Below are 72,089 nucleotides of genomic sequence, written 5' to 3' on the forward strand. Positions count from 1 at the left end.
AGTGGAATGGAAAAACACTGAAGGCGTCAGAGTTCATCATTTAATAGTATTAAATGCAGCAAAGAGCTCTAAAATGCAGTCTCCAGTCACATGGTCAGATCATTAGACATTGGGTCGAGCGACACGAAACCAAGAAAATACTCCCTTTTATTCTCAGGCACAGAGAGCTTGTGCAAGGCCAAGTTCTAAGCCTTAATTGACTGGCAGACTGCAAGAGTGATGATAGATGTTGTGCTAATTGGGAGGGGAAGCATGATCACACCGACCCTCCCTGCACCTGGAATAGTAGCCTGCGTGCTGCTAGCGTGTGGGATATTCCAGAAGGGTACAAGGGTGACAAACCAATTGTAGAGGGTTGCGTATCAAAGAGCCCTATAGTTTGTGTAAACAATGGATCATCGTATATTTTGTGACAATGAAGATGACTTACACTAGAGGAGGGCTTAGTTGCCCACCTGATGTTAGAGACCCAATCACTTTCCCCATTAGTATGGAATGTATACCTAGATGTTCCTTGTAAGCCTATCACATCCCCAAGTAGGTTTTAGTAGTTTGCCACATAGGGTGACGTCACTGATGACAAGTTTTTACTATAATAGTTGTGTTTTTTATACAATGTGTTGAGAGAAATCAAGGGAACGTCCGTCGACCTTCATTGTAACTCCCTGTTTTAGATAATTGGAAATAAAACAGACAAAGTTTTGCCAACTTCCTGAGTCAGTTTGAGTATTGATGTTTGAGTAAATTCTGCATCCCCATCCATCTCTAAGTATTGCTACCTCAACTTAAAGGGCCCTAGATCTATAGATTCACATGCATGAGAACATTACCATCCAGATTAGATTAGACACTCTGGGGCATTTTACTCAACCCATGCGCATGGAGAGGGGGATGAGGCAGAGCTGCATGCTCGCTCCCTGCTATTTTCAATCTATATCAGGCTGATTTGAGTGAGGCGCTGAGCGGGCATGCACTTGCTAGCCACAGAATCGCTGTGCATTGGGTCAGTTGGGTGGCCTACTCTGATGCATAATGCTAATAGATTGTACTCCCTATCACATTCAGCAGCTGCTGGTGGCAATGAGGTACTATGCAAATAAGAACGAAATGGTGATTAATTCTGGAAAAACTAGCATCATGAAGTTTGGGTCAATCAAAAAGAAGGAACAATTGTTTAGTTGGTCGCTGGAAGGTAAGTGTGTTGAACCGGTTCTGGAAACAATCTATTTGGGATTCAGATTAACATTTTACGCAAATAAGAAGCAAGTTGAGGATGCCTTGAAAGCCAAGTGTGACCAACTGGCAGCCCAGATGAAGAATATTCAGGGAAGACTGTGTTGATTTTCCTTAATTCCCCATATAAAACATTATACGGGTAAAGTGATTCTGACCTTGGCATATGGTATGGATGTGGAATCTCAGTCTTGGCATATTGATTTGGATCTCCTGGAGGGGAGACTTTGGGAAAAGGTCCTGGGACCGCCACTATACCTACCAATTGCCTCGCTCCGTTATGAGCTAGGTGTAAGCTCTCTTAGGTCAAGCATGGAGTAGAGATTGGTACAACTTTATAGCCCCTCATGTGATTAAACAGTAAGACAAGGCCGTTTTGGATATAGTGCATAACTTTGATGTTCAGATGCAAGAAAAACAAACGCAGGGCCGTTTTTGAAGATAGGGCATAACTTCTTATTATTCAGATGAAAGAAAAGCAAACGCAGAGGCATTTTTCAATGCAGTGCATAACTTCTTGTTATTCAGATGAAAGAGAAGGAAACGCAGAGTTGTTTTGGTAAATGTTTAACTTTTGGTCATTCAAAATGGAATAAAAGCAATTGCGACGGGCCATCATTGGCGAAAGGTTTTTTACTTTCGTCACTCAATGGAATAGAAGCAAATGCAGAGCCATTCCTTGGGTTCCAGTGTTCAAATGCTTGCCACACCTGTGCCAGGGAACGCAAAGCACAGCTGTTTTTGGTGGCACTGTTTTATGCATTTGTACAGGTGACATGGATTTCTGTTTCAGGGCCTTTAATGCACCCCACAGATTTCCCCCTACTCTTGCATGACTTTTTGTTGGGGAGGAGGGCAGAGTGGGGTTTCTTTTAGTGGAATTCTCCTTCATCAAGGAGTGGCACTCCAGGATCCCCTTCCGGCTTTGGGTTGGAGAGTATGGTGCAGCACCATCTTTCCTTCCTTCCCTTCCAGGTCCCACGGGTGTTCCTCTCAAGGCTGGAATGTGAGGATGTTAATTATCTAATAGAAGATAGAAAAAAAAACAAGTTTTAGTACTTTTTACTGACATTTTTCCCGGAAGATTTACAACAATGGAACAATGACAACAACTTACAATTTCCATATAATTCTTTCAATTTTTACAAAAACACCAAGTACATTAATATTGGGAACAGGGACAACAATTTGCAATTTCCATGACATCTTCATTTTCCTTTTTACAATAACAGCAAGTAAATTACTCCCTGTTATTTAGATATACCTATGCATCTAAATACTTCTGTCTGCTTATTCCTCCTTTCTTTTCATTCTTCTGATGGCTCCTCTCCTAGATATTCATTTGGCTCATTAATCAGCTGCAAAGCGTGTCTGGTATGACAGCTTTTCAACTGACTGATGTGGAACCATTTTCTTCTGCCTGTTCTCCTTTGGGGATGCGGATCTTATAGGCGACAGGTGAGATTTTGTCTACAATTTCAAAGGGGCCACTCCATGAAGGGAGGAATTTCCACTCCTTGGTTTGGTTCCTTTGAAAATTGTACAAGTACACCCTGTCTCCTACTTGACATTCTTTTTTAGTAGTCTTTAAATCGTAGTGGGTTTTCATCCCTTCTGCCGATTTCTCCAGATTCCGCTGAGCGTATGCAAAAGCATGCTGAAGGTGTTTTCTCAGATTCTCAATGTATTCATGTGTTGTGGATGCATTAATCAGTGTCTGCTCTTGTGTTCTGTAGAGCAGATGCTGGGGAAGCACCATTTTTCGTCCAGTCATTAGCTCAAATGGAGACATTTTGGTCACAGAAGATGGTGTAGACCTGATGGCCATCAGGACAAGCGGTAGTCAGATGTCCCAACTAGACCCAGAGTCCACCACAAACATCTTAGGAATGCTCACAATTTTTTTATTGTACCTTTAATCAACCCCACTAGAGGCTGGGTGGTAGGCAATATAGAGTTTTCTCTTTACCCCAAGTATCTCCCACATCTTTGTCACCTCGCTGGTGAAGTGACTTCCTCGGTCTGACTCAATCCTTTGGGGAAGGCCAAAATGCAAGATGTGGTTGATCATCAGGGCAGCTGCTGTTTCTGCCTTGCAATTTGGGGCCGGGAGACATTCCACCCATTTGGTAAACAAGCATGTTACTGTTAACATGTACGTGTTTCTCCTAGAGGAGCGAATCACGGGCACAATGAAATCTACTTGTAAATCTGACCAAGAAAGTGTCATCCCCTTTTCTGGAGGGGAGCTCGGTGTGCGAGTGAACTTGGATGAAATTGTGCACACACAAGACACCCCTTCAAATATTGGTCGAGGTCCTGACCCATGTGTGGCCAGTATGGGACCTCCCACAAAATTTCCAAAGTAGTATGAAACCCCCAATGACCAGCCGTGTCCGCGTCATGGGCGTGATTTAGAATCAGGCTTCAGAATGAGGCAGGTACCACCCACTGGTCACATCCTGAGAGGGATCTCCTTACCAACAAACTGTCTTGGATTCAGAACATTTTGGGAAACTTCATCAACACCCGCAGATCCTCTTTCCTGATATAAACTGGTTCGGTTAGAGTAAAATTCACAGGGTCTTCAATGTGTTGATAACATTTCCCAATAATTTGATCGACTTTTTGTGCCATGATCAAATCAGCATCTGGGGTCTCCTTACTCCACTGGGCAGTTCAGAGTTCATTTTGGGCAAGTGTTTGGGATCTGGTGATGGCAGCGACCTGGATTTCCCCCAAGAGGGACTCAATCTCAAGGAGAACCCCCTTGATTGCTACGGTTTTGGCCAACTGCCAGCCAGGTCATTTCCGGTTTTGTCTGCTCTCTCTAGACTGGAATGACCCTAGATCCTTTTCCAGTAGATGGTCATGCCATTAGAGGTGACCAGATCATCAATGGATTGCATTGGTTTGCCATGCTTGAGTGAGTTATTGTTTGCACACAGCATGCCTCTGGTTCTCCAATTAATCAGGTGCTCCACGAACCCATTCTGGACACAATCTGAATCTGTGATTATGACCAGTTTGTGGAGTCGGTGTTGCACGGCAGTGAGGATGTCCTTGTGAACTGCCATCAACTCTGCTACCTGACTACTTCGGGTTCCGATCTTGTACCTAGCGGAGGGCTCCGGGGCATCATTGACCAAGACATTCCCAACGCCGACCACCAGTTCCTTTCCCTGCTGATATAAACATGGTAGGAGAATCCGTCCACATAAACTGTGGGCGTCCCCTTGCACATATCTTCTTCATAGACTATGTGCGGGGAATTCAGGTACGCCTCCATGTTGTCTTGTGTTTTGAGACTTTCGTCCTCGAGAGAGTTTTCTCGGGCACAATCATGCAAGTCAGCCAAACCTTACGCTTGGAGACTCTTCTTGTTTGGGCCATATCTGACCTCCACAGTAAAGCCTTGCATGGACAGAATCCAGGAAGTAATTCAGGAATTACTCACATTCCCTGCCTGGATTCTGTCACTTTGGTGGTATTGCAAAGGCTGGTAAGGAGTTTCAACGATGATGTGCTCCCCCTGGATGAACGGACGGTAATTTTCCAATGCCCACACCGTTGCCAGGAGTTTCTTCTCACAATCGTTGAATTTTTCCTCCACAGAGGATAAAGTCTTACTTGTATAGGAGATGGCATTATTGACATTGTCATGCTTCTGGTAGAATACTGCTTTTAAACATGTATTCAAGAACCCCGTCGGCTGAGTAGGTGGTTTAGTCACTACTCGTTCCTGTAGTACTGCAGAGCAGTAGCCATTTTGTCACAGCGAGACAGAGTAGGACAGTATGCCCTAGGGAGATTTGGTAAGATCCAAAGGTTCTCCTCCCCTACAGTAAAATCCCACCACACAGCCCCCAGGAATCAAATAATTGCAGAATTATCTAGCCACCACACCACCACATTCACAGAAGCACCAAAGAAAAGAAAAATCTTACTGAAAGCCATCAAGCACTGCATTTAATCACCTTCAAGAACACACCATACATCAATTCACAGAAAAAGACACCCTATCACTGGTGTATCAATTGACAGGATCAGACAACATGCCAACAACATTCACACCGTCTCCATATCACCCATGCACCCTTCAACATAGCAGAATCAGTGAACTTCAAGACCATATCATAGGAGGAACTATCCACCATCCCCAAATTCCTATGGGCCATATCATACAGCGAAGCGATTCTCCTTGTGGACCTCATTAAAACCATCTCAGGGGAAACTCTCATGCTCCTCCTACACATCATAATACTTCTCTTACAAAAGGCACCTCTCTGTATGCACTGAAGAAAGGGCACTGCCTCCCTTTATTAAAGAAACACACACTAGGCCAAGAAGGCCTGGCAAACCAATGACTTACAACACATCTCTCAAACCTGGATATCGAGGGCTTCCACAAATTGATCTTTATCAAAACTAAATTCATCCTTGACAACTCCATTGAACAAGCACAGGTATAAAAATGGCTTGCAGAAATGATTCTGGGAGGAATTTTCTGCCACTCTCTCTTTTCTTGCAAGGTCCCTTGGCTTCAACGTTGTTAGCAACCCAGATATGTCATTTGCTGGGATGGGTATATATAGATGAGGCTACCAAGGCTGCTGTGCCAAGAGGCCCAAGCTATACCTCTGTGTCAATGCCCTATGATTCTGAATCATGTCTGAGGTTGCTAGTGGTCTTGTACAGTAGGGATGTGACCTAACAATTCAGCTTGTACTGCCCTGTTTGGGTTGGGGAACAACCTGATTTGCACATGACCTTTCCGTTTCTTTAACAGCATGACAGGCTGAAAAATGATGGTCTTGGGGGTTGCCCACAGCAATGCAAGATGTTATGATTAACTATAAACCTTTCAGCCATCAGCCTTGTTTTACTACAGTCACCCCAATTGGGCATGAATGCCCAGATGTTGGTTGCAAGCCTGCTGTACCTATAGACCCAAGCTAGTCCTCCCTGACAATGCGATATTGAGGCTGAAACACTGTTGTCTTGTGCAGAAGATCTTGTCTAGTCTAGCAGTTCGGGCTGGAACACCTCTTTTGGGATGGTACCAATCTTGATTTGCAATCAAGGGGTCTGAATGCAAAATGGTGGCTTTCTGGCGATAACGGCCTCCATGTTTGCGCATGTCAGCGATCACCCTCTATTCACTCCTTGCAGTGCAATGAAAGGCACAGAAACTTGGATGGATCGTGGATTTCAGTGCCATTCACAACATGTATGCAGACTCCCTGATCTCTATCTGCTGTGTGCAGCGATAGATTAGAATCGCTGGCGAGAATGCAACCTGCCTGACGCAAAATCAGTTCTGCTTTATCCAGCCTTTCAGCCACTCTAATTTTTATATGTTTGTGTGAGGACGATGGCAATATCCTATGCTGGATTGGTGTACAATCCTTGAATCCATGACCATTTATTTAAGCTCTTTTTTTTGTGACTTTTTTTTAGGTTTCCTTGGAGTAGGAGGTGATCGAGTGACCAGCTCCAGGACTATAGTCGGAGAGATACATTCATAAAAATGAGGGATGACGTCACTGGAATTGAGCAAAGTCTGTAAAAGTTGAAAATCAATTAGCACAATTCAGTGAACACTGCACATACTTCGGAGAGATAGCCTGAAAGCCTCTTTCCTCCCTCCTCTCTTCTGTAGTGTGAATAGCTGTTAATGGGTGAAGCAGTACCTTCACTAGCTTCTGGAGACCCCCTCTGGAGAACAGCCCAAACCTTGTGAATATGGTAATCTCAGACAGTTCCTCCCTACCATTGAAAGGACAACCCATAAAATCTGGCTGTTTGAGCTCTTGTTTCAACTTTTACCTCTGGCACAAATAAGGAAAATACCCTGAGACCCTTAGCTTGCAAGGGGCCAGAGAGACCACAAACTGAAGATTGCAGTCTTATTGAAAAGTCCATCATATCTCCTCCTCCCTCTAAATACCCCCCTCTGCCAATGCCAACAGACTGCTCTCCGTCATCCTGCAGCCGCCACACCTCTCTGCCCCCTTTTTTAGGACAAAGTGCCTCTCACTTTTTGAGGAATCCACACTCCACCTTTCATCCTTTCTGCTCCTTGTTTCTTTATGGCTCCTCGTTTCACCAATAAGAATGCCCTCCAGAGGTTGCAGCATCACTTTCATACTGAAAGCCTGGTACTGCATCAAAGCCTGGTGAGTAGTGGTTGTTGGTGGGTGGGATTTAATTTTTGACTGTGTGAGAAGAGTTTGCTGATTATGGGAGAAAGCAGGGTAGACCTCTGGGTGCAACGAGCAGGGATCCTATCCCATGCCCCAAACAATGCTTAATGAATGCCTGACAAATGCTTTGCCCTGACCTGACAGGCCCTGCATTCGGGAAAAAGTCCCAGTAGGCCACTGAGCATATTAGAGTGAGGTTTAGGGCATCTCGGAGACTGCTAACCAACAGTCTAAGGAAGGTTTGTGACTGCAGTCCTCAAATGTCAAGCTGCCCTTCCTTTTAACCTTAAGTTTTGCCTCCCGTAACCCTGATAAGGTAATGTTTGAGCTTTCATAGCGCCCTGTTCCCTCATCTGTCAATTCACTGATGCTCGTTTCGTCCCTCATGTGATACAAGTATCTATTTGAGACAGAGAGAGAGAGAGAGAGGGGCACAGGGAGCTAGAGAAATGGGACCTTTCTCCAAATGGCCACCCATAGGAGTGCAGGGCGGAAAGTTGGTTTGCCTTCTAAGGCCTAATCCGCATGCCTCCCATTAACCTCTAAGATCTCCTACAACCTTACACTACACACACACACACACTCTAACTCTGCACAGATGGCCACCACATGCCTAGCCAACCGAGCCAAGACCAAGGGCTCCTCTTTAGCCATGTAGCACTCTCCCACATCCATGGCTAATCAAATCCAAAGCACTGACACAGAGCGACAGGTTCAGTACAGTAGAACAGGGAGCTTCAGCTGGTCCGGCCCTCCGTTGCTGTGAGGCCCACTCAGGGAACTCGAGGATAGGGCAGTTCTGTTGGAGGTCTGCTCTCCCAGCTCAGGAGATTCCAGTGCAAAGTGGTATCCTGATCCACAGAAGAGGTCACTCCTGATGTGTCCTGTGAGTAGGTTTGTAACGGATCTTTCTTCTGTCTTGTATAATTCCTTCTTTACCTCAAGCTGAGGGCTTTGCAAAGTGCATCTTTCCCAAATAAAGTCCACCTAGATTTTCAGAGTGAATCTGTAGCCTTAAAGGATCAGAGAGGGCCTGAGCGAATCTGCCAAAAGGGTGGAAGACTCCTTCTTTGAAAGGCCAAAGTCCTCAGGTTATTGGGCCAAAGCTAGCCAGCTTTAGTAGTCCAATCCCTGCTCTTGAACGGAGTGGACTTTGCGCTACTGATGTCACACCCAAAGTGATTTGCTCAAGAGGAAGTGGAGGGGTCAGGAAAGAAAGAGAGGGACAGTGAGACTCAAGATGTTGGAAGTCGTCTTCCATTGGTCAGAGCCATCTTGCCTACCATAATCCAGCCCTTCCCTTCTTACCAAGAACAAACATCTTTAGAAATACAGCACCCTTCTGAATGGGCAGTTCCTCACAATATATACTAACCTGGGTAGTAGGGATGTGTAGGTTAGGAAGTATTGGCACTTTCTAGACCAGTGAGAGAGGGACAGCCTTAGGGCCGTGAGAAGTCATTCCATAAATACCCTTGAACCGTCTATGAGACTCTTAGTATTCCTTAAGCCATCTGTGATGCATAGTCGCATCATGGGATGATATAAACCCAGAAACAGAAGCCACTCACTATCATCCATTATGTTAAGGGAGGCGAGATTAACAAATATGGCCAGAGTCCCCACAAGCCTGGGGTAGCAATGGAGACAAAGTCATCATCTCTCCCAGAGGTCAAGCAATGGTTTGGACAAGTTTACTAATGGAGATACTGGGGAAAACCTATGCAAGAGTAGCCCCAAGGTCTGGGCTGGCCAATAAGTATTCCCTGGAGTTAGGAGCAGGATTTAGTGACATAAATGACAGGGAAGAAGAAAGGGTAACCCTGTTGAAGCTTATGAACAGCTCTTATATTGTGAGACCTGGCTAACCCATAGCCCAACTCATATGTGAGAAAATCCTGGTCCCGGAGATAGAGGATGTGGAGACATTGGAAACCACTGAAGGAGCCGAAGCAGACTTTGGCAAAATGACAGAGGCACATGAAGAAAGAGTCCACCACCGGTGGCTTCCAGGACCTGTCTTAGTAAAATTCACAGAAGCCCACAGGACATTTCAGCTTCTAGAACAGGCACAGAAGAACTTGGTATCAGAAGCTTAGAGACAAACTTTGAAAACACCACACTTTATAGACAAGAAGGGACTCTTGTACGAGTCAATGTTAATCCAAGGGGAGAAGGCACCGACTGTCACTAACTATTGACACTAAAGCACTTTCAGGAAGCGGTTTTGAAACGGGAACATTCTAACCTGACAGCGGGACATCTTTGGCTGGAGAAAACACAGGAGACATTGCTCAGTCTGTTGTACTGGGCTGGGATATATGCTGAGATCAAAATGTTTTGAGCCTGCTTTCCGATCTGCCAAAGAACCTCTCCAGATGATGTACCCTGTGCACTACAGACATTTCCAATTATTGTGGTCCTTTTGTTCAGGATTGGCATGCACATTGTCGGCACCTTGCACCCCTCTAAACCAGGTAACTGATATATGCTGATGATCATCGACTATGCAAACCGATATCCTGAAGCATTCCTTTTTAGAAGCAACACCATCAAAGCCATCTTGAAGGCCCTCATACCTTTTTATTTGACTTAAATGGGGTTTCCAGCTATAATCCTCATAGACCAGGGAATTAATGGTTGACATGAAGATGCAGATGACCATCAGAACCCTCTTTAAGCAAACTTTGAAACTCATCCTTCAGAGGTTGGTCACCGAAGATGGGCATAATTGGGATGACCTAATCCCGTGGGATCTGGTTGCAGTCAAAAAAACGGTTTGAGGTGATCTTTGGCAAATACTCCCCTGATCTGCTGGACATTATGTGGAAATAATGTGAGGGGACTGACAGCCATCAGACTAGTGACCATCCAATGGTAAGAAACATCCAAGAGTGTATGAAGAAGTGTGTCAACTGGTCAGAAACAATCTGCAAGAAGCTCAGACCAGTAATGAAAAGGCTTACAGCAAAGGCAGTTTACACACGTTTCACGTAGGGGACATGGTGATGGTCTTACCCGCTACTGTGCAGAACAAACTATCTGCAAGGTGGCATGAGCCCTATGACATCAAGGTCCAACAAGCTGACTGGCAGAAACCACCTCGGCTGCATCATACACATAAACACAAAAGCTGGAAAGAAACCAGCAACCCTCAGTGCCTACTGTTATGTAGCATTAAGGTACCATGGCCTTGTCAAGATGGGATGCAAAACACTCTCAGCAGGGGTGGAAAGCCTACCAAGGAGTAACCCATAGCCAGTCCTACACCAGAGGGGTATGGTGGCAATTGTGAGGACCCAATTTCATGTTACCTCCTCAAGTGCCAGTCTATACATGTTCAGTATCAATTTGCACCACCCTGTGACACTGAGCCAAAGTGCTGGCCAAAGTGTCTCTTTCTTTTCCAGAGAAGCCACCGACATGGGACAAGACCACCTAAAAGACAGAAACCCATCAGCACCTCAAACAAACCTATACAAAACTCTCTCAGGTAGAGAGAGATCCAGCTGAAAGAGAGACAGAGCCCCTGCTCACCTGCCAGGATCCCTACGCAAGTGGCATTCAAGAACTTGTTTGAGTGAGGTCAGAGGGGGAGGAGGAAGTGGCAGCCCAATAGAGCATCAGGAGGAAGGATGGTTGAGCGGAGTATGGAGCTGATTTTTGGAGCAGGTGAGGTATTGATTAGTGAGTGCAAGTGGTACTGGGCCTCATCATGAATCACCAATGCTATTAGTGTTACTGCAACTCGGTTCGCCGCAATTTGCCCTGGATCCTGAGTTGCGGTGGGGAGGTAAATTCCCATTCCCATTGGGTCCATCGGACCCAATGGGGATTTCTTGGCACTATTAGCGCGGGCACAAAAAGCAGTGCGCTAATAGCACCAAAAACGAACGGAAAGAGGAAAATGTTTACCTCCAGCAAAAGGCTGGAGGTAAAACTCCCACTTTCCACCCAACTCAAGATTGGGCAGAGCAGTAAATGCTGTGGTAATAGCATTACTGCCACATTTTACTGCTCCGCCCAAGTCATGATGAGGCCCACTGTATTGTGAGTGTGCATGAAAGGCTAGCAAGCATGATTTAGAGAAGGAGTGTAAGACGTGAATGTGAGGTGAAGTGAAGTGACGAACAGGGCAGTGGGGGCTGGACTCCATCTCCAGCCTGCCCTTCTCTGTAGTCGCAGGCTGGTGGTACCAACTCGCCTTCCTGCATTGGATTCTATTCACCACTTCCAGTACTTGACTTCTGGCTTTGGGCGATTCAGCCCCAGGTGACCCAGCCAGCAAAGGGAAAACAGCTAAGGGACATTTTCCACCCTTTCCTCCAGCCTCTTTGCCTCTTCACCTTTGAGCTATTGCTTTGCTGGGTGTTGTTACATGCTTGCGAGTACCAATTATGTCTTTGCTCACCCCCTCACTCACCACGCACTGCTCTTACTATATCTTCCTTTCTCTTCTACTTCTTTCTTCATTCTCTTCTGCTCAAAATCATTTCAACTCTCTTCCTATCCATATCAAATATTTTCCTCGATGCCACCCCTCTTCTTGCTAACGTACTATATCTACTCACAAAACCTCCAACCCTAACATTCATCACACTTCCTCTTCTCACATCAGCCACAGGACCTCTCTACTTCACAGACATAACATCAGTATGCCTTAGCATCTCACTCTCTTTATATTTCTCTTTGGAATGCACAATTTGTCTGTAACAAGACCTCCTTTACCTCTCACATCCATTTTCCCCATTATCCCTCTCCTGACCTCAATGCCTTACCGAAACCTGAATTTTCCCTCAGTCTCTGCAATTCTTGCTGCCGTTCACATCCATGCCTATACCTTCACCCATTCTCCCTGCCCTACTAGTAGGGGTGGTGGTCTAGGACTGTTCACATCTTTCAAACTTGCTATCTCTCCTACCACCCTGTCTCCCGCTATTTCTCCATCTTTCATATACACTATCTCCACTATCTCCACAATCACTGCTCCCTATGACATTCATATTACATCTCTCTATTGGCAACCTGTTCCTGCTGTTCAATGCATTGACCACCTCTTCCAACTAATTGACTCCCTTCCTCCTCATCATTACCTCAATGTCACTGGTGACTTCAACCTCCCCTCTCTGGTCACTCCTCTATCCACGAACTTTAGCTCTCTTCTCCTTAACAACTCACTCGCTACTGTCCACTCTCTGCCCACCCAATCAAATGGTAACTCCCTCAACTTTATTCTCATCTCCTCCCAACTCTTTAGCTCTAATATCTCCACCGACCCCTTCTTCCTTTGATCATTCCATCATATTTGCCTCAATCTCCACTCTTACTTCCACCCCATTCTCTCCATCTACCACTTCCATTACCAAACACAAGTTTCCATCCTTCAAATTCCTTATCTACCTCTCTGACCTAGACCACTCTCTCTCTCCTCCAATGCAAAATTCACCTTTCCATCCACTGATAATGCCTTCATGAACTTGAATGCTGCTCTTAACGATCTCTACCATCCGCACTGTGAAAACAACAATGAGGAAAACCTTTGCACCTGGCAAAGATCTAGACACTCCTCTGATCTCAAACTCTACCTGACTGTTCTTCAAAAGTACTTCTCTGCTCTCAACACTGCCAAATGTGACTTCTATCACTCTCTCATTTCATCTCAATCCTCTCAACATGGGCGCTGCCAGAAATCTCTCAACTGAATTCTAACCTCCTAACCCGTCATCCACCTCCTCCACTCTTTCTGCTAACGATCTAGCTCACTGCTCTGCTTCAGAAATTTCCAACATTCCAATTACCCTTGCAGATTACCTTCTATCGCACACCTGATCACTTTTCTCCATCACTGCTACCCTACTCTCCTGTGACAATGTCTTCCTTTGCCCATGTAACCCTGATGAGATTCTTGATCTTCTCTTCAGAGCTAACCCTTCATGTGCCCCCATCAATCCTCTATACCCACACATAGTGTAACTCATAGCTCCCGGTGTTGCTCCATATCTTACTTCCCTCTTCAACTCCTCTTTTGACAGTGCAACTTTTCCGTCATCCTACAAATTGACTACTGCCATCCCTATCCTTAAGAAACCTGGCCTAGATCCTAACTACCCTACCAACTTCGTCCCATCTCTCTTCTACCTCACTATTCAAAAATCCTAGAGTGTGTAGCTTTCAGCCGACTCATTGAGTTCCTTCACACACACAGCCTCTGGGACCATCTTCAAATTGGCTTCTGACCTCTCACTCTACTGAATCAGCTGTCCACAATGTCTGCAACTACATCTCTTGCACTTGACATGCTAACAGTTCTTCTATTCTTATTCTTCTTGACCTTTCTGTTACCTTTGATACCGTCAACTGTTCTGAGCTTCTCTTAACACTAGGCATCAGGGACAAGGCCCTTGCCTGGTTTGCTTCATATCGTGTCACTAGGTATTTCTAGTTGTGCTGGAACAGCCTTAGCTCCCCACTCACCCTCCTTACTGTAGGGTGTTCCCCAAGGGTCAATCCTGTGTTCACTTCCCTTCACTCTCTATACTTCTGCTCTTGGCACCTTCATCTCCTCCTATGGCTTCTCCTATCAATTCTTTTGCTGATGCCACTCAGATCTTCTCCTCCTTTTGAGCTTATGGCCCTTAGGTCTTTAGGTACCGGAATATGGAATGGATGGGAATACACCAGAGTAATTCTGAGTCCAAATAACGGAACCAACTCAGGAAGATGGCAAAGTACTGTTCTATTAACAATTATCTAAAACATGGAGGTTACAATGAACATCAACGGACGTACGCTCAGTCTCTCAATGATCTCTAAACAAAATATGGTTCTTATACATGAAAATGCATCAGAGTGATGTCATACTACGTGGCAGTAGTGAAAAACCTATCAAGAGTTGGGATTGGTTAAGGGAAACATCTAAGTATACATTTCTACATGAGCTAGGTTTGTTATTTGTTTTCCATTATCAGGTGGACAACTTATGCCTATCTCTAAAAACATTTCATTTCAGAAACATTAGATAAACAGTTTCTCATTCGTTTTCAAACTATAAGGTCCTTCATTATATAGACTATTACAATTGGTTGGCACGCTTGTGCCATGTCTGAAAGATTCGGTTCATTTAGCAGCAAGTAAGCCCAGACCCAGGGGTGAGGAGATAGGACATGAACCTACCTCACAACCCAATTAGCCCAGCATCTCTCATCACCCATGCTTTCTGTCATGAAATTGTCTTTGTACTTGGCCTTGCAGTGTATCCTTGTCTTTGAGAATGCAGTCACTCTCTATCTGTAAAAGCAAAAGGAAATATCGAGGCTGAGTACCCCAAAAGGAAATACACCAAACACGGGCTTATAAAGATTCACAGATCTTTATTCTAAGACTGTACAGTTTACAAAGAAACAAAGTATCAGATAGCTATCTGGCCCTCAGTACATCACAGCGAATACCAGCCCTTTCGATGTGAAAAGGGAGAGGTATTGGACGTCTAAACAGTTATGCATTTTATACATTTCCAATCATACTGTCCAGCCCCTCTACAGTGCAAACAAGATCAATTTGTATCTCGTTAATCGTGAAGAGGTGAGATGTTGCGTTTGTGTTCTTTTTAATAGAACATATACAGAGTGAGGTACCATCAGGGTTAAAGCATGGCCTAGGACCATTCCCTTGCTCTGTTTCACGGACGCAGCAGCAGCGACAGCTCTCAAACATCTTGGCAAAGCGCATGCAACAGGATCAAAGGCGGAAGAAAAGTAGCCGCACGGCCTATTCTTCCCTCCATGTTCCTGCGTTAATACAGCCAAAGCACATCCATCACGTTCATGCACATACAACACAAAGGCCTTTTCATAGTTTGGTGTGCCCAAAACTGGTGCCGAGCACAGCGCAGTCTTGAGCAAATCAAATGCTTGCTGGTGTTCCAAGTTCCACGGCAATGGTGAAGAAATGCCCTTCTTTGTCAAAGCCAACATTGGTTTCATCACTAAGGAGAAGTTCGGGATCCACTGCCTAGAGTACGAAGCCATTCCTATCAAGGCTCTGACTTCCTTCTGTGTATTTGGGACAGACATGCTAGAAATAATTTTTATCCGTTCAGGCCTCAACCTTCTTCCCTCCTTTGACAGGAGATAGCTTAAATAGGTGACCTCCTGTCGACAATATTGAAACTTTTTAAGTGAAGCTTTGTGTCCATGTCGTGCTAAGTGGAAAAGCAACAACACGGTGCCCTCATTACAGGCGCTCTCTGAATCGGCAGCTAAGAGTAGATCGTCTACATACTGAAGCAGTATACAAGTGGTGGGCAACTCGAGTGTGTCGAGCTGCTCTTTCAAAGCCCTACTGTAAATGCTAGGACTCTCTGTGTAACCTTGTGGTGCACAGGTAAAGGTAAACGAGTGTCCCCCTAAGGTGAACGCGAACAAGTATCTACTGTCTTTGTGTATAGGCATACTAAAGAAGGCGTTCTTTAGATCCACAACACTAAAGTGAGTAGCTGAAGCTGGAATCATAGTTAGTATAGTCGTCACATCGGGTACAATAGGAAATTGTGGAGCAACAATCTTATTGATGGCATGTAAATCAATAATGAAACGGAAAGGAATTGCATTATCACCTTTCTTGTACACAGGCAAAATTGGACTATTGCACAAACTAACTGCAATTTCCTCAATCACCCCTCTATGCACAAAATCAGAGACTTTGCATTTCAAAGCTTGCTCACCATCGACCGAGATTTTATACTGGGGAATACGTGGCAACTTTACTCCGTGTTTAAAAATATTCTTAATGGGCTCAATTTACAAAACACCGACATCATTATCATCAATTGCCCACAAACACTCCGGAACATCACTGAATTCTGGCGGCAAAGGTCTAGTCAAGAATTGAGAGACAGAAAGTAGCTGTGGTGAAATCATCAAATGCACTCCATCAGAAGAACAATGAATTACCGCATTTAATTCCTTCAACAGCTTCAACCCCAACACATTCTCTCCACAATTCGTAGTCAAAAGGAATGGACAGTGGTCCATAAATGGACCCAAAGTAATCGATACCAGCGAAGAAACCGGACAGACTACTGGCATACCAGAAAACCCTACAGAAACATTGGTTTTCCCTGACAGTGGAATGTTTGGAACCCGTGAAAGGTCAATGGAACACTTCTGTGCCCCTGTATCTATCAAGAATAGATGTTTCCTATTTCCCACTATCATCTTAACGTAGGGACCTTTCTGATTAACGGGAATAGGCATCGGTTCCAAACCCTGCTTTGGGCAATCCTAATGAAACAGAATGTCATTGAAAGGAAGTTCTTCGGAGAGGTAAGCAGCAGAAGGATGATCAAAAATGTTTCTATTATCCACACTTGATGCATGATTATCCTCTGAAAAAGGTTGCTGTGAATCCTGCGAAAACTGACTTCTACCAGGAACCCCTGCCCTAGGGCGGCCTCTGAATCACCTACCCATATTCCCAAATGCGTTATTCGACTTCTGCTGGATGATCGGGCATTATGCAAGCCAATGACCCTCTGCTCTACAATAAGCACACTGGTTTGTGTTTACAGGACCCAATGGCGCATTTCCCTGCGGAACATACTGAGCCCTGAATTGCGAATAACACCCTCTAGGGCCCCTAACAATTTGCTGCAATAGAACATTTGTCTTTAAGTCCCCTTTTCTCTTTTCAACTGTTTCTTTTTCGTTATTGACATGATTCTCATAATACTGAGCCATATTCAATACTTCTGATTGAGACTTCGCTTGCCAACCGCTCTCGGAGGACATAATTTGCGACTGGATGTCAGGCATCAACCCACGCACAAATTTGTCCACGGATAGTTGTTTCCCAGACTCTGTGCTCAAATCTTGTCCACTGAAATCTGAAAATACTTGCTCAAACCGATTGAAGAACTCAGTAGCACCCTCAGACATTCCTTGGACACAGGCAGTAAGCTTGTCCCAAATAATCCTTCTTTCTGGAATTATAGCTTTCAATTTCTTAACTATTCTATCAGGCAAAGTTAGTATTACCTCTGGTGGTCTCTCGCCAGCTGGCCTTCCTCTGTCTAGCCCAACCATATTATCCCATGTATCTCCTAACCCTGGTACATCATCTACAGTCCTAATCTGCTTCCACAAGTCAACAGGCAGGAGTACAGGAAATAACAGATCAATATCACTTAAGGTAAATACTGATGATTGGAAGACCGATTCTATTTCTTTGTAGAACCCTGTTGGATTTTTCCTAATATCGGAAATAGATTGTTTGATGGTGTTCACTTCCTGTCTCGAGAACAGGACGTGAACGAACTGTGACACATAATGTGCAGGAATATCTTGAGCAACTGCACCTGTTGCAGGATCAGCTGGAATCTCAATTTTTGGGACAAATGTCGGATGAACCTCTCTCATAGGCAACTGAGAAGTAGGCAACTCTGAACGCTTACTAAGCAACAGAGCCAGGTCGAGCGCTAAAGCAGCTGAAGAAGTGTCAAACGAAAAAGCCCTCTTAAAAATATTCAATAACTCTGCGGGACAACAAATCTTTCTTTTTATACATTCATCCTGCAGGTACTCTACCATTATATATTTTAACGGGAGTTATCGACGTATCTGAAATCCACCTAATCGCATCTTTCGTACAAATTCGTGTTTCTTCATTTATCGATTTACGGCAAGGAAAGAACCGTTTCTGTACTAAAATAGCATCCAAACTATCACCATCTACATCTTCATTCCGTAACCTTTCCAACTCCCTTCTATACTCAAAAACCCTCTCGACGTGCTCATGTACTTTCTCCGCAGTATCTCTAGAAAATGCTTAAGTATTCAGATCCCTTAAACCTTGTGGGAGATCTATATTATTTAGTCTGTTCTACATCATACATAAATGAATTCCAAATCCTTCAATAAAAACGTTTCTCTCAGGAAAATTGTCTAAATTATAGAGTGTGGCAAAAATATCAGCTTTTTCATCCTTCTCCATACAATGCTTAGCCCATGCTGTCAATTCATGCTTTCTCTCTGAAGACACAGTATTACGAGTTACAAACCTCGATCCCGCTCCCCGATCTACTACAAGCGGTGCAGAACCACTTGGAAGAGGGAGAGTAGGCAAACCTTGTACATTCGGAAATAGAGGTGCCATCACTGGTGCAGCAGGCAAACCCACCAGACCCATAACAGCAGGCAAAGGTGGAGGAGCAGGTGGAGGAGTGACAACAAGAGGAGGAACAACAGCTGGAGGAAGAGGAACATTAAGAGGAGCAATAGGAGGAGCAGGAGGAGCTACAGGAGGAGGAATAACAGCAGGAAGAGGAACATACATAGGTGGCGCAGTGGCACCAGGCCTTCCCTCATTTAAAAGTTTGTTTTCAATCAGCTCATCAGATACATGAAAGTCTTTAGAAGGATACATTTTTTGGATACCAAGTGAAAAAGCCCTATCCATATTCCTAACTGACTCAGACTGTTTATTTTGATCATATAACAATGCTTTTTCGGCGTTCGTCATATGACGGCGCGCATGCTTTTCCCTACTCTTAAGTTGCTGCATAGATGCATAGCTTCTTTCTTCCAATTCTGTAATACGTCAAATGCTGCAGGTCTAGCCTTTTTCTTTAATAATATAGATTCTAAATATTAAATACGAGGAATTTCAAAACTGCCATTGATTGGCCACTGAAATTCGGAAGCATGTCTAGTTTGTCTGTGCCAAATATCATTAAACACTATAGTACGAATGCCGTGCTTACAGTACATAGTACACGCCGGCGACCCCTCCATTGGCGCCTGTCGGCCAAATTCCAAAGATTGTCTGTCACTGCGGAATAACGCCCTGAAGCAGGCAGACAATTTCCCAGGCATATCAGAATACTGGTGTTACCTGGTCAATAATTGTACTCGCGAGTGCAATACGCCAAAACTAATTATCAGGATACTTAAGAATCAGGTCACGACTCACCTGATCAAATCCTAAGGAGGTCCGATCGGATTTCAAAGTACTAACAAAGGTCCCACGTGGTTGGTGATTTCGGCAAATTTGCCCACCTCAATATATGGACCCTCGTCAAGATGCTGTCTCAGTCCGCATGCTCACCGTCCAGGGATCGGGTCGTGCAGCGCTGCTGAGGTATCGCGTCTCATCCAAGAAAGGGGCCCCCTTTGTCACCGTCCGATCCCGTTCCGATAGCCGCGTCAACCTTCAACGAGATGGCATCAAATTTGAGGGTCCCTATTCGGGCGCCATCTGTAAAAGCTTGTGCCATATCTGAAAGATTTGTTTCATTTAGCAGCAAGTAAGCCCAGACCCAGGGGTAAGGAGATAGGACATGAAACTACCTCACCACCCAATTAGCCCAGCATCTCTCATCACCCATGCTTTCTGTCATGAAATTGGCTTTGTACTTGGCCTTGCAGAGTATCCTTGTCTTTGAGAATGTGGTCACTCTCTATCTGTAAAAGCAAAAGGAAATATTGAGGCTGAGTACCCCAAAAGGAATTACACCAAACACAAGTTTAAAAAGATTCACAGATCTTTATTCTAAGACTGTACAGTGTACAAAGAAACAAAGTATCAGATAGCTATCTGGCCCTCAGTACATCGCAGTGAATACCAGCCCTTTTGGTGTGAGAAGTGAGAGGGACTGGACGTCTAAACAGTTATGCATTTTATACATTTCCAATCATACTGTCTAGCCCCTCTACAGGTTAATGATACTCGTGGGGTCATTAGGACCCAGGCGGTAAGTACACCAACTTTACCACCATGGTGTAAACTATGTTTAAACTATGTTTACACCATGGTGGATGGCGGATTTACCGCCCCATTCCAAGGTGAGTGGGGCGGTAAATCCCCATTTCCCATTTACCCTTCCCCATTCCCATTTTTGCCCCATAGGGCATAATGAGAGTGGGGAAGGCGCTAATTACGGCACTGTAAATTACGGTGCCGTAATTAGCACCAAGGCGGTTTAGCGCCATGGATTTTAACGCCTGCTAAAAGCAGCCGTTAAAATTGGAATCAGGCGTTAAGGGTTAACGACGGCGTTAACCCTTAACGCCTGAGTTGTAATGAGGCCCTCTGTCTAGGGTTCGTGCTGAGTTCACTTCTAGTTTGTCCAACTATATGCATGTGGATCATCTTCAGTTTACATGTTAAACAAGTCACAATGGCAACAGTGTGTTCTTGGATTTAACAATAAGCCTTAACACATATCCTATACAATGTAGTTCAGCTAGTGTCCACGTTCAGTATTGGCACTACATTGTGGTTGATGTATGTCCATGGATCGGACTTGTTGGCGCAGGTAATCCTCTGTCTACAAGTCAGGCATGGGACAAGGTCTCTTTACTTGACCCAAACATTCGGACAACGGACAGTTTAGATATTAATTTATGTACAAAGGTCAGGACGGCTCAGTTACAAGCGGGAAACACTGTCCACCATTTTAGAACACAGAACTACTTTAGAATAGAAATCAAAATGGCAGACAGACGTAAAATGACGCTAAGTTGATCTAAGATCGAAGCTTTGAAACCCTGTTTTCTTCGCAGAGCGACTGGGCTTAGGCCAATATATACAATAAAGGAGGCAAGATATGATATCCTGTTTAACATATTGTGTCTGGAACTCCATGTTCAAAACTCTGTTTCCATCCTTGGCTCACGTGACAGGAGACCACTATTTGATCCATTTCGTAGCCTTTAAATGCTCTTAATGAATTACAGCTTGGCGTCCTTTCTGTTCTTTATTGCACATTAATGTGAGAAGGTTCATCCTCTGCGCACTCCTTCTTCTTCAGAGTAGAAAGCTGACCTTGCTTTCTAGCCTGAAGTTCTTGCTTCAACACGGTTTTCCACTCTTCCGCGTCATGGTTTCTGGCTTACTTAATTCATGATACCAATGTCCAGTTTCTATACAATGGCCGCTTCACCTGCATTCTATTCACTACTCATAGTTAGCTTCTTTGATGACTTAATCTACTTTGCGTTGCAGCGTCTGTACATTTATTGAACAGTTGTTTTCTGCAGCACTTTGTGCATGTCAAATCTTCTTCTTTTATACTTGAGAGTTCACTTGATCCTTACTTTGTCATTGGCCTTTAGGATCTATACATCATCTTCAGCCACTATCCTGAGACGTTGTGCACACATTTTTATGATGTCACTAGCTCCTCTTCTTTGCTCTTTCTTATATTCCCTCAGGGAGTTCCTCCTGCAGATTGTCATTTCTTCGGGGGTACATTCGATATGGTTCTCTTAATGCGTATCCTCTTCCAAATACTTGCTGCGGTATTGGCACGACACTGGTGCCAAACATGGCATGGTCTCATGTCTCCAACATAGGGGAAGTAGTGGGCGGGATCTCCAGCAGATGCATACAGATGCTCCTCTACACTTTCCCTCCTTATCTGACGAGCTATGGTCAAAAATGTCTAACATCTCGGAGCCATCAAATACTGCATGTCATCTCACTCGCTCATACTCAACTCATGCTCAACTCTACTAAGACTGAAGTTCTCTACTTCCCAGTGAAACAGGCTATCTCTTCCTCTCCCCCTTTTCTGTTCTTCTCTCCTTACCACCTTCCCTACGCTGTTTCTGCACACAACCTTGATGTTGCCTCTGACCCATCTCACAACTTCTCGCTCTTCATCTACAAATCTGCCACTGGGCTATACTATACTACTCAGCATCAGAAAAATAAGACATGGTCTTTCCTTCAACACTGCTAAGAACCTAATCCGCTCTTTAGTACTTTCACAATATGACTACTGTGCCAGTCTAGTCTATGGCCTTCCCAACTGTGCTTTTTCACCTCTCAACAAAGTCCTCAACATTGCTGTCCATACACTCTTCAACCTTCCCCGCTTCGCCTCTATCTCCCCAGTCCGTTGTTAGTTTAGTGGTTATCTAAAAGTCATAGGGCAAAGTATAAACTCATTCTCATCATCTTCAAAACTACTCACTGGCTTGCCCCAACATACCTATTGGTGCATCTCACTCCCTAGTCTCCCCTCGCTCCATACGATCATCCTCGGCTCACCTCCTTACCACCTCTCATGTCCCTTGCACTCCCTCTTGTTTCTGCTCTCTTAATCTCCACGCTTACTCTGGAATGCCCCTCCTCTCCCTCTCTGCACTACTCACACTCTATTTCTATTTAAATCCAACCTCCTAGCTCTCCTCCTTTCTGAAGAACCACTGCCATAGACGGTGGAGAGTAATATGCGGGAAACATCATAGAGGGAGAGGAGTATGCGGATGTGATAGGAAGAAGATTGAATTGGACAGAGTGTCTGAAGGGCACACCCCATTGCACTGTTAAGACAATTACACTTTCTGATAGTGTAGGATCAGGCTAGGAAGTCCCTGAAGGAGGATAGATAGATAAGGTGGTGCCAGATACACAAGTCAGAACTTAGACATTAGGGGTCAATATTCTGTATATATTAACCTGAGGAGTAGGAACACCCGGGCTAGGAAGGATTGATGATTTCTAGATGAGCGAGAGGAATCGCCCTAGGGCCTTGCAAAGTCATTCAATAAAATACTTGAGCCATCTATGAGACTCTGAATATTCCTTGAACCATCTGTGACATATGATACAAATAAAGTGCAGACTGACTGAAATTATTTGGCGGTCCTTACAGATTTGAAATTTCATAGAACTAGTGCATGCATGATGTGTATGGTTAGAACAATCAACCTTTTTAATTTTGTCGTAGGGTCACAATGAGCATAGGTTATTTATAAAATGATGTAATTATATACCATGAAATCCATTTTTTTATTTGTATACCTATGATTCATTCCAATCAGCCCAGTGAATTCAGGTGAAAGAGCCCATGTGTGTGTGTTTGTGCTCCTTCAACCATATTCTAATCCTACTCCACACACGCTGCAAGCAGATTGCTGTTGCCTTGGGCGTAGGACATGGGGGGATGTGGGGGACAAATCTCCCCACAATCTTAAGTGGGGTGATACAATGGCCTTCATCACCCCCCCAGTTTATGTGTCCTGTGTGTGCCATCATGTGCACTGATGCGTGCAAACTTCAGACACTGTCTGAAGTTTTACACGCAGCAGGCGCGGACCGTGGATTCGATTCCATGGCATCATGATTCACACAACAACAGTGGGGAAGGGGAAGGAGAACGACGCAGGACTACGAGCAAGAGTTGTTGACAACAACTCTTGTTCGTGCGTTCCTCTCCTCCCCCACCTCGGGGAATACGGCACGTGCCAGCCTTCTCCTCACCTTCAGAAGCCAGCAGGCAGCGACGTGTGCTGCTGGGATTCGGAGAGTCAGTGTGAGCCTGACTCGGTGACGATGGTCAGTGAGACTAGAAGACTGCTTTCTGCTGCTCTCAGGTATGTATTTTATATATTCTTCCTTTCTGTACCTGCTCACTGAACCACCTCATGTTGCAACCACTCACTTCCCTGCTCTCTGGTTTAGACGCTAGTGATCCTGCGTCCTTTCCCTTCCTCTCACCTGCCTTCTCTCTTCCCGCTGCCTTCCTCATGTCATCGAGTTTTGGTAAATAATTCTGAAAGGTTTCTAACAACTGTGCTGACCTGTCCCTGCTCATTGAACCGCCTCGTGTTGCAACCACACGATTCCCTGCTCTCTGGTTTAGATGTTAGTGATCCTGTGTCCTTTCCCTTCCTCTCACCTGCCTTCTCACTTTCCGCTGCCTTCTTCCTTCATGTCATCGCATTTTGGTAAATAATTCTGGAAGGTTTAATGTATGTCACCCCTGAGCAAATGGAAATTCGCTCATTGTGTGGCATGGCTGAACAATGCCAAAGCTGGAGGTGTGAGGTCACACACATTCGTGATGAGAAGTGCGCGGAGGGAAGGGATAGCATATCGTCCTTTCTCTCAAAGGGTGGCTATTTGCTCAGCATTCGTTTGACTCCTCTCAAGTACCCTTATCCACAACAAGCATGTGGCGTTTTTGTTTGCGATCGACACATTCATAAGTTTTAACATTCAAATCAGTTGCTTCCACACGCACTTTGTGTGCCATTGTTTAAAGTCATGTTTTGAAATGTGTACATCATAAAATAGGGGATTTGTTTCAATTTCCGATTTAATTTCTGATGTATTCGTGGTTCCTGTGATCTCACAATGCCACCACAGGTGATCTAAACCATTTGACAACTTTTAGAAATGTGCCCTTGCTTATTTTCAAGCACCATTCATCGTTTTTATGGCATTCTAAATTAAAATTAATTTAAGATTTAGACTTACATTATTATAGACGTACAACTGATTTACAGTTACCTAACACTCAGACTATACAGGCTAACATTATCCACTCCATTCAGGAGACGCTAGTCCTGTAATGGTTTCATTTTAGCATTCTGAAACTTGTAGCCCTAGATTTATTTCTTTTTCCTTGCATTTGTATAGCACGGACAAACCCTCAGGCATCAGGGCGCTGCGGAAAACAGGTTACATGAGGCCACTTTGGCCCAGAATGCGGTTACAGGTTAGATTGGTGCATTGGTTACATTGGTGCATAAAGACAAAGTATAAACAGTGCATAGATATTGCTGCAAGGGTCCGGAAATGGTGGGAGGCCAAAGACCTTTGAGTTAGTCGAAGAGCCAGGTTTTGAGGCCTTAATGGAAAGCCCAGTATGAGCCTTCTGATCTGAGATTGTATGGGAGGGAGTTCCATTGCTTGGCTGCAGTGACAGGAAAGCTTGAGCCACCTGCTTTGTCACGTTTAAAGGTGGGTTGAACTAGCCTTTTAGCATAGGAGGTTCTGAAGGGGCTGGTTGATTGCGGTTTGGCAAATCTTTGATACAGGTAGGGTGGCACTAACTTGGATATGCATCTGTGGGTAATGGTTAGGGTCTTGAAGAGAATTCTTTCCTGGATAGGGAGCCAGTGTAACTTCCTCCAGCCAGCTGATATGTGTTCCATTTCGGGGAGGTTGAGGGCAGCACTTAGGACATTATTTTGTATGACTTGCAATTTTTTTAGATTGTAGCATGAGGTGGAGGTGTAGCGTTAAGGAGTTTTGTGGTGTATGTAGCTGAAGAGGCGATGGCGTTGCATTGTCTGGTGACTGTAAGAGAGGAATCTAGATAGACTCCCAGGGTTTTTACTGAGGGTGAGACAGGGATAGGGATGCCATTGATAATAAAGGTTCAGTATTCAGGGTTCAATTTGTTCAGAGTTGTTGGGTGTCCTATGATAAGGAGTTCTATTTTGTCATCATTCAAGCAAAGGCCCTGGGAGGCCATCCAGGCTTGAATGGTGATGAAGATTGAGTTTAGTGTGGCAGCATCTTCTGAGCAGGTGCCAGTGAGGGGAGGAGAATTTGAGGATTGTCCACGTAATTTGTATATGCAATGTCAAGGGAGTCAAGGAGGTTGAAGAGGGTATTCAGTGATGATATATGTGATTTAATACGTACTGCTATTTTAATTTTGAAAAAGTCGAGTTCTTTGACTAAAAAACAATAAATCAATAAAAAAAGAAAAGTCCCAAGGTGCCCCCTGACACCCCCCACCCTCCAGATTTTATGGGTTCCTACACCCCTGGCTGTTGCAGTCAAAGGTATGGGAACCCAGGAACTGCCTGAGATTATGTGGCTTTCAATGCAGCATGGTATGATTTAAAAGTCATTTTAGCCATATACATGAGTTTTGCAATGGCGGCTGCCAGCAAACATGGCAGTCGCCATTGAATTCAACAGATCACAACTGCATGTTTCCTTGTGTAGGTAAAGCAGGGACAATCCACTGAAACAAATACTTGGCTAGTTAGGAGTGTAGAAAAGAAAGGACTTTAGCATTTTCCTGAATGTAAAATGATCTTGGATTTGGTGGATTCCCTTTGGCATGGCGTTAAAGAAGGTGAGCGCTGAGTTATAGAAAGCAGGCATGGTGGTTTCTAGCAGTAGGTGATTGCTGGATCTCAAAGTTCTTCTCGGTTGGAATGGGATGATCTTTTTATGGATGGATTTGACTCCACAGCCTTGAAGGATCCTAGGGCTGATGGACAGTGCTTTGAAATTCTCTTTTTGTGACCAGCAACCAGTTGAGTGATCATAGGAATGATGTCATGTGGCCCCTCCATTCAAATCTGATGCCTATTCTTGCCACTGTGTCCTGCATATATTCACATTTATTTCTTAGTAATGAAAATGGGGGTGCCAAGTTGTATGCTTTTGGCATTTCATATTCCTCATGAAACTAGCAGCATGATGGCAAGGATCTGTGCAGGAAGGTGATGAAAGGCCTTATCCAAATGATTCAGTGTAGACGGTGGAAGTATTTAGTTTTTACAGCAATGATTTGGGATACCCCAGCAAGCCCATTGTCGATACGGGTGCCCAGATTCTTGATCACTATTGAGCACATCAGAACACAAGGAAGGCCCAACCTTCCCATCTGTTGTGATATCTCAGGCTGGGTTTCTTTGCTAGTGTTAAGAATAGGCCCTGTGGACAGGAGATGTAATGGATTAAACTGAGTTGATGCTCATTATGGTGTTCCTTTAAGAAACACATGCAGCGGAGTGACGTAACTCTGTCGCATGTGAGAGATCACAAATGGGGCGAGTCTCATGGTGCCTCAATGCACGTGCGTAGCCCGGACGGAGAGCAGTGTGCCTGCATGTCATCTGTGGGGGTCATGCGGGCTCGCTGTGCATGCGACCCGCTGGGGGCTATACAACATTTTCAACGAGGGGGTCATCTAATACAGCAAGGACACGCTGGGCTAGGGGGCAGTGATTCTGAGTTGCGGCACAGTTGAGAGCACATTCACCTGCCGCATAGCCAACGGTTGCAGTGCAGCGGCCAGCATGTTTGTTGTGTGTGTCACGGAGGTTGCGGCTCCCCATGGAGTGCTTGTGAGCCTCCCAGGCAAAATGTATTGATGCTCCACGAACACGTGGGCATTTCCTTCAAAATGAAAAAAAATACCATAAAGGAGGATAAGCAGGACATTCTTCCATATTTGTGAAGAGATGATGCCTACAGTTGAGGAGACTTCACAGAAAGGCCTGAGGCTTCGATTTGGGCACAAGTAGGGATTTTGGTTCTGTGGGGGAGGACCCTGTGTTCACAGCAACATTGTATACTACTCTGGTGGGGCAGACCTGGGTGTGTCGAGAAAGGGCTATTCTGGCCAGTGTTGTTCTGGCAGACGGTGGTGGGGGGGGGGTGACTGCCCCAATTTTTCTTCTGTTTGTTCCTGTGTGAATTGCAGCACCTGCTTGTGCACCCATGTGCAAGTTGTACCACATGGAGGAAGAGGAAGTGACTCAGCACACCCAAGAGTAAGTGCCGGCTAGTGCCATCCACATGATGAGTGAACAGAATGGTGGAGGAGCTGATTCTGCGGGAGTTGCACAAGGGGCAGTGCGGGTACCATGACAACAGGGTGCACTGGCCCTGATGCCAGAGTTTGACATTTCAGGGGCCCCATCCAGCCTGGGTCCACAGTGGAACTCGTGGATCAACCGGATGGACATATATTTCAGAGCCACAGGGGAGAATGATGATGACAGCAAGGTGGCAACCCTCCTGTACTCGGCTGTCCTGGCAGTGTATCAAATATTCAAGACTTTTCAGCCGGTGGACAATTCCTATGACGCAGCTAAGAATGCACTATGCGAACATTTTATGCCCCTTGCCAACATGGATTATGAAAGGTTTTTGATGTGTAATGTCAGGCAAAAGGATGATGAATCCCTAGACTCTTTTCATGCACATCTACTATGCATGGTGGCGATCGGCGCATGGAAGAATTAGTAGAGCATGAATCGGTACCAGTTTATCCAAGGGTGTGTTTCTGGAAAGGTGTATTGTCAAGTGCTGAGTGAACCAGGCCTACCACTGCCTAGAATCCTCGAACTAAAATGTTCCCATGAGGTGGCGGGCACACGTGACTCCAAGATGGACGCAGCGATATGCGTGCTAAAAATTGATGAAGTGTGTGCAACAAATCGTGGTAAGGGGGCGAGAGGGGCCCGGCAGGCTGCCGTACAGTCAAAAGACAGAATCACCAGATGGCCAGAGTCATGTCTAAAGTGTGGGTACTACCTTCCACACTCAGCAGAGTGCCCGGCGAAGGGAAAAGAATGTGGATAGCGCTGGAATGTTGACTACTATGCACGAATGTGCAGAGCTCCACTCCCGGTGGTGGTTCAGAGAGGTCATGTCAGGGCTGGATTCTTCAGACAACAGCACCCATTGAATGTGGCCCTCGTTGACCAGGAGGAGGAGGGAGAGGCCAAGAGGACGAAGAGGACGAAGATGAAGAGACAGCCGAAATGCATGGTGCCGGTGCATGGGTCACCAGTTCCAGTGTTAGTGGACACAGGTGCCTTTGTCAATGTCATTGCGAGAGCGCACTACGAGCACTACGACGCAATGATATGATATGATATGGCTTTTATAACGCGCCTGTACATAAGTGTTTCTAGGCGCGACAAGACAACGAGGGGGAAACATAGGGAGGACAAAACAACGATCTTGCTAGGACCTGTGTCATTAAGATTGGGAAAGTGCAGGGAAGGGGAGGAGGGGGAGAAGTGCTAAGGAGGGGCAGAAGTGCAGGTAAATCAAAAGTGCGGCCATCGTGTGGCTCAGTGCAGGTAACTCAAAAAGTGCAGCCAACAGGTGGCTCATAAGTGCAGAGAGAAGGGACTGTAGGGTTGCAGATACAGACCACAAGTACTAGGGGAGCCAGGAGGCAGTGCAAAGCGCAACTGGACATGCAGGAGCCTGGGCCCAAGTTCAGAGGGTAGCCAGGTGACCAGTGCATGGAGCAGTCGGGACATCAACAGGGGAGAGGAAGAGAGAAAGCGGAAGCAAAGAGGAAGGTCTTCAGTTCCTTCCAGAACCGGAGGTGGTTCTGCTCAACTTTGAGAGAGGCAGGGACACTGTTCCAGAGTGAGGCCCTAGCGGAAGATAAAGATCTGCCCCAACGATCTGCTTGGAAAAGCGACTGACCATCAGAGAGTTGGAGGTGGATGAGCGGAGAGCTCGAGAAGGAAGATTAGGAAGACAGAGTTGGAGGTAGTGTGGCGCAAGGCCCGAGAAATCCTTGTGGAAGATGCAGAGGGTCTTGAACCTGATCCTTGCCACCAGTTGGAGCCAATGAAGAGAATTCAGAGCTGGAGAGATACAATCCCTGGACTTGAGGCCAAGGACAAGTCTTGCAGTCCTGTTCTGGATAAGTTGTAGAGGTCAGAGAGTAGAGGTAGGAAGATTTAGAAAGAGGCTGTTGCAGTAGTCCAGCCTAGAGAGGAGTAGAGCTATGCTTCTGGGGGAAAGTTAGGAAAGGAAGAATATCTCTGAGGAGGTTCAGCTGATAGTTTGACTTCTTAGAGATGTCAGAGAAGTTAGGAGAGAAGGGGAGGGTGGAATCGAAGATGACCCTAAGCTTCTTAGCCTCACAGTTATGAGCAGGAAGAGGGCCCAGAGTGGGTGGCCAGAGAGAGAGAGGAAGTCGGGAGCTGGTGTTCCGATGAGGAGGATCTCAGTCTTACTGGCATTAAGGCAGAGATCATTGGTGGCACACCATTCCTGAAGTGCAGTCAGACAACCTGGAATGAGCGAAGGACAAGAGGCAGCTGAAGGGAGCCTGAAGGAGAGCTGAGTGTCATCCGCATAACACTGAAAGGTGGAGCAGAAGGAAGCAATGTGGTGGGAAAGAGGTGCCAGGTATTGGTTGAACAGGCAGAGAAGAGGTTAGACCCCTGGGGAACCCCACAAGCAGAGAGAGAGATAGAGGAGAGGAAAGATCCCAGTTGGACCTCAGTGGGTCATTCAGTGAGAAAGGAGGTCGGCCAGGCCAGGGCCTGATTAGTGATACCCAGGTTATCACAGAGTTGATTGAGCGGGATGGCATGGTTGACCATATCAAAGTCAGAAGAAAGATCGAGGAGAATGAGGACAGAAGGAAGGTTAGAATAAAGGTTAGAGAGCAGGTCTTCATGAGTGTTCAGGAGAGCAGTTTCTGTGCTTCTGGCGGCTCCGAAGCCAGGCTGGTGGTTGTGGAGACAACCAACAGATTCAGTGTGCAGATTAAGCTGGGAGATGGACATCTTTTCCAAGAGTTTGCCCAGGAAGTGAGTAATGGAGATTGGGCGATAGTTAGCCGGAGAGGAAGGAACGGCCAAGGGCTTCTTTAGCAGGGGGTGCACAAGGGAGTGCCTAAGGAGGAGGGGAAGCTTCCAGTGGCAAAGGAGTGTTTGCAGAAATCGGCCAAGTCTGGAGAAAGGTTGTCAATTTGTTCCTTGATGGTTCTGGATGAACAGGTGAGAACCTGCTTTGATGAGACGTTCATATATCGGACTTGTCTAGAAACATCGTCTGGGGTGAATAAGGGAAAGGAAGAGATGGGAGGAGGAGAGACACAGGTGTGCCAGGTGTGGAGAAGGAAGAGTAGGAGCAAGAGGAAGAGAGGGTGGACAGGATGTCCTGTGTTTTAGTGATGAAATCAGAAGCCAAGGCTGTGTGTACAGAGAACCTGGCAGGGAACAGGAGAGGTAGAGACTGCAGCAGAACTGGATTGGAGGAGAAGTTGAGAAGCGAGGAGAGAGGAGGAGGAAAGGTCCGGCTACTCAAAGAGGAAGAGGGACCTGGCCAGGTGGCCTCTAGATAGTAGCTACAGTGAGAGAAAGGCCATGAGAGATAGAGAGCCTGCAGACCATGCATTCAAAGGAGGAGTAGTCCTGCACAGGAATGATAGAAGCAGGGATCCACTCCGGAAAGATCAAGGCTACAACCCCACCTGGACAGCTGGCTCTGGGTTCGGGGAGGATCTTGTAGCAATCAGGAAGGAGTGTGTCAAACCTCATGACAGAGCTGGCCGTAAACCGAGCTGTGGTCAGACCGAATAGATCCAAATTGAGTTCTTCCAGGAGACAGTAGATGTCAGAGGAGTGTTTGACAGCTGAGCGAGAGTTGAGAGTAGCAATGTGGAGCAGGTTGTCCCCTTTGAAGGACTTCTGTGGAGGGGTACAGGTCAGAGGAACACCCTGCAGAAGTGTTTCAGGTGCCTAAGGATGGGCAAAGGACAACAGAGAATAAGGCAAGGTAACAATGGAGAAGGCAGTGGGTGCCAGGGTATACAACAAATTGTTAGTTTACAATTGTTTGAATGAACAATTGACCGATTTTAAAGGGTCACAATTGACCTTTTCACAGTTGGCCGCATATATATATATATATATATATATATATATATATATATATATATATATATATATATATATATATTGCAGAGGGAGAAAGAGATTCCAATCCTCCCAGAGAGGATAGCACTCACAGCAGTGCAGAGAACACCAATAAAAGATACTTCCTTCAAAAGCCAAGAATAATGCAGCATAAGGTCCGTTTCGTTTCCAGTTTGATTTGGCATCAGCCGAAAGATCAAAAAGACCGCAGCTTGTTCACGAACAAGTGAAAAACACAAACGTCCGTGCATACATGCATGCAAACACTCGACCAGTCTCTATGGTTTGTTGTTCCAATTGCCCTTTGTCACTTTCTAGTTTAGGCCGTGTGTATAGCTGAGGTAGATTTAAGAGTATAACATGGTGGCCATTTTATGAGCAGCAAGGTTCCCTTGCTTTAAAGTTAGTGACGGCTAGCAAACTATGAAATATGTCCTCCCTACAAATTAATCCGAATTGTGTTGGAGATTAATTCAAATGCTGAAAGTACAACTCGTACCCCAATGTGTAATACACATATTTAAATGAATTCGAATAATTGTTTCGTAGACCGCAAATTATATTAAAATAAAGATAACGCATTCTGCTCAACAGGAAGTACGGAATATGAAATATTATTGCTCTAGGATATCCAATGCAAACTATAGGTCAACCCAAATAAAAATTAATTCAAGGTAGATTATACCCATTTGTTGAGGGGCGGACCTAAGTAATAGAATGCTGATATATCGCTTTATATAATATAATGGGTTTTGGGGGTTTTGGGTTGGGTGGGGGGTTTGCCGGGGGTTTCCCCCCCGCATATATGTTACAATTGACCTTCACAATTCGGTCAATTGTGAAAAGGTCAATTGTAATTCGAACAGTTGTAATACGAACAATTCGTATACAACCGGGTGCGAGAGGGGTGGCGGAGGAAGGAGGCAACATGGTGGCTAGAGAAGAAGCAGAGGCAGCCGTAGAGGTGGCAGAGGATGAAGGTGGCAGAGGAGCCAGAGGGGTGGCGGAGGAAGGTAGCAACAGGGTGTCCAGAGAAGTAGCAGAGGCAGCCATAGAGGTGGCAGAGGAGCCAGAGAGGGGAAAGAAGGACGAGAGGAGAAGGAGGAGGAGGTTGGACTAGGAGGTTGGTCTGAGGGCCTTTGACCAAGACGGTGACATTTAGATAAACATTAATGATGGTCTTGGAGGCGTGGAAAGGGGCCAGGGTGGCGCCACACCGGGTGTAACCATTAATGGGCGAAGAAGTAAAAGGAGAGAGAACAGAGAACTCATGGGGGGTCCATAGAACATATGGGGGGTCCATAGGCCTGGAGAGGGAACGACAAAGGGGATATCGGTAAGGGGCTGTCTGGAGGAGGCAGTGGTGTAGGAATCAGCGATAGAGATTCCTGGCGTTGGAGATCAGGATGACACTTTTGAGCTTCTTCCTGCCAGAACCAGTGAGAGGGATAGGATAGTCAATAGAAAAGCATTTAGAGAAGATAGGTGAGGCAGAGAGTACCATAGTGGGTGCAGAGAGGAAGGGAGGGAGAGGGGGAGCCCAAACAGGGTGGGAGTAGCACTGGGAAGCAGGCAGGCAGGGGGGAAACAATAGGGGGAGACACACGGAAGGAGGGGGGCACACAGAGGAAGAACGACAGACAGAAAATCAGATGCAGTGCATAGACAAGTCAATCACCAAAGGAACCAATAAGTAAGGAATGAACACAGCAGGGATGCAGACAGTAAAATGTAAGCAAACAACCCTGGAGAAACAAAAATGACAGGAAAAGAACACTGACCACAAAGAACCTAGAAGTAAAGAATGAACACCGCAGGAATTCAGGCAGTACAATGTAAGCAAACAACCCTGCAGAAACAAAAAACGACAGGAACAGAACAATCACCACAGGAACCTATAATTAAAGAATGAACACAGCAGAAATGTAGACAATGCAATGTAAGCTAAACAAAATGTCAAGAACAATACAAAAAATATCAGGGGAGGGAGCTAAGAAGAGGGGAGGGAAAGGCCTGCGGGGAATGCGGGGAGCGCAGAGGCTGAGGGAAGGAGAGGTGCCTGCAGCTGCATAGAGAGAGAGTGCATGCTACCTAAAAATGCTCAAGGGTGCACGCGGCCTAAGTAAGAAGCAGTGCACGTGGCCTAAGTTGCGTGGCCTAAGTAAGAGGGAGCACACGCAGCCTAAGTTGCAATGGAGTGAGCGTAACCTAAAGTAAGAGGGGGCGCACGTGACCTAGAGTTGCACGGGAGTGCATGCAGCCTAAGACAGCCTAAGTTGTGAGGGAGTGAATGCAACCTAAAGTAAGAGGGGGCGCACACAGCCTAGTGTTGCGAGGGAGCGCATGCGTCATAAGATGTGAGGGAGCGCAAGTAATCAGGGGGGAAGGAGGGTGCTGTGAGGACAGGACGTGGGGGGAAACAACGCATGCGTAAGAGTGAGATGGGGCACCACGTCAGGGGGGTTGCATGGAGTGTAATAAGCTTACTCTCCCCTAAACCTTCTTAACTGGTGGCCACAAGCAGAAGGGTGAGGTTGTCCTTGTCCTGCAAGGGCTTTGCCGCAAAGTGAAAGTGGCTCTGTTCTTATAGGCGCGGAAGTGTGAATGTAGTGAATCGTGCTATGTAACCTAGGGCCGCGTCTACTATGCACCTGCGTCACTCAACAAGGCACCCTTGTCTTATGAGGGCTTTGCCACAGAGGATCTGTACCTTGGTTATTATAGGCACGGAAGTGTGAACGTAGCGAAGCTTGCTATGTGACATAGGGCAGCGTCTCCTGCACACCTACGTCGCTCAACACTGCACCCTTTTCCTGCAAGGACTTTGCCGCAGAGGGTCCATACCTTGGTTCTTATAGGCACAGAAGCGTGGACGTAGCGAAGCGTGCTACTTATAGTCAGGCAGCGTCTCCTGCGCACCTGCATTGCTCAACACTGCAGCCTTGTCCTGCGATGGCTTTGCCGCAGAGGGTCCGTACCTCGGTTCTTACATGCACAGAAGAGTGGACGTAGCGAAGCCTGCTACATATCTTCGGGCAGCACCTCCTGCGCACCTGAATCGCTCAGCACCATGGCCTTGTCCTGCGAGGGCTTTGCCGCAGAGGGTCCGTACCTCGGTTCTTATAGGCATGGAAGTGTGGATGTAGCAAAGCGTGCTACGTATTGTCAGGCAGTATCTCCTGTGCACTTGCATCACTCAACACTATAACCTTGTCCTACGGGGGCAATGAAGGAGCCCCACACCCACTGAAACATCCAAAGGCACACATATTAACTTTTGGAGGAGACCAACCGATCCGTCTTTTGGGTGCATTTGTGTTACAGGTGGAGCATCGCACCAGTTCAATCAAGGCCCGGTTCTTCGTCATGCATGTGAGTGCAAACACCCTTTTGAGCTGTGCTGCGGCTGAGACCTTGGAGATCGTGAGTTTTGCTTACAGTGTGTACATGTAGGATGTGCACGAGGTGTTGGAAAGGATTGCAGATGTATTCATCAGAATCGGACAGCTGGCGGGGGAGCTGATCAAGCTACACATTGACAAGTCCATCCAACCTGTCGCGCTGAAACATAGGAGGGTCCCATTTCATCTAATGGAGCGGGTGGAAAATGTATTTGAGAATCTTATCATCCTCAACATCATTGAGAGGGTCGAAGGGCCAACACCCTAGGTATCGCCCATTGTCATTGCTTGGATATGCTGCTACCAAACAAGGTACTCAAAGAGGATAGACATTTAACCCCCACGATTGATGACATTATAGCCAAACTGCAGGGTGCAAGGTTTTTCACGAAGCTGGATCTGAGGTCTAGGTATCACCAGGTCATGCTACACTCTGATTCCAGGTACATTACACCATTTACGACGCACCAAGTGCTGTACAGATACAAACGTCTTTGTTTTGGTGTGTCGTCCGCCGCAGAGGTTTTCCAAAATATCATCAGGGGTGCCTTGGCTGATCTGGACGGGATCATAAATATCAGCAATGATATCTTGATGTTTGCAAGATCGGAGGTGGAGTATAAGGCACGACTGGTCAAGACTCTGGAATGCATCCAGGACCTGGGCCTAACCCCCCACAAGGAAAAGTGTGAGTTCCTGAAGACCAAAATAACATTTTTTGGATTTGTATTCAACGAAGGGGGTGTGTCACCTGATCCCCGCCAAGTCAAGGGCATCATGGAGGCCAGACCCCCAGAGACGGTAAATGAGGTGTGCAGTTTCCTGGGGATGGTGACGTACTGTGGGTGATTTATAAGGAATCTGGCCACATGTTCAGAGCCATTGAGAAAGCAGTTTGGGGTATAGGAGCACACCTAAATGAGTTTGTTATACTTAAGTCAGAATTATCATACCAGACTAGCTGGTTTTTAGATATTTGAGGTGCAAGGGAGGAAATAAGTCCTCGGCATAAATGCCCCGTTATACCCATAGAACAGAAAAAAGATCCAACAATAGGGATCCTCCCGTCCCTCGCACTCTATCGACAATCCACCAAATATGGTGTTAAACAGTAGTCAATAGACGTCAATCAATGTAAGTTTGGTCATTTCAAAGTAACAGCAGAAAAAAAGATTTCAGAGAATATGGATATCCTAAAATACACATATGTTTTTAATCAGATCAAGTAAACATATTTTTCAAAAATCCAAGACACATAATAATACGCGTTTCGAGGGCATCCCCTCTTCTTCAGAAGCCTTGCTTGGACTGTTGATGATTTGTAATTCATGTTCCAAAAGTACATTATCAGTGAAGAAGGAAAATAGAAAAACCAAACATTAATAGATATAATCAAATAATAGATAAAGCAGTTATAAGTCACTTAATTATGTACTATCTCATTGTCCAATACACATACATCAAACAATCTTTGTGGTTTATGTCATCCACGTTTATATAAGTCTACGGATGCCTACGTCCATGGGTATTTGCAAATTTCTGCGCCAAATGGTACAGTAATCAATAGACTATGATAATTCAGGACATATGACTAAAATGACCCAGTATCAAGACTGGTCTGGAATCGACTAGCCTCTAATGGAAATGTATAGGAAAGTGGACTCACCTATTAGAGTGTTGGTATCTTGTAAAAAAAAAAGGAAGAAGAAACAGCCGGAGTGGCCGCCAGTAGTTCAAGTAGAAAGGTAGCATACATCTAGACCTATTAAAGAAAGGGACTAGGTTATCAAAATCAGTAAGCTCATAGCAATGCTTACAGCTTTATAAATTAGGGTTGGTGCATGAAATTGAGCCAATTCAGGTGCACGATGTTAAGCAACTAGAAATTAAGCATAGGTCAAGTCCCATTCCAGTTTGCCATAGAGATATGGTCATGTGACAAATATTATTAACAGTTAAACAAGATGCGTATATTATTGCATACCCTAATTGCAATTCCAGAAGCTACTAAGACGTAGCAAGTATGCGTAGCATCAATCACCCATTCTTCCAGGGCTAATACAATCCAACAATTAGAAGCTGAGTTTCTGCTAATCACTTCACACGTGAGAAACGTAATTCAACTTTTTACAAAGTGAAAGATGTAAAAAACAAAAAGATGTAAGAAACAATTATAAATCTCAAGAACCAGTCATCATGAAATTGTGGGGAATAGAACTACATAAAATATGGATGTGCGCTTACAGTTAAGCAAATTAGGATCGTCGATGTCAATCCGAAGTCCTGATATTGGGCAGTAAGAAATTCGGCATAGGTACAATCCAGTGGTTGTATGCGGCTCCACAACGCAGATAACAGCGAGTTTCCAATGACCAGTAAGCAACTATCAAAAAAGAGTGCACAATAAGTGCCCAGCCAAGAGTAGATTCATTTATATTTATATTGGCAGGCTGACATATACATGCCTAGCCGTCGTTCTTGTGGCGTTGCCCCTTTAAGGGTACGCACGCGACGGAGTGACGTCAACTCCGTCGCGTGCCAGTTTAAATAAACGGGGCGGCTCCTGGTGACGTCAGTTCACCGGGGAGCCCACACCGACAACATCTCCGTCTCTGTGTCTCATTACCACAGGGGGTGGGGGGGCTCACGGAGGCGGCCCATCGGAGACCGCTAACAGTGGCGACGAGACCGGGATCGCTTCCTGGGACACGCGGGGGAGTTCCGCCGCAGCGCAGATGATCGTATGTGAGCGCGCGACGAACTCCGACCGCAGAGAAGGAAGCGACGCACGCGGCCGGCGGCCATTTTGATGAACAGGCCTCGGAGACTCACGGCTTCATAACGAAGCGTCGGTGAGCCATCCGGGCTTAATTTTTGGAAACTTCAGCGGCGGATGGTCGCTGAACACAGCACATGTCAATTTCGTGAGGAAATTTTGACAATTTTCACGATTATTGTCGAGCAGAGGCAGGGAGACTCCATGGGGAGCCTGCTGTTGCAATAGGAGTCTGTCTCTTCCTCTACTCAATTTTTGGACACATCATTGTCTGCATGCTGGCTGGAGTGACACCTTCACGAAGATCACGGCTGGTGGTGAGTTGCGGCCCCTTTCTTGCCAATCTTGTGGGGTGCCTGTGCGCTTTCCACCATGAACCAGGATGCTGCTGCTGCTGCTGCTCCTGCTGTTGTGGGTCCGGCACCGCCTGTGCTTCCACCTGCCCCTCCGCCGAAACCACCGGGGTCCCTACAGCCAATGCCTGAGTTTGATATCTCGGGTGCTCCATCGGGCCTGGGACAGAGGTGGAAGATGTGGATGGATAGGCTGGAGATGTACTTCAGGGCCACAATGGAAACAACGGACGACGGCAAGCTGGCCACCCTCCTGTACTCTGCTGGTCCGGCGGTGCATGAGGTATTTATGTCCCTGCAGCCGGTGGACGGATCGTTTGCTGCGGCAAAGGAGGCACTCCATAATCATTTTCTGCCAATGGCCAATGCGGACTATGAACGTTTTCTTATGGGAACGGCTCGCCAAAAAGATGATGAGACTCTGGATGTATTCTTTGGGCGGCTGCGGCGTCTGGCAGCACCGTGTGCCTGGAATGACCCCGAGGTCATGATTAGGAACCAACTCATTCAGGGGTGCAGCTCTGGGAAACTGAGACGCCAGATCCTGCGAGAGCCGGGCATCACCCTCCCTCGCATCCTAGAACTGGGGAGGTGCCACGAGGTCTCTGAACTCCGGGCAACCAGGATGGAAGCGGGTATTCGCCCAGCCAAGGTGGAAGAGATCTGTGCGGTCGGAAGAGGCCGCGGGTTAAGGCGCCCCATGAACAATCAGAGCCAGCGCGCGCAGGGGTCGAATGTCTCCTGCCCGAAGTGTGGCTATGATCTCCCGCACCCCGCGGAGTGCCCGGCAACGGGAGTCAAGTGTGGCAGATGCGGAGGCCCTGACCATTTCGCCAGAATGTGTAAGTCTGCCGCCCCCAAAATTGTGCCGAGGGGACCAGTTCGAGCCGGCTTCTTCCGGCCCCAGAGGGCCTCCAACGTTGCCCAGGTGGACCAAGGTGACGAAGGAGCCCCTCAGGAGGAGGAGGAGGAGGAGGACGAGGATGAGGAGAACGTGTTTTTCGTGTCCAGTGTGAGCGTACTCAAGTCCCGCTCCAAAAGACAACCCAGGTGTAACGTGTTGGTTAATGGAGACTCTGTGCCGATGCTAGTGGACACTGGCGCATCTGTAAATGTAATGGCCCGCCAGCATTACAAGACCATGCTGGCCCCGCCTGCGCTGGCTGCGCCGAGGGCACGCATATTCACCTTCGGCGGGGACCGGCCTTTGCCTCTAGACGGTGTATTCGTGGCCCGTGTGCAGTATGGGGACTCACACATACGGGCTCGATTCTACGTTACACCGGTGAGCGACAACACCCTGCTCTGCTGTGCCGCGGCGGAGGCACTGGGTATTGTCACGTTCGCATACGCAGTATACTTAGAGGACATCCAGGTCCTCCTGGCCAAACATGGATCCCTGTTTGAGGGCATTGGACAGCTGGTGGGTGAGCCGGTCCGGCTCCATATCGATGAATCCATACAACCAGTGGCGCTGAAGCACCGACGGGTCCCTTTCCATCTCAGGGATCTGGTGGATCGTGAACTTGACAACCTCATGGGGTTGGACATAATCGAAAAGGTTGAAGGACCCACCCCCTGGGTGTCCCCCATTGTCATCGCCCGCAAGCCCAAGCAACCCGATGCTGTGAGAATTTGTGTGGACATGCGGCTGCCTAATAAGGCCATAAAGAGGGAGCGACACCTCACCCCCACCATCGATGACATTATTGCGGAGCTGCAGGGTGCAAGGTTTTTCTCTAAGCTCGACCTGAGATCGGGCTATCATCAGGTGGTCTTGCACCCCGAGTCCAGGTACATTACTACCTTTACCACACATCGGGGTCTCTATCGATATAAAAGACTAAGCTTTGGGGTGTCCTCGGCAGCGGAGGTCTTTCAAAACATAATAAGAGGTGCACTGGCGGATCTGGAGGGCGTCCTTAATATCAGCGATGATATCCTAGTGTATGCCAAATCGGAAACGGAGCATCTGTCACGCCTGTCCAAGACTTTTGAACGGCTACGTCTGCTGGGCCTCACTTTACACAAGGACAAGTGCGAATTTCTGAAGACGGAGATCGAATTCTTTGGGTTCGTATTCAAGGCGGATGGGGTGTCACCAGATCCCCGCAAAGTGAGAGACATCAAGGAGGCGCGCCCGCCCGAAAATGTCACGGAGGTGAGGAGTTTTCTGGGGATGGTTACTTACTGCGGCCGTTTCATCAGAAATCTCGCATCCCGCTCTGAGCCCCTGAGGTCGCTCACCAAGAAGGACACCACCTGGCAGTGGGGCCCTCTGGAACAGGCGGCATTTGACGATATTCGAGGGGCGTTAGCGGCGCATGACACCATGGCATTCTTTGACCCGAGCCTGCAGACGGAGATCGTGGTGGACGCCAGCCCATATGGGCTAGGGGCAGTGCTCACGCAAGTGGGAAAAGACCAGGAGGTCCGGCCAATAGCATACGCCAGCAAGGCCCTGTCTGACACTGAGCAACGTTACTCTCAAATCGAGAGGGAGGCCCTGGCGGTGCTGTGGGGCTGTCGGCACTTCCGCCTCTACATTCTGGGGCGTCCCGTGACCGTGGTCACTGACCACAAGCCGCTGTTGCCGATCATGGCGGGCTCGTCATCTCGCCCGCCAGTGAGGATTGAGCGTTGGATGCTCGCCCTGCTGGAGTATGGGGTGTCATTGACCTATCGTCCCGGTGCCAACAATGCGGCGGACTACCTATCTCGACACCCCAGGAACGACTCGCAGGTGTCGGCGTCGGCGGAGGAAGCCGACGAACACGTCTGCCTGGTCATAGAGACTGCGACACCCAACTCCATGCAGGTGGAGGAACTTGAGGCGGCTTCGAAAGGCGACGAGTGTTTCTCCATCCTGAAGGAGGCCATGCAGAAGGGTGCCTGGAAGACAGTGCTGGAGGCGGTGGAGCGAAGAACATGTGAGGCCAGGGTCACTCTCGAGCAGTTGTGGAGAGTGAGAGAGGAACTAACATTCTCCGAGTCGGGGCTACTGCTAAGAGGGGAAAGGATCGTAGTGCCCCAGGCCAAAGTGGCACAGGTCATCGCGCTGGCGCACCAAGGTCATCAAGGGGCCCCCAAAACCAAAGCTCGCCTCCGTCAGAAGGTGTGGTTTCCTGAGTTGGAGCGGAAGGTGGAGGCGTTCGTGGCCTCTTGTGTGTGGTGTCAGGCGGCGGCCCCGGCCCAGAAGGAACCGTCCATTGAAGCAATGCCCCGCGGGACTCGACCATGGGAAGTGGTGCACGCCGACTCTGGGTCTACATCCAGAGGCACGCATTTTCTAGTGGTGGTAGACGAGTGGTCGAGGTACCCGGAAGTTGAGTTTATAGACTCAGTGGCGTTTGAGAACGTGGTGGTGGCGCTGGAGAAGATCTTTGCCACTCATGGCCTCCCCTCTGTGCTGTGCTCGGACAACGGAGCCCCATTCCAGGGGGAGAGTTTCGCAGAGCTCATGAAAGAGTATGGAATTCAACACCGGCGGGTCACCCCGCTGTGGCCCCGCGCCAACGGGGAGGCCGAGCGAATGATGCGCACCCTCAACAAGGTGTTCCGCATTGCCCATGGAAAAGGGGAGTGTTTGCAGAGGGCTCTGTACGTATTCCTACGAGGGTACCGCACCACCCCTCATTCGTCTACGGGGGTGGCTCCGGCAGAAGCACTATTCCAGCGGTGCCCGAGAGATGTCATACCGGAGGTGGGGGACAGAGACCCCGCCGTCATCGACAATGAGCAGGTGGAAGAGGACAGACAGGTCAGGACACAGATGGAGAACATCCGGAGGGGGCTCAGACCCCCACACATCGCGCTGGGGGATGAGGTGCGGGTAAGAAATCGTCACCCTCATGGAAAACTGTCTCTCACGTATGAACCCGCCCCCCTGGACGTGGTAGCTGTCAAGGGGTCAATGGTGATTGCATCGGATGGAACTTCATCGGTAACCAGGAATGCGTCGTTCTTCAGGAAGATTGGTGACCCCAGAGTGGACAACCCGGACAACCGAGAAAGTGAAGGCGCTCTGGATGAAGGTGGGGGAGAACGCGCCGTAGTGGAATCGCCGGCTCGAGGCGGACCCAGTCCAGGAACACCAGCCAGGGACAGTGGCAGGAGGTACCCCCTGAGATCAGGGCGTGGGAAACCTGCCCGTCTCAGTGACTATGTTACGGACTGAGCTGGGAGGCTGACCGGGGACTAATGGTCAGGCCATGACAGGTACACACGGGGGATCCGGGGTGGCTGTCAATAAATGGGGGTTTTTGTTGAAACTTATAGAGTGATATGTGTCATAGATGTGTGCTAGTTAAGTACTCCTATTTCCAATTTGTTGTTATGGAAAAGGAGGAGTGTGGCGTTGCCCCTTTAAGGGTACGCACGCGACGGAGTGACGTCAACTCCGTCGCGTGCCAGTTTAAATAAACGGGGCGGCTCCTGGTGACGTCAGTTCACCGGGGAGCCCACACCGACAACATCTCCGTCTCTGTGTCTCATTACCACAGGGGGTGGGGGGGCTCACGGAGGCGGCCCATCGGAGACCGCTAACAGTTCTTACCTATTAATCCAACCATTGGAGTGCAAGGAGCAGAGACGCAAGGTCAGTCGACTTGCAGCAGGCGAACCAAGCTCGACTAGCGTCCTTAGTGACTGTAGTTAGAGGACTACACCACTGCGCGTGAAGAGACCTGTGCGCGGTAGGGGAGCTAAACATAGAAAACATAGACAAAGGACTAACGGTTTGTTTAACTGTTACTGGACGGACATCTTGTAATGTAGTGTAAACCCGTAGCTCTAGATAGCAAAACAATGTTATTTGCTAATGTTCAGAAGATGTATCAATGAAGTCTACATCTTGAAAGTTGTGATTAAGTCATCAACAAGAATAATAGATCAAGAAAGAGGTATGCGGAGTGTATATATTACTCGGAACCCTGTAGAGAATGCAAATGGAAAGTAAAAAGCTTTACGTGCTCGTCTGATAGAGGGATAATGAATATACTGGTGATCAGTAGTTCTCAAATGTTGTGGGAGTAGAAAAGGAAGTATGTGTGAATGAAAAAGGTGTTAATAGAGCCATCTATTTAATTCAATGCAAACCCATGGACACTGCATCCGATGGATGGTTAATTAAAAATAGGGAATGGAGCATTCCGTAATTGATGGATACATCTACAAACATCAGAGCCATTGAGGAACCTCACAAGAAAAGATACCACCTGGAAGTGGGGCCCGCTCGAGCAAGCAGCATTTTATGACTTGAAAATGGCTCTTGCCGCTGTAGACACAATGGCGTTTTTGATCTGTCCTTCCCTTCGGAAATAGTGATTGATGCCAGCCCATTCGGCCTAGGGGCGGGTCTGACACAGGAGGACGCGAAGGGCGAAGTGAGACCAATTGCATTTGCCAGCCGTGCTCACTCGGATACGGAGCAGAGATATTCACATATTTAGCTCAAAGCTCTTGCAGTACTTTGGGGATGCAAACATTTTCACCTGTATCTACTGGGCAGGCCTGTGACGGCCATGACAGACCACAAACCCCTGCTCCCTGTCATGGCAGGGTTGTCTTCCAAACCTCCGGCGAGGAATGAGTGCTGATGCTAGCGCTACTAGGGTATGGTGTGTCGCTCATGTACCAGTGTGAACAATGCGGCCGACTACCTGTCAAGACATCCCCAGGACAGGCAAGCTGGTGAAGCGAACACCATGGAGGAGGCTGAGGAACATGTATAAATCATCATCGAATCTGCCACTTCCAATGAACACCATGCCCGTGCAGGATTTGGAGAAAGCGTCAGAAGACGAGTGCTTTAGCATTCTCAGAGGAGTTCTTCATAAAGGGGAGTGGAAGACTGTTCGGGAAGGCCTTGGCAGAGGAATTTAAGAAGCCCACACAACGTAGGAGTAGTTGTGGAGAGTGTAAGATGAGTTGGAATTTGCAGATTTGGGTCTGCTGCTACATGGGGACCGGATGGTGATACCTGCAAGTAAGGTCGAGCAGGTGATTGAACTGGCCCACCAGGGTCATCAGGGGATGGCCAAAACCAAAGCAGGCCTAAAACTGAAAGTATGGTTTCCGGACATGGAAAGAAAGGTCAAGGAGTTTGTGGTGGGCTGCGTATGGTGCCAGGCGGCAGCCTCCACACAGAGAGAGCCCATGATTGAATCCATCCCTCGAAGCACGCAGCCGTGGGATGCTGTCCATGTGGATTTTGGCTCCACAGGAAAGGGACACCCATTTTCTGGTGGTGGTGGATCAGTGGTCAAGATACCCAGATGTGGAGTTCTTGGATTTGGTGTCATTCGATGTTGTGGCGGCAGCATTAGAAAAGTCGTTCGCAACTCATGGCTAACCCCAGGTGTAATGCTCAGACAATGGACCACCTTTTCAAGGAGAAAGCTTCAGTCGACTCATGCAGGAGTATGTCATACATCATTGGAAGGTCACACTGGCATGGCCAAGGGCAAATGGAGAGGCAGAAAGATTCATGAACACTCTCAACAAGGTGTTCTGCATCGCCTAAGGACATTGGGCCTCATTCCGAGTATGGCGGTAAGGGATAGCGGCCACCGCTAACGAGAGCGGTGGCGGTAATCCCTTACCGCCATACTCCGAGTTCCCTTAGCGCCATGGTGCTTTTAACACCTGCTTTTAGCAGGCGTTAAATACCATGGCGCTAAGGGACCTTGATGTTAATTACGCCACCGTAATTTACGGTGGCGTAATTGACGCCTTCCCCACTCCCATTATGCCCTATGGGGCAAGAATGGGAATGGGGAAGGGTAAATGGGGATTGGGGAATTACCGCCCCGCCAACCTTGGAATGGGGCGGTAATTCCGCCAACCACCAAGGCGCTGCCGGTCCGGGTACGGCGTCAACCAAGGCGTTAATAGCGCCATTGGTTAGCGCCGTACTCGGAATGAGGCCCATTATCTCAAAAGGGCCCTCTGCCAGTTCCTGAGGGAGTATTGGGTGAAGCACCATTGTTCCATAGGGGTGGTGCCAGCAGAGGTGTTGTTCAGGCGATGTCCGAGAGAAACCGGCAGTGATTGAAGATGACAGAGTGGAGGAGGAAAGGAGGTCTAGGAATGAGAGTGAGAATGTCAGAAGAGGACTACGACTCAATCAACTAATGCCGGGAGACGATGTAATTGTGAGAAACCGGCCCCCGCAAGGGAAACTGTCCCTGCTATATGAACCCAATACCATGGACATGGTAGCTGTGAAGGAGTCCATGGTAACTGCTTCCGACGGGACAGCAACTGTCATGAGAAATACGAGTTTCTTTAAGAAGATTCGGGACAACGACGAGCCTGGAGTGTCCCCTGGAAGGAGGTGTGCAGAAGAGTCCGATGAAGGTGGGGGGACTGATCATTCTCTGAATCCCCTGGACCAAGGGGATGCAGGTGAGGAGGGGCTGAGCTGGGAAACAGGCCGGCGGTATCCGCACCGGGCAGGGAAGGGGAGACCTGCTTGCCTGGAAGCTTATGTGCTGGACACATGAGCCGGACATTGGCCTCTGTTCTAAGTAATTGAAGAACTCAGTTGATTTGTTTGAGTATTTTAGTTATGAAGTGTTTATGCCGCAAAATGGTTTGTTATTTGTTTCGTTATGAAAAAGGAGCAGTGTGGTGTTTCTTTAAGAAGCACATGCAGCGGAGTGACATAATTCTGTTGTGTGTGAGAGATAATAAATGGGGCGAGTCCCGTGGTGCCTCAGAGCACTTGCAGAGCCCGGACAGAGAGCAGTGGGCCTGCTTGTCATCTGTGGGGTCTGGGAGGGCTCGCCACACATAAGACCCACTGGGGGCCAAACAACACGCATCAGTCTTTGGGCTTGCTAGCCATCCTGGATCTATCACCACAACAGAATGAGGACAAGAATGTTGGGAAGTCAACCCTGCCTTCTGGAAATAGTAAAGGGCACCATGAGAGGCACAATGTGGTCACCCCTTCATTTGGGGGGACAGTGTGGCTTCTGATCTGGTTGATCATAAAAAAATAAACATGATAAACAAAATGATCTACCCTGCTTTTGGACAGGCAGGATGAGCACAGTGGTTGAAGAAGGCAAGAGTGGTTGGAAGTGGTGCTCCTCTGCTTAAAAAAAAAAGTTTTATTGTTCCTATACTTTTATTTAAAAAAAGAAACTGTTGCAGAATGGTTTCGCTATAAAATAAAAATGTAGGAAGAAGTTGAAATGTGTCCTTCAGTGCAGTGCACTGAACATTCCCTTAAACAGCAGGTATGTTTGTTTGGTTGTTTGGATTTCACGGGGAGGGGGCGTGGTGATGGGGGTTGTGGGGAGCGGGGCCAGGCAGCAAGGAACATAGTTCCACTACTTCTTTTCGTACACTTCGACCACTGGCTGAGCAGGAAAAAAAAGTATTGTGAAGCTCGTCCTGTTTCTTGACATGTGGCCGAGACCATGAGTGAACGAAAGGAAACGTGCCCAGAATACTTGCTAGGCGCTCTGATGACAGTAAGCGGAGAATGAAGGGAGACTCTGAGGTCAGTGGCTATTGGCTGTGAGGTCATTGAGGGAGGGTTGCTCTTTTTCTTAGGGTTTCACTTTTAGGACTAAACCTAGGCCATGTCTACTATGTAAGGCCAGGGGCAGAGGACGCTGAATTTTTGTAAGTTTAAGTTTCCTTCCAGTAAATGTAACTTTTTATCGAGAGCAACTATGGGTGCCTGTTTTGGGCCACTCCCTCCCAATCCTTCTGCATTTGCTTAAATCAGCAAATGCATCCTGTTAGCAGCCGGTCACCTGACTGGGTTTACGTTCCAAACCCCATCAGAAGCTCCATTGCAGAGAAAAACATCACATTTTGTTACCGAGGGCATAAACCTCCCAACTTTGATCTCAGACGCAGCTAGCAAAGCGCAACTGCCTCCCCCGGAATATTTAGCAACTATTAGTGTCAACCCTTGTAACAACGAATGTTTTAATTGTGCTGATCTCACAGAGGGCCTTTGTGCGCTTGCAGTCAATTGCCATGAACCCGCTCTTCTCCTGTAATTTAAGCTACTGCTGCACACTGTAACTACCTCTGGTTCTGAGCCTGTGGGAGCGGAGGAGCCATGGGGCGGGTGCAAATCATTTGGTGTGAAAGAGTGGAAAGGAGAGGGCGAATGTAATGGAACAGTGAAAACAGGACAAGGTAGTGGTGATGAGCGCATGGAGGGCCTCAGTTTTGGTGTCACTAATTACCACAGAGGGACGCATGTGGTTGTGCACTTACCCCCCTGGAAATCAACAACCCAGTCCCATCTCCGAGCTTACAACCTCCCCTTCTTTCCACCTCCTTCCATCAACAACCCCTCTCGGCGACCCCAGTCACCACCCTGTGTCTTCTAAGGCCCCTTCCCACTCCTGACTCCATGCCCCCAATTCCCTATCACACTCTCCCTCCACCACACTAGACCTCCCCTCTAGAAACCGTACATGACAAGCACTCTTTTCACACACTCAAAGAATGCTCAGAGCCTCCTCCCCACTGCAACAGAGACACCTCACCTCCCCTCACAACCACTCCCCTAAAACCTCCCCTCTCTCTGCACTCTCTCCCCTCCCCCTTATTCACACTGTACACCCCTGCGGGGCCTCCAACAGGGGACTCCCTCCCCTCCCTCATTAACCCTACTGACCATCCTCCTCTCACCAATCCAGGTCCTTCCATCCAATTTGCATGCATCTTAATTAATGCCAGAACTGCCACAAAAACACAACACAACATATACAACTTTATTTCCTCTGAACATCTTTTTCATCACAGAAACTTTGTTATCCGATGACTTCCGACCAATCGCACACAAGGCATTCCCCCCAGGCTACACACTAATCACACACAACAGAACTAGCAGAGCAGGCGTGATCCCCATCCTTCACAAATCACACCTCACCATCTCACATTCCAAGGAACAAGCCTGCAACGCAGACTGCAAATCCCTCCTAGTGAAATTTCTCATCAACCCCTCTCTTACCCACAGCTTCTGACTCATCTACACACCTCCTGGCTTCAACAAAAACTGCGCAAATGCTCTAAGTGACTCCTTAGCGGCCATGCTGGTCACGCACCTCTCCCTCACGATGCGCGCAATTTCAACGTATTGGTTGATCCCCGCACAGCCTTATGGCACGACAATTCCTGGACAACCTGGAAGCCCTCAACATGACAACTGGCATCAGGTGCCACCAGCCACCTGTCCGGATCCCCAGGAGATCCATGCCCTCCCGCCCTTCTCAAAGAAATCTTCTCTTCAGCCTGTGCAGGCAGCATCGCAGGATCTATCATTAACACCTCTCTCACCTCCGGCATATTCACAGCAGCCTTTGAGCTTAGAGCCCTTTTGTAACGTGCATGCAATGGATGGGTTCAAATAACTGACTCAAAATAACCAAACAAACTCAGGAAGATGGCAAAGTACTGTTTTATTATCAATTATCTAAAACCGGGAGTTACAACGGACATCAGTGGACGTTCGCTCAATTTCTCTCTGAAATCTTTTCCTTGAAAGGTACCAGAAAATTTCGACCAAAATACATCGGTCCATTTACCATTGCAAAGGTGATCAATCCCGGAGCCATGAAATTAACCCTGCCATCTAATATGCAAATACACCCAGTATTTCACATCTCACTATTAAAACCCGTACATCCTGGCACTCAAATGCAAGTTCCCCACACACCAATGGTAGTAGAAGGAGAAGAACCCGAATACGAGGTGAAACGTATCCTGGACTCTAAGATTGTCAAGAAGACCCTATATTATTTGATAGATTGGAAAGGGTACGGACCCCAGGATAGCTCAAGGGAGCCCAGGGAGAACATTCACGCCCCCCTGTTTACTCTGAAAATTCCACAAGGACAATCCCACCAAGCCTGGGGGGAGGTACACCGTTAGGAGGGGCCTTGAGGGGGAAGACTGTCATATATGCTGGGGAACAGGCAGGAGCAAGATGGGTCAAGGCCTGGCAGGCTAAACACGTCTTGCAGACATCAAACATCCATTTGCCACACTCTTGCACTCAAATGCATTGCACAGGTGGCCTGGCCCTCTTTTTGGGATTCTGATTGGCCCAGGCACACTTCCAGCACACTCAAGATGGCCTCAGAGAGACTTCCTGTGAATCCTGCAAATACCAACGCACGTTCCAGCCTCTGGGCGTGGTCGGCTATATAAGCCACACCCAAAGGCAGACCCGTGCTTCGTGTTGCTACTGTGGCTTCGAGCAACACACTTACCGCGATCCTCGACTTGTTTCCTCCTCGATCTTGAGAGCGCGCACACCCTGGATCACAGCATCTGAAAGAGAAGGCAGCAAAAGAAAAAGCAGAACTTGTCAGCGCCTCCTCAGCTTCAGCGAACGTGCGTGCAGTCAGCAGCATCACTTACCCGAATCTTGGAAAACCTGAAGGTAGAGTTCAGGCTTATTTCACACGCCTCCTTGGTCGGATCCTTTCCGAGAACCGCCGCAAACCACCTGTGAAGAAAGAAAGAGCAGGATTAAAACTAGCTATCATCTGGCCTACCGCGCGCAGAACTCACTGCATAGCAAGGGCTCTCAAAGACGCGCGGAATACCCAAACCAGTGAAGTAACTGGAATCAGAACTTACCTGCACGTATTACCCGAACCAGTGAAGTAACCGGAATCAGAACATACCTGCACGTATAACCCGAACCAGTGACGCAACTGGAACAAGAACTAACTTACCTGCACTCTGGAACTAGATCTTACCTGCAGAACAAAACTCGAGCCAGTGAAGCAACCGGAACTTGAACTTACTAGCAACCAGGAACTAGAACTTACTAGCCACCAGGAACTATCACATCAGCAAACTCCCCAAACCTAACGGAGTTCCTAAGGTCTCAGTGATACAGCGCCCCTGCCTAGTTCAGAATGGAGAGCTCACCCAATCTATTCTAAAGGTGAGCCAAATCCCTACACATCCATCACAGTGCACACACAGGAGGAGGGAAAGGGGGATTTGGGTCATATTCAGGCAAACTGAGCAACTCACTTCTCTCTCAACAGATACCTGTAGTACCACTCCACTACTCCAGGGCAAGGGCCCGGAAGGCTTCATCGCTCCCGTGGAGACCCAGGTGAGTGTGACAGTGGGCCTGACTCTACCTCCCCACCCAATTAGCCCAATATCTCTCATCGCCCATGCCTTCTGTCATGTAGATTGCCCTTGAACTTGGCCTTGCAAAGTATCCTTGTCTCTGGGAATACATGGGAGTGCAGGCACTCACTATTGTTGTTTTAGGACTCCAAGTTCAACTCTATTTTCATCCTTGGCTCACATGACATAAGACCACGATTTGGTCAATTTTGCAGGTTTTAAATGTCTTAAATGAATAAAACATGGGGCAGTGTTGGTGTTTTTTCTCTGCACCTTAACAAGAGATGATTCATTCTTCACACGTTCACTCCTTTCAAGAATAGATAGCCACTCTTGGCTGCTTCAGTTTTGATACCAGGCCAGACAGCCTCGCCACACAGCTGCACAATTTCATCTTATTCTTGCTACTACACAATTCTCCCTTACTTCTTCATGGGTCCTGGTTTACTGAAATTCAGAATACTGATGTCCAGCTACTATACAGTGGTGGCTTTGCCTGCATTCTATTCACTAAGTATAGCCAGCTTCTATGATGACTTATTCTACTTGCATTTCAGCATCTGTACAATTATTGAACGTTGATTCTCTGCAGCACTTTGTGAACGTGTAATCTTTTTCGTATTTGAAAAGTTCACTTGACTCCTTAATACGTCATTAGTTTCTGTAAGATCCATGCATCCTCTTCAACCAGTATCTTGGGACGTTGCACATGTTTCTTGTGACATCACTAGCTTCTCTCTTTGCTCCTTTTCATATTCTTTCTGGGTGTTCCTCCCTCAGATTGTCATCTCTTTGGGGATACATTCGATAGGGTTGTCTCAATGGGTATCTTCTTTTGAATATACGCTGCAGTATTGGCACAACTGCTAGTGTCAAACACGGCATGATCTCAGACTTCCAACATATAGAAGTAGGGGTTGGGATTTCCTGCATAGGCATGCAACTGCATCTCTACATTCTCCCCTCTGGTCAAGTCCTCGACCACCCCCTCAATTGTTTCCACATCCTGGTACTTTCTCTTGTAAAAGTGCTTCTTTGGCATCCATATCTTTATCACCCCTCTCAGGGTGCCGGCTGATTTGACATGTTCAGCTACACTCCAGGTCATGTAGTTACATTGGCCATTCAGATTACAATAGACCCATCATCCCACATAATTCTTATGATTCTTCGGATACAGTAACTTCATTCCTTCAGATGCTACGATGCAGGCCTCTATATATTTTCTGACAGCTTCATCAGTAAACTCCTTGGTTTTAAATCCTGATTCGACATCGATCATTATCTTCATTCCTACCAACTTCTTTGCTGTTTTCTTGCATTGGGCAATCGCTATCCTGATTACACAGAATCCGAACATCACCAGCACTAATATTACCCTAAGAATCTTGGATATATTTTCCAACCACTGCGGAATCTATGAGAACAGGGAAGCTGTTACTCACTGCTCCGAAAAAAGGTCAGGAAAGTACATAGATAACCTTGGAGACGATGTGGGTGCAAGAATCGATATCCAGCCTCTACTTCTAGCTCCCCTGAGAACAAATCTCAGGCTTCCTCAAAGAGGGGCTCTTCTTCACAAAGTACCTCTCTGCTGTTATGATTGAAACAGGCAGAGGTGTCAGTTGAGTAAAAGAACGGGGAGAACACACACCGCCAATACCAATGCTGCAAGAAAATACAAAGATGTTAACCAGAGCTGACAGAAGATATGGAATCAAAACAGCAGTAATGAGCAGAAAATACCTAGGTTGGGATTGGAGGGTACCTTCCCCGGGATGGATCTGATCTATGAATAAGGAATAAAGAGTAAAGAATAAACCCACTGATTAACAGCTAATCTAACGGCTCTTCCTGTAGAGTATTAGTCAAAAGCAACAGACCTGAAGTGGGGCTCTCCAGAGTTAATGTGATTCAGGATTGGAAAAAACGACAGGAGAAAATAATAAACAGGTATGTTAGTATAGGGAAGATATTCCCTGGCAGTACGAGGGTCACACTAGAGCCGGGTTGGTGCAGGATCAGGAAAGTGTCAATATGCACATAGAAATAGTTCACTGAGTGTGGCAATCCAATAATAGTTCCAAATCCAGCAAAGTCCCAACAACGGAATAAGTAACAGTACAGTAATCAAAAGCTGAGGGATAATCAACCAACTAATACCCCAGGTACCTGAAAGAACACCTTCTCCGGATGGCAGGCGGAGAGTATTGTTTTGAGCGATGACCAACGTGGAGTGTGGGGAACAAAATCCAATTACGCTGCGGCCGCTGCTCTAGTGATCACAGAGCGGGGGGAAGAAACAGTCCAGGCGCACTCTGCGTTGCCACTAAGGAGAGCGTACAACAAGAAGCGTTAGAGGAGACCCAACCAGTAAACGTTCCGTGTCGGTGCCAGGAGATCCAATGTAGTTGAGGAAGTAGGAAGGCAGTCCAGGGACGTTCCGGGTCGTTAACACAGCTGGTTATAAAATGTCAGAAGGGAAAAAGCACAACAATCCAAGGAACAGGCTAGGGTCGGAATCAAGATATCAGAATCACGAGGAAGTAAGGACGTAACCGCGAATAGTGAGGACACTAATTAGCAGCAACCAGTCCTCTGGAAACAGTGGTTATAAGCCCATATGGGGGGCGTGTCTTGCAGTACATCCACGCACGTGATGTGTCAGCTGACGCGGGTTTTGCCGTAGCGTATACAGGAGCCATGGCAACCTGTACCTGCTCCATAAAGGAGCCGCACTTCGCGGGGACGTCTTTCCTTGCCGAAGCGTCACGGCGTGCCGAAGGGTAACAGAAGAAAACCAACTGTCATCTTCAATGTTGTCTGTCTCATCTTCCATCTTGTTATGCAGGTCTGTCAACGTTAAGGCCTCTGTCAAAGTTCCATTTCCTTCATCATGAGAAGGTGTGAATGTGCAACATGATGGCCCAATTTCGGCGCACACTCTTCCTTAAATTGCTGTGATCATATAAAGAACATATCTGTTTTGGAGGGTCATTAGTCAGATGGCCCGCAGCTCTTCCTTGGTAGCTTTGAATCCCTTTATGGTTGCATTGATTGTATGCAAAAGCTCCCATCTGGTGATCTGTAGCCACTTGGTGTTTGCAACTGTTTGGATCCCAGGCATAAATATAGTTGTAAATATTGTGGCAGTCTTTCTGAACAACCTGTGTTCATGAGGAATGGAGTCATATGCTGTTACTGAGTTGGCTGAGAAATAATTCTCTCTTCTTATCCGTTGGAGAAGTTCAAGCGATTTTCTTTTTCTTAAAATGAGCATCCACTTTTGGAAATTTACCAATGTTCAGGTCACTTGGTGGAATCACTAATGCTGGAACATGATGAGCACTGAAGAACATACTCCGCTCCAGACTTGGGCAGCCTTTGATAAGCTCTAGATCCACAATCCCAATATCAGTCCATAAGGATGGCTGTCCATTCTCCCATCCTAGGTATGTCAATTGTAGTTTTGCATTCTTTGTTATATCCCACATGATTCTTTTCATGTCTTCAGAAGCACAGTGTTGCATTAGCCAATGGGATTACAACTACTGGCCCTGATTCATCTTCTACCCATGTCAGTAGTTTGGCGTGTTTAGCCCATGACTTTAAACACCAATTGTTCACCCTTTGTACTTCTTGAACGTATTCTGTCTTCAGCAGGTGAGCTGCACAGGACATCATTCCTTCTTCTTATCCCTTCTTGGACTTCACCCGTCCATAGATCAAAAATTGAGTTAGTTCCCAACATCCAGGTGATCCAGCTATTTCCGTCACATCAGGGCAATTCATTCCCTTCATCTCTTCAATGATCAGCTCATCCTGTCCTGCAGCAGGATACACAAGCATCTTGCTCTTCCAACCAGGTTCCTTTTCCATTTGTAAGGTCTTAATGTAGTCATCCTGGTATGGAAACAACCATTTCGATCTCCATCGCAAATTTGCCCAGTTTCCTTGAAATTATCCTCGAGTTGTACATGTTGCAAGATGACTGAGACATCTTGCATCGTGCTGTGGAACCTCTCTGGCAATTAAAGTGTGTACTGTATTCATGGCATAGGGGATGAGAGAGCAGACGTAGCAACCTTCCTTAGATGCTTTCTCCCCCACTTTTCTCATGTGCTGGTACCACATGTTATTCCCAAAATGTGCTGTGTTATCTCAATATGTATTTATCCCTTCACTATTTTCCTCTGCATCTCTCTTTTGTCTCCCAAAAGTTGTGTAATAATCATGGAGTAAATCAAAAGCAGTTTTCATAGTAGGGAGAACCATAGGGACTTCTCCTTCAGTGGGAGTACTACCATGATAGAGACTGTGAAAGATGAGGAACAGAAAGACAAAGTGAACAATCATGCAAGTGTATATTATGCATAAGAACATAAGCACCCATCTCTCATGCTATCCTACTACTCGTTGCACTTGCTTATCTTCTGAAACCATGCCGCTCTCTTCATGAATCATTTTTAATACAATCATCACATTTCTTTATGGTTGTAATTGTAAAATCTGTTCAATTATGGCAATAAGAAGTCTTCTTATCACTTGGCCATTTTTAGGATCCTGCAAGAAAGTGAGAATCTTAACATCTCTTCTAACAAGAGCAGGGTAATATTAAATTGTAAACAAAAAGACAGCTAGCACAAGCTGATGAATGTCACTATCGGCAGGTACCATATGTTTAATCACTTAAAACAAATACTCTTCACAAAATGAATCTGGATACTGATCTTGTTTCCAGTTTCTGATCAAGAACTGACGTTTAGGCATAACTCTGATGCTTCGATATGTATTTCTAAAAGTTCATTTACAAATTTTGCGGAATTCTCTGCAAGTCTTTTGAATCTCTGCTAAAAGAAGTGTCCATTGAATTCCAGTCCAATATAAGATCTGTATTAATCACTTGTTGTTTTGTTGTCCTTCTTCTTTGTCATCGATCGGGTCTGGACACACTGAAATTCTTCTTCTTGTCTTGCTTCTGGATTTTCAATGGTCGGAGGGCAGGTCTTTCCTTTATAGATCTTCACATCACCCATGTGTAGCCAAACTCTTCTTCCCTGTACTCTAATTGCAGAAGGGGACACTTCTTCAGTGATGGAGGGGCCATGAAAACGTGGCTCATGCCACTTTCTGGTGAAATTATTAATTAGGACTAGGTACCCAACATATAACATAGGTGATGGTAAAAGTTCCATTGGATTAGTTGATGAATTATCTTCTTCTGTGTTCTTAGACTGACCCCCAGGTGCCTGACTTGATCTGAAATGAAAGAAATGCTAGAGGTAATACATGTCAAATAATCATGTATCTCATCACCTAAAGTTGTAGCTACACTCTGGGCATCACTTTTACTCCTAGACGGAGGTTTAAGGGGGGTTCTCATACAACGCCCTGTAACTAATTCATGCAGGGTGAGGTGGTGGTCTGATCCTGGCTGATTCCGAAGGGCATATAAAGCTAGGGGTAGGCAATAGAGCCATCCCTTTTCCAAAGTCAGTTTGATCTTGGCAATCCTTTCTTTGAGGAGGCTGTTGAGTCTTTCACATACCCTGTTCGCTTGTGGGTGATAAGCAGAAGAAAACATGTGTTTTAGGCTTAATAGAAGCCCTATCTGTTCAAATAGTTAATTAACAAAATGCGGCCCATTATCGGATCTCAGTTCTTCACACACACCCCTCCTCGGGAAGACTTTGTGCACTAAACATTTTGCTGTGCAAGTGGCATCAGGGTGTGTACATGGACCTTGCTCTATCCATCTAGAAAAGGGACACACCACCACTAACAGATACCTATATCCATTACATACCTCCATCATATCGACATAGTCGATATGTAAGTACGGAAATGGACCATTCGGTCAAGGTATTACTCCTCTAATTGTTCTCAGTGTATGCCCAGCAGTAAACCCTTGACACACAATGCAGTTCACCATAAATAGTGCAACCTGTTCGAACAGATTAGGAATGAAACAGTCTTCTGCAATCGTAGCGGCAAGACTCTCTCTAGTTACATGCGCAGGGGTAATGCAGCTGTTCAAGCATGACCTTTAATAAAGTTACTGGCATCACTGGCTTTCTAGTGCTATCCTCTCACCATAGAACCTCTGTGGGGGATAAAGAGCACCCCCTTCATTTCCATAATTCTTGCTCTGCCTGTGGTGCGCTTCCTTGAATCTCTATCAGTTGGGTTATTGACAACTTATTAAACCCCTGTTGCACTAGAATTGTTATAACTACTTTTTCCTTAATATTCTCAGTATAAAAACTTGAAATGTCTGGGGAATATGCAACCCTTTTGGCTTCTTCATCTTCAGCGTTGTTCCCACAAGAGATGAAATCTGTTCGCTTAGTGTGCACAGCAGACTTAATGACCACTATGGCCACTGGGAGTTGTAGTGCTTTAATTAACCTATCCAATAAGGATGCATGCTGCACCGGAGTGCCATCTGTGCAGAGGTAGCCCCTCCTTTACCAATGTGCTAACCCTGTATGTACGGTTGACGTCACATAGGTGAAGTCACTGTAGACCGTCACTTCCTGCCCTTCATGTGTCTCAAGTGCTACAATAAGCGCTACTAATTCTGCTGCTAACACTGAAAAGTGAGACGGTAGTCTGGCACTCACTACTACTTCAAATTCTCCATTTAACCTGTGTCTTATTACTGCAGTGCCTAAATGCCTTTCCCCACTAGTCTGATCATTTTATGAAGAACCATCAATAAAGAGAATCTCCCCTCCCACTAATGCATTCTCTTTTGCACAAGGTATATCCTCTTAAAATTAAACATAATTAGCGCAGTCATGCACATGATCACCTTCTTCTACAGGCTCAGCTATAAATGTGGCAGGGTTCACTATTTTACATCTTACAATTTTAATCACTGGGTTAGAAATCATTAACTCATAAGCTGGGGCACTTTGGGATGTGAATGTGCTCTTGGGTTTCTCTCAAATGGAAAATAGAGCATACTCCATGAAGAGGGTCATAGAGCAACCCATGACAATACTTGTAGACTTCTCAATCACAAACGCAGCAGCTGCTAAAGATTGTTCTCAAGGGAAGTGTCCTCTCAAAACTGGGTCCAAAATTCCACTGTAATACGCCAAAGGTTTGTACCCCAATGTGGTTCTCTGTGTAAGCACTGCTGTCATGACTGTCCCATTTGTGTGCGAAAATAAATACAATTCCTAAGCATAATTGGGAATTCCTAAAACAGGGGCTGTACAAATTGCTTTTTTCAACTCTTCAAACCCTTCCTCCATTTCTTTAGTCCATTCTAATTTTGTTTTACCAAATTAATGCTTGCAGAAGTGGTATTGTGTAATGAGAACATCCAGGCTCTAACATAATTACATAGACCCATAAACTGTTGCATCTGTTTCACTGTCTTTGGTTTTGAGGTTTTCATAATCACCTCAGCTCTTTCAGGCATCACTTTCTTTCCTTCATGTAAAATCAACTGACCTATATATAACACCTCTTCTTGTCAGTATTGTAGCTTCTCCTTGTCTACTTTATATCCTTGGTCTGCTAGAATAGTCATCAACTCAACAGAATCATGTCTGCACTCATCTTCTGTGGTGTTACAAATCAAGATGTCATCTACGTATTGTATCACTGCACTTTTGAGATCAATATTGCCTAAATCCATCTGTAGAACTCTGTTAAAGACTGATGGGGACTCACAGTAGCCCTGAGAAAGCCTAGTATATTTCAGTCTTTTTTGGCGAAACCTAAATGAAGTCAAGTCTTGTGAGTCGTTGTGTAACGGGATTGAGAAAAATGCATTTTTCAAATTGATCACTGTAAAATATCGAGATTCCACCGAAATACCACACAATATAGTCGCTGGATTAGGAACTAGAGGAAACTCCACGTCTACAATATGGTTAATGGGTTTCATAACCTGAATAAATCTCCACAATCCCCCTTTATATTTATTAATTGGATACACTGCGGTATTACATGATGAATCTGATGGCACCAGAATTCCCTGAATCATCAGTGCTGAAATAGTCTGGAATATACCCTCATCAGCTTCTCGAGACATGGGTTGCTGTTTTGCTCGAGGTAAAATTGTTCCTGGCTTAAGCTTTAATTTAACCTCTCCTATCCCCTTCAATAAACCTATGTCATAAGGGCATGTGGTCCATAAGGCAAATGGCACCATTTCCAAGTCTTCCTGAAAGAATGATGGTCTTTACCGCATTATCGCCATCCGCTGAGGGACTTCCCTTTTCTTTATCCTTATCCAATATGTAATGCTCATGAAGAACACCACTCCTGCTCCTCTGTTCGGTCCTCCCTGAACATATCGTCATCAGTTATGTCAGTCCATCTACCCCTTCCTCAAGAGCTATCACTGTTCTCCAAGGTCTACCCTCATCGTCTATCCCTTCGAGCACTGGCATTTCCTTTTGTACTATGGCTGCTTCCAATTCTATAGGAATAGTCTCTCCACCTTCCTCATCCATTGGTACTTGTGGTCTAAACAGAAACTCATCAAGTATTCTCAAAATCTTTCCCACCGGGCCCGGTAGCCATGTCAATAAAATTCTCACTACGTATAGAAAAATCTCTGGATCTAACGGAACGCCTCGCAGAGCCACTTGCCGTGTGAACGCCAATATGAACTCTCCCATGTTTAAATAGTTTATTGCTGGAGTGGAGCACACTATTCCTTGATCAGTAAACAAAATCATTATATTAAGTTTCGTCATTAAATCTCTTCCCAAAACATTAATCAGTGTTTGTCGTGACTATAACAAGGTAAGGACATGTCACATTCTCCTATGGAGACTGGTAATTTATCAATAAAAGGAACTCAACTTGTAGCTCCAGAGAACCCTTGAGCATTCATGGCAATTCCTGACATTGGATATTTTCTCTCTCGTATACACAAACGAGTTGCTCCAGTGTCTACAAGAAAATAAAAGGATTTGCCTCCTATAGTCACATGGACCCTGGGTTCCTCTTGGGGATCTGGTGTCACCGATAGTACTGAACACATCAAGGCACCCTGTGAGCTGTCCTATTGTGGATAAAGACTCATCGTCGTCCCTGTGAATGGATTTCCTCCTACCACAGTGACACCTCCTATCCTAGGTGTCAATACTTGTCCTGTGTTTGCGTCTGCAAAGGGGCTTGTTGTGACTGCCCTTGTGGTGGATTCATTTGTGCTTGTCCCTTCTGTGGTACCTGCTATACTTGCAGTGTCTGCGGCTGATAAGATGTGTGATCCTGGGCAAAACCTTCTCTGGTCTGTGTGGTATATGGTGAAGGATAGGCTGCCCCCCTCTTGAGAACTGTCCATTTTGTACATTCCCTTGGCTCCCACATACGTGCGCAATGTGTCTTGTCAGTCCACAATTCCAACATACTGGAGGAAATCTCCTAATAGTCCCTCCTTGGTTATGTACTCCCTGAACATTCTGGTTCTCATTCTGTGTACCTTTAAACCCACCCTGATTATTTTGAAATCCGCCTCCTCTTCCTCTGTAACACATACCTCTGCATTGTGGTATGAACCCATATCCACCTTGAACCATCGGGTGCAGATTATTTGCCTGCGATGTACCCATTGTTTCCTGCATTCCCAATCTTCCTCCGCTTGTCAATACCACCCCTTCTAAGGCAAATTATGATAATTCTTTCTGAACTAATTTAGCTTCCTCTATTTTCCTATTCTCATCTTTCTTTTTGCTCTTCTCTTGTAATAACCCACAATGGTGTACTATCGTCAGCTGTATCTCAGCCCATGCATTTGCTTCCATCACTACTTGTTTTTTCATCTGTCTCTGTAATGGCTCAGGCAACCCTTGACAAAAAATGTGGTAAAATAATGCTGTCTTTTCCCACATAAACAAATGCCTGTACCCTTACTGGTAATGCTAGAAACATGAAAGTTTTGGGTGGACAGATACTGAAAATTAGAGCTGTCCGCAGGTTTTAAAGTTAGGTCTCCTAATGTAGAGATCATGTGACTAAATCGAACAGTAATGATAAGAACCACCCACTATATCAATGTAATGGGTGTTGTTGAACATATATTTATTCTATTCTGCAAACAATCATAAATGAACATCTAAACCAACAATTGTGACAAAAAATAATAAAGTCGAAACATAAAATTGTAACAAATTACAGTAATATTTTGAAAAGAAATAGCAAAACCTTGCATGGTATACATAATTATGTACAATTATCAATAATGCGCCATGTACAAAAATAATGAGACGTGAATAAAAGGAAAACAATGCTTATTAATTAAATCACTGTTGAAGCTGTTTTTGGGACTCAGGTGCAAACTGATAGTTCAATGGGTCCACTGCACTGTTGTGCCAGGTGGGATTTCAAAATTACCCTAAAGAAGTCAATATACTTTCAAACAAACAATCAATGTTGCAGGGTCATGGGGTAAAAGATATCTTTGCCTTGCCAACGTGGCAGAAGATTGTTGGACAAAAATCTGTAAACAGGGAAGCACATTTTATTCCAAATGTTCCCTGTACTCTTCACGTTTTGGCAGAGGTGGGGTGTGGCAAGTCCGCCTTCATTAGGGCTCCTAATCTGGGACCCTGTGCGGGGTACATAGGTATCTAGTGAGTGGGGCTATAATAGAGGTGTCAATAATTACTAGGCACTATTGTTGTGAATCTATTCTCTCAGCGCTGGTCAAATTTCTTACCTGCCGGTGCTGCAATTCCCAAGTACTCAGATTCGGTCACACAGGGGCTTGGTGTCAGGCAGCAAAGGTGGTCACGTGGATACCAACGGGAAGTAGGGTTCCAAATGGAATTTATGAACAGGACTTTCGATATGGGTTCAGAAAACGAAAGTTGTTGAAAAAAGTTCTAATGTCCCATGTAGTAGAGTAAAGAGATAAGATCGGCTCTGTACTGAGCTCTAGTCCGATAAGCAAATAAAAGAGAAAATCACTGTGGGGTACCTGATGCCTGTGTAGGTCTAGATGCCATGTCGAAATTTGATTGACTCCGGCTTGAGGTGCCAAATGCTGGCTTTGTATCTGCGGCGTTGGCTCCTGAAAGAGTCAAAAACAAAGTTCCAAAAGCCCCATTAAAGTTGTCCAACGTTACTTAAACAAAGATGATGACAAGCGTGGGTAGAGAGAGGTGTATCTAGCTACCGCGCTGTCGCATATGATGCTATTCAGTGGGTTGAGGGTGGGAGAGTTTGCCCATACTGGCCAGTTTCAGAAGAAGTGCAAAGTAGCCCATGGTGCCACGAATATGTGCGTGGCAAACGCTTATATTTGTGACTGTGCCTTTTGCAAATAACTAGGTCGAGGGCCCCATGTGGTGAGTGTGTGTAGGGTGCGGTAGGTGGCAGCATGCATGGTCCCAGACAGCAGATTCAAGACATCAATTTGGAAATTGTGTGGATCCCGAGACTTATCTTGTCTCAGAGCTCGTCTGCTAGACTCGCGGGGAAGAGAGCTGCCCGGCGTTCGTGTCTGAGGTGAGACGTGTGCAGGCGCGACCATCTCTGTTGTATATATGGGTAGTCATGGAGATCGCGCGTGAGCGTTACTCGTGCATGCAAAGGGCATGGGCAGGTGCTGCTGGGCGGGGCGGGCCATCATAATGCAGCTGTCAATGGTATGTTGTAGATCCAGACTCCTCTTGAGCAGGTAGGGGTTGCAGGAAATGTATATGTGGGATCCTGCCTGGGGGGGTGGGGGGGCACTTGTGTCTGTCTGCTTTGTAGCTACCATGATTCAAACGCGCATCAGCAAAGTGAGTAATGTCGAGCAGAAATGGAACTGTGCACCGTGCCAACTCTTTTCCCACGGCACGCGATTTTCAAGCTGCCATTTCTCCTGGATATCCTGAATATCCTGAATATAAGCAATAGGGTCTTCATCTTCTTACATCTTACATGTCATAATTGAACCCATGTCTGATGTGTCAGGATACTGTACCCTGAGTGCCCTACAAAAATCTGCTCTACAATTATTAAATCGCGCTCCATCATGCACTGCGTTTTGTGCAGTCACACTTGAATATCCCGCTCTCCTCCACATGTCATCAGCCCTCTCTCCAGGAATGGCTGCCAGGAGATGTTTTATGTCCTCTATGGCCAGTGTATTTCTTCCTGTCATTTCTTCTAATTCGTATATCCATTTCCCAGCACCTGAAGTCCAACTAGGGAGCTTGAACCTTAGGTTATCCTTGTCCATCTGTGGCCATGGAATATATTGCGGTCTTGCTCCCCCTTTTTCTAACAAGGGAAACTGCGTAAACCCCTGTCCCATAGTTGGATCCCACTATTAGTCTATCAATGGAAGGGAGAATCATCCCTGTCTGTCTCCTTGTGGGTAATGACCTTAACATGCTCACATGTGGTGGCGACTCTCCCTTCTAACTATGAGATCGACCTCAGGGACGCTCAGGATATCCTATAGGATCTGGTGTTTTATCTAGGTTGTTCCAGATCCGACCATCTCACTTCCTTATCCAATTACAGGCTTCCTTCAGGGGTGCACATGCTCCCTCCTTCTGCCCCAAGACCAGACTCTCTTTCCTCACCTGATATGTCTTGTCCCCAACTAGTGTGACTATCATCACCTACACTCTTATCCAGATTCAGTCTACTTTAAGACAATGCTCAATGTTCATCGCTGAAAAGGCTTCCCTCCTCACTTCGTGATTGAGGTATTAGGGATCTATCATCGTACCCTCGGGTTTCATACTCGCTATTTCACCTTAACTGTTTATAGACCTTATCGACCCTTTCTCCGATGCTTTCTGCATCAAATCGTTCTGCGTCTAACGCTACTCTAGATGCTGATGGTATTACTTCCTTTATTGGAAGAATCTCTTCCACTCCATCCCACCGTATTGCTGTGCTCGGCCTCATTTGTTCTTTACGAATGAGACTGGTGTCGAGACCTCGCTGTCTCCTTTTCCATTCTATTCCTTCATCTATTTCTCTTAGCTTTCTCACATCCCTTCTAATTCTTTCTTCCTCTTGCCTTCATTCTTCTCCTCTCCTTATTCCTTCCCTTCTTTCCTCTTCTTCCCTTCATCTCTGTAATATTTCGTCCCTTAATCTTTGTGCTTCTTCCTCCTCTCTCTTTCTTTTCTTTCTATCCCTTTCGTATATCGTTCTCTGTCTATTGTCATACTTTCTTTGTTCTTCTGCCTGTTCTTCTTTTTCTCTTGCTCCTCCTATATCTGCTCTTGTCGCTCCCTGCTTTTCCTTTTCTGCTCTTCTTCTTTTAATCTATTCTCATGATCTTTATCTTTTCTTTTTTGTTCATCCTTATCTTCTCTTTGCCTAACTTCATCGATACTTTTCCCATCTATATTAAGTAATATCTGTCCTCACATCCATTCGTTATGCATGAGCAATATCACGTCAGCCTTATCCTTCTATCCTTTCCATCTCTTAATCTCCCTATCTATCTCTGTTGACAATTTTGACCGTTCACTCTTCTCTTCCTTGACTTGTATGATTTTATAAATCTCTTCCCTTCTCTTATTCTCCTCTGGACTATCGTCACTACCGTAAGCAGCAGGTTCATATTTTGTATTACTATACCTGTTGCTGCTTTTAATTCCTTGAGGGCATACACTCCTATTTCTTCTGTAGCAACACCCTTTGCTTCAGGTGAGGTAAGGGGAGCTGAGGGCTCAACGCCTTCCTCCCTATGCTGATTAATCATCCACTCCTCAGGTGATGGGTCTTCTCTTTCTTCTTGATAAATCTTCCAGAGCTCTAAAATCGCTAATCTTTTCTCTAATTTCTTCCCTGTGTATGCAGCGTGCAATTATGTGCTCATGTGTTGCAATACCCTTTTTAACAATGATCCCTCTTGTGTCCACGGCTTCAACATATTATCTGCTGTGCCTTTTACCCCTTCCACACCACACTGTTTGAGCTTGGGCATATTCTTTGGTAGTGTTTTGCATAAGTGCATGAGAGGAGTATCTCCCATATTGACAAGTCTCAATTGACTGTCGATACTTACCAGATGTTACATAAACCTTATACCTTTGCATAAATCACCACTTTTTCAATGTTTTTTAAAACAATAAATATGAGCAAGCACTATCAATCGCTGCTGAAGCCTCTAATTTCAATAGACTATATATTCTCTTGATTGGCGTATCTATTCTTTTGATTGGTGCCAATCACTTTGCTATACTCAATCCCTGTTATACCTCAACTTTTTCAATTTTAACAATCTTTATCGTTCTTTGATATTTTTACTCACCAAACAACATTCAGACTAGTCAAACATTACACATTTATAAACACTGTGATCACCTTATCTCTCGCCTTTATTCCACACCACTAACACGTGAGCTTAGGCCCCTTAAGTAATGTGCATGCAATGGATGGGTACACAGAATAACTCAGACTCCAAATAACCGAACCAACTCAGGAAGATGGCAAAGTACTGTTTTATTATCAATTATCTAAAACAGGGAGTTACAACGGACATCAACGGACGTTCGCTCAATTTCTCTCTGTGAACCTTTCACAAATCATACACTTTACACTGAAAATACATCAGCTGTGAGGTCACACTATGTGGCAAATAATGCAAACCCTACTAGGGATTGTAATTGGTTTAAGGGGAACATCTAAGTATACATTACATGGGAACTGGGATTGTGATTGGTTGTCCACTGTCAGGTGGACAATATATGCCTACCTCTAAAACGTGTCATCTTTAAAACCATTAAGTATGCGGTTTTCAATTGGTCTTCAAACTATATGGTCCTTCATTATACAGACCTCTACAATTGTTGGCACACTTGTGCCATGTCTGGAACATTCAGTTCACTTAGCAGCACGTAAGCTCAAACCCGGGTGCAGGGAGGTGGGCCTGACTTTACCTACCCACCGAATTAGCCCAACATCTCTCATCGCTCATGCCTTCTGCCATGAAGATTGTCTTTGAACTTGGCCTTGCAAAGCATCCTTGTCTCTGGGAAACATGGGAGTGCACGCACTCACTATCGTTGTTCTAGGACTCCAAGTACAACTCTATTATCATCCTTGGCTCATGTGACAGGAGACCACGATTTGGTCCATTTTGCAGGTTTTAAATGTCTTAAATGAATAAAACCTGGCACTCTTGGTGTTCTTTCTCTGTACATTAACAAGAGATGATTAATTCTTTGCACGTTCACTCCTTTCAAGAATAGATAGCCGACCTTGGCTGCTTCAGTTTTGATACCAGGCCAGACAGCCTCGCCACACAGCTCCATGATTTCAGCTTATTCTTGCTGCAACACAATTCTCCCATTCTTCTTCATGGGTCTTGGCTTACTAACATTCATGATACCGATGTCCAGCTTCTATACAGTGGTGGCTTTGCCTGCATTCTATTCACTACGTATAGCCAGCTTCTATGATGACTTATTATCCTCGCATTTCAGCATCTTTACAATTATTGAACGGTTGATTCTCTGCAGCACTTTGTGCACATGTAATCTTCTTTTTCGTATTCAAAATTTCACTTGACTCCTTACTACGTCATTAGTTTCTGTAGAATCCATGCATCCTCTTCTGCTAGTATCTCGGGACGTCGCACATGTTTCTTGTGACGTCACTAGCTTCTCTCTTTGCTCCTTTCCATATTCCTTCAGGGAGTTCCTCCCTCAGATTGTCATCTCTTCAGGGATACATTCAATAGGGTTGTCTCAATGGGTATCTTCTTTCGAATATACTCTGCAGTATTGGCACAACTGCTGGTGTCAAACACGGCACAAACTCAGACTTCCGACATATAGGAGGTAGGGATGCAGGATTTCCTGCAGAGGCATGCAACTGCTTCTCTACACCTTCAAGACATTGGACAGGAAACCCCTCCTCAAAAATCCTTTCCTTGGCCCCCTCCTTCCAGCCAACTATAGACATATTACTAACAACTGCTTCTTAGCCAAACTTATTGACCGAACAGCCTACTCCAAGCTTTGCCTCTTCACCAAGTCCAACCTCCTCCTCGACCCCAGTCAATCTGGCTTCAGACCCCTCTTAGGAACTAAATAGTCTCTAGTCTGCACTTGGGATGATCTTAAAAGCACTGCAGACTCCGAAAGCTGTGTCGCACTTCTCCTCCTCAACCTCTCAGGGGCCTTTGATACCATCAACCACAGAATCCTCACGGACAGACTCCACTCGCTCGGGCATAAGGGATGCAGCACTAAGGTGGATTTCCTCATTCCTCGATAATGGATCATAAATCCCCATCCTTCCTCCCTTCACCATGGCCCCTCACCCTGTCACCAACAGGGTTCCACAGGGCACATCCCCCAATCTTCAGCTCCTACATAAGCCCCCTCCATGCTCTCATTCACTCACATGCCTAACCTGCTACATCTAGGCAGATGAAATCCAGATCATCTTCAAGATCCCTAAAACCTATTCCATCCCCCATCCTGACCTCGCCTCTTGCCTCACAAAATCTACCACTAGATGACTGTTAATCATCCACTCCTCAACCCCACAAAAAACTAAGTGTTGATCTGCCGGACGATGGCCCCCTTCTCCCAACCCACCCCTTGTCCATCTTCACACCGCATCCAATGCATTAAAGAACCTGGGATTCACCATGAACACTGATCTGATACGTTCACACCACATCAACCCTGTGTCTAAATCCTGCTATCTACACCTCTGCATTCTCAGACACATATTCCCTTACCTCTCCTGCCCTCACAGAGTCACTGCATTCATCGTGACCATCCTGTCCCGCATAGACTACGCTTATTCCCTATACTTGGCTCCCGTGCCTATTAACTCAGAAAGTTCCAATGTGTCCAAAGCACTGCCGCTGGGTTCCACCTCACCATTGGCCCCAAAGAGCACATCACACCCTCCCACTGTGTCCTCTGCTGTATCCCTATCGGTGACAGGTCACTTTCAAAGCCATGTGCCTCACCCGCTGTGCCCTCCAGAGGACAGGCCCAGAAAACCTTCAACAGAAACTCAGCCAATACCAACCAAACAGAAACCTGAGATCAGGCACTGCACTCCCCCTTGTGGTCCCTCCATTCAAATTGACAAGAATAGGGGGATTCTCCTTCCCTGTCTAAGCCCCAATTTGGAAAACAATTCCCATTAGCATCTGCTGCATAGAGGATCACCTTTCCTTCGGGAGGGTCCTCAAGACCTGCCCACCCCACACCCTGACGAACCCATGCCACACTTCAGGTTTTATAACCACCTCTCTGGTAGGTCAGGCAGCATTGAACCTACCATATAATGTACTGAGCAACAGAGAGAATAAACTCCAGCAGACGACAGGACAGAATCCACGCCACATGTACGAAACCAAGAAACAATCCAGGGGACACTGGTACTTATCACACTTTATGCTTATGGAAGAAGGCATGGCCACCCACCCACAAACATCTGCTATCATAGACTACTTTAAGACAGATCGCACAACAGCTCTGGTCTAGCTGGGCACACTTCCCAGACTACCTCAGAGCACCCATCCACATGCCAGCTCAGCATGGGTAGCGTTAGATCTGCCTCACATCCCGCATGCGTGGTGACGTGAGGCGTACTGTGAATAAAGGGCCTGCCCTGCCAGAAGGCAGGCAGTTCCGGGCACGAGCGACCACTGGCGTATCATGTCCATTGTTAGCTCCCGCACTCCACCCAACTGGGCCTTCGATGCAGGCCTCTACTGCTTTCTCTCACCCCACCAGCAGAACCGACAGGGAGGAACATCACACTGGTGATGAGATAACGGAGCGGAGCCCACACACAGTTGATTGCAGGCCAAAAATCAGCCCACACGAACATTACATGGTCGAAATTTTTGGAAAACACGGTGAGGGTGGCATCCTCCACCCAAAAGAAAAAGATGGACAACAAATGAATTACAAAACGAAACCCAGCAGCACAGCGGATGCCACTGTAGTGAAAAAACATTTTTTTCTTAAATCAAAACCAAACAGCACAGTGGATGACACTGCAAAGACACTACACCATCCAGGGAAAAACCTAGGAGCAGGCAAGTCCACGGTGCCACACCTACACACCAGCAATCACAGGTGAGGAGGAACCTATCACCGCCCACATGCACACGGGGGTGAACATGGCACCAGGGCAACATGGCGACTGGCCTTTCAATGCCCAGACCAGGGACACCGGCAAGAATAGCTGCGTCACTGATGCGGCCAGTGCCATCCCCTTGACCCAATGGATGTGCCACGGCTGCATTAGGACCTTTCAACCCCTACACCTCTCCATCATCAGTGGGGCCACGCTGGATGTTGTGGATTCAAAGGTTTCAGATGGCGATGGAGTGCAAGGACATTACAACATCCAGGAAAATGAGGTCACATCATTTGCTCAACTGGATGACGAAGTCCTGCGCATTTTCAACATGCTGGTCATTGATGACAGTGCGGATATAGACCAACTGGCCAAAGGCACCCTCGCAGCACATTTCATGTCACAGTTAAATCCGGACTACGAAACCTTCCATTTCTGCACCATAGTACAAATGGAGGATGAAACACTGGACGCTTACCACACAAGGCTGAGAAAACTAGCACTATCTTGTGAATTTGACAACGTCTAAAAGGAAATAAGGCGTCAGGTCATCAACGGCATGTACTCGGAGAAACTGCCAGAATGGTATTGGGTGAAAAAGCATCACCCTAGTCAGGCTCTTCGAATATGGATGCCAAAGAGAAGTGTTGCACGCAAGGGCAGCACAAATGAGCACCACATTACAGAAGCTCCAGCTGGCACCAACGACAATGGCGATAGCACAGATCTCCAACCACCAAGCACTAAGGGAAGACTACAATGAGGCGAACAATTCATATGGTGGCAACCGATAATCCCGGGGCCTACCGAGTGTGGATGGTGTTGTGGAGCACGCCACGGAAGGAGAAACTGCCCAGTGCAAGGAACCATGGCTGTGCCATTTGGCTGGAAGGACCACTATGCACATGTCTGCAGATCCTCAGGGCAGCCTCAATGCCCACAACCGCAACCGCAACAAGCTAAATACTTCTCCAAGAAAATGAAGCAAGCAGATACACGTTGCATAGTGGCTGAGGACAACTCTTTGACAGCTGAATCTGGAGATGACAATGGAGACACAGTGCCTGATGAGGGGACTGGGAGAATGAGGAGGAGGAGCAAAATCCATCTGATCTCAGCACTTGATCACAGAAGCACGGAACCGAGAAAGAAACTGAGAAGGCCCAAATGCCTTGTGTCCATATAGGGCCAAGAGACCCTCATGACGATAGACACCGGAGCATCGGTAAATGTGATGCCATCGACAATGTTCCAGACACTGCATCCTCCACCTGACCACAAATCAACTGAAATGCTCCCGTTCACCTACGAAAGCAAGACACCACTCCTGGTGGAGGACATTTCAGAACGGAACTAAGCAGAGGAGAAACGGTCATCAAATCGAAGATATATGTCAGCAATGCTGGAATCGAAGCCTGCTCATTGGGGATGCAGCTGAAGACCTGGGACTGATCCGGTTCATTTGCAATGTCACAGATTCAACAGACATCACCAACCTCCTAGCGAAGCACCCGGGCATCCTCAACAGCATTCGATGTTTGAAACCTCACATCAACCCTAGGGTACAGCCATTGACGGTACACCATAGGAGAACTCCATTTCACATGAGAGACCTTGTCCCAAAGGACAAGGCGAAAGGACCATGTCCTCATCCGAGCTAGAGGAACTTTACGGGACCAACACCTTGGGTTTTGCCTATGGTGGTGACGAAGAAACCGAAGCAACCAGGGAAAGTAAGGATTTCCATTGACATGCATCTATCGAATGCAGCAATCAAAAGGGAGCAACACATCATCCCCATGTTAGATGAGATAATTACGGACCTCACGGTTGAAAATCTTCTCAAAATCTGACCTCAATGCTGGATACCACCAGTTCAAACTACACAGCAACTCAAGGTATATCATAACCTTCTCCACCCACCTGGGTCTGCAGCAGTACAAGAGACTGAGCTTTGGCATATCCTCAGCAGCTGAGGTGTTCCAGCAAGCCATTCAGGAAGTGATCCAAGGAATCTCAGGAGTGCTGAATGTCAGTGATGACATCCTCATTCATGCCAGCGACAGGCAGGAAGCACATGCGTCGCCTTGAGATGGTGATTAGTAGGCTGGAGACCGCAGGCCTAACCATCCACCGGACAAATGCGAGTTCCTGAAAGAAGAGATAATATTCTTAGGGTATGTTTTCAACAGTGAGTGGGTATCAGCTGACCCACAAAAGGTGGCAGACATAAAGAAGTCCCCCCCCGACGACACCCCTGGAAGTACACAGTTTCTTGGGTATGGGAATTTATTGCGGCAGGTTCATTCCCAACCTGACAACCAAGTTCGAGCTGCTCAAGGAGCTCACCAGGTCAAACATCAAATGGAACTGGAGCTCTGAATACCATATGGTGTTTCAGCAAATCAAGATGTCTCTGTCATCAGAAACAACAATGGCCTATTACGACCCAACGTTGACGACTGAACTGTTTGTCGATGCGAGCCCTGTTGGCCTTGGGGCCATCCTGGTCCAACAATCATGGACAGGGGAAACAAAGCCCTTCGCATATGTCTCCTGAGCCCTTACGCCCACCAAACAGCGATATTCGCACTTCAAAAAGGAAGCTGTAAGGGCACTCCGCGGATGCCGACACTTCCACATCTACCTCTATGGACGGAGGTTCAGGGCATATACAGATCACAAGCCACTCATCCCAATCGTCACAGGGTCATCAGCACACCGTCTGGCCAGAATTGGGAAGTGGCTGCTCTACCTTCAGCAGTATGGGTTTGAGCTGGCCTACCAAGTGGGCATGGACAATGCGGCGGTCTTCCTGTCCAGGCACCTGAGGACTGTCACCCTGGGGGAAGTGAGCGAAGCAATGGAAACGGAGGAGCACATATGTCAAATCATACACACCATGAAGCCCAAGGTGGTTGGCATAGAAGACGTCATGGAGGCCACACACAATGACCCTTGCTGTGACATTATGAAGAACACTATCATATCCGGTGATTGGAAACCATTCCTCCGCCACATACATAACCGCACGCCAGCAGCCAGAGAGTTCCTCATTGGCAATTTCCCAATACGACAGGAATTGTCCATCAATAGCGAAGGGTTGATCCTTAGAGGAACCTGCATAGTGATTCACAGAAGCCTGCAGGACAGAATCGTGGCGCTGGCACACAAAGGCCACTAGGGAATGGTCAGGACAAAGACCAGAATTCGACACTGTGTGTGGTTTCCTCACATTGACAGCAAGGTAGAGCAGCAGGTCATCACATCCTGCCACCCTTGCCAAATCCCAAGAGCACTTCCAAACCCTGGCCAAATACAGTCGGCAGAGCATGGGTCATAAAGGTGGGACACCATCAGCATCGACTTCTGCACGGTGCAGGAAGTGACATATCTGCTGCTGGCTATTGATGACCACTCATGATACCGGAAGTGGAGATCATATTCTAGACAGCAGCGGAAACCGTAATACCTGCACTCAAGAAGATGTCTCAACACATGGACTGCCAAGACGCATCAGGAGCAACAATGGGCCACCATTCCAGGCAACGGAGCTCAGGAAATACCTGGACGATTTACACATCAAACATCACCACATCACGCCCAGGTGGCCACAATCGAATGGGGATGTGGAAAGATCCATGCGAACAATCAACAAAGTGTTGCGCATATCCAGGTCCCAAAACAGCCCCGGGATAGTGGATCTGTACAGATTCCTACAG

General features: G+C 46.5%; 1 long non-coding RNA gene across 1 annotated transcript; it reads right to left on the minus strand.

Moving 5' to 3' along the window:
* Positions 1 to 1,746: 1,746 nt before the first annotated feature.
* On the minus strand, positions 1,747 to 42,827 carry LOC138521630 (uncharacterized). The gene is made up of 4 exons (XR_011283084.1): positions 42,746 to 42,827; positions 37,306 to 37,444; positions 36,728 to 36,823; positions 1,747 to 2,256 (listed from the first exon to the last, which is right to left on the minus strand). It is a non-coding gene; the product is annotated as an uncharacterized lncRNA (long non-coding RNA).
* Between the last annotated feature and the right edge of the window lie 29,262 nt (positions 42,828 to 72,089).

The sequence above is a fragment of the Ambystoma mexicanum genome, chromosome 1q, assembly GCF_040938575.1.
Source record: "Ambystoma mexicanum isolate Mex_15411 chromosome 1q, UKY_AmexF1_1, whole genome shotgun sequence".
NCBI classification, from domain to species: domain Eukaryota; kingdom Metazoa; phylum Chordata; class Amphibia; order Caudata; family Ambystomatidae; genus Ambystoma; species Ambystoma mexicanum.